The following is a 72089-nucleotide window of genomic DNA, read 5'->3' as shown; positions in this document are numbered from 1 at the left end:
CGAGCGTGAACAGGAACAGGTCATGAGAGCCGAAAGAAAGGAGTGAACATATGGAGGATCCTCAGCTGGCCTGGCAGATGGACGAGTGTTTCTCTCGCTTTACTTCATCCAGCACGCAATAATGGGCATTTCACAGCAGTATTCATCATACGTTTATTGGTCTTACATGAAAAAGCAAGAAATACTCTTTTATTTTACTTTATTCAAACATCTATCCATTTTCCAAACCACTTGTCCGTCCGTTATTCCTGTAGCTCAAACACTCAGGTCATATGGGTTTGATATGCATGAACTGATGAAATGTATTGCTCGAGTGCAATGCAAAAGCATCAAACACAAGGGCTGTAAATACAGACAGGGCTAACAAGGGAAACACGGGAACAAAGCCCTGAGACAGTCAAAGACAGCCAGTCAACAGAGGGAAACCGGCGCAGGAAACCAAGATTACAAACTAAAAGTCAATGATGCATTTCTCTGGTGTTGTTTCAAACCTGCGTAACTTTCTTTCACCAATGGAACACAAAATGGCTCGAGTTTCAGGGATTACAGCATAACACTGTCATATGTCTTCAGAAGAGCTGAGAGTTATATAATGCACATGTCGTATGCTGTGATACTGGCCAAAGATTTGGGGTTTTTGTCTTTTTTGAGCTTGACAGACGTGGTCAATATCACTGAGATAATATTATAGTTTTATATATATACATATACATTATACACACATACACTCACCTAAAGGATTATTAGGAACACCATACTAATACTGTGTTTGACCCCCTTTCGCCTTTAGAACTGCCTTAATTCTACGTGGCATTGATTCAACAAGGTGCTGAAAGCATTCTTTAGAAATGTTGGCCCATATTGATAGGATAGCATCTTGCAGTTGATGGAGATTTGTGGGAAGCACATCCAGGGCATGAAGCTCCCGTTCCACCACATCCCAAAGATGCTCTATTGGGTTGAGATCTGGTGACTGTGGGGGCCATTTTAGTACAGTGAACTCATTGTCATGTTCAAGAAACCAATCTGAAATGATTCAAGCTTTGTGACATGGTGCATTATCCGGCTGGAAGTAGCCATCAGAGGATGGGTACATGGTGGTCATAAAGGGATGGACATGGTCAGAAACAATGCTCAGGTAGGCCGTGGCATTTAAACGATGCCAAATTGGCACTAAGGGGCCTAAAGTGTGCCAAGAAAACATCCCCCACACCATTACACCACCACCACCAGCCTGCACAGTGGTAACAAGGCATGATGGATCCATGTTCTCATTCTGTTTACGCCAAATTCTGACTCTACCATCTGAATGTCTCAACAGAAATCGAGACTCATCAGACCAGGCAACATTTTTCCAGTCTTCAACTGTCCAATTATGGTGAGCTCGTGCAAATTGTAGCCTCTTTTTCCTATTTGTAGTGGAGATGAGTGGTACCCGGTGGGGTCTTCTGCTGTTGTAGCCCATCCACCTCAAGGTTGTGCGTGTTGTGGCTTCACAAATGCTTTGCTGCATACCTCGGTTGTAACGAGTGGTTATTTCAGTCAAAGTTGCTCTTCTATCAGCTTGAATCAGTCGGCCCATTCTCCTCTGACCTCTAGCATCAACAAGGCATTTTCGCCCACAGGACTGCCGCATACTGGATGTTTTTCCCTTTTCACACCATTCTTTGTAAACCCTAGAAATGGTTGTGCGTGAAAATCCCAGTAACTGAGCAGATTGTGAAATACTCAGACCGGCTCGTCTGGCACCAACAACCATGCCACGCTCAAAATTGCTTAAATCACCTTTTTTTTCCCATTCTGACATTCAGTTTGGAGTTCAGGAGATTGTCTTGACCAGGACCACACCCCTAAATGCATTGAAGCAACTCCCATGTGATTGGTTGATTAGATAATTGCATTAATGAGAAATTGAACAGGTGTTCCTAATAATCCTTTAGGTGAGTGTATATATATATATATATCAACAATTCAACTTTCACTTGTTAAAATGATCATTATTGATACTATGATACTAGTAAAAATGCATTTCTGATATTTGAAACTGGAATTTCAACTAGTAAGAAATTAATTTTTGATACTGTATCTGTAACTGCCTTTTAATGGCAGATCGTTGTGATATTTAACTCAACTGCAGATGTCAAGAATCACATTTTCTACTAGTTGAAATTCAATTTTCGAAATCAAGAATTCATATTTTACTAGTAGAAATGTAATTACTGATATCAAAATTAGTAGAAATGTAATTTTTCTATCAAGAACTGGATTTCTGCAATTGATGACGTCAATTATTTCCAGATATCAGCGTTTTTGATCATTTCCACAAAGGTTTCATGGCCCCCAGAATATTTTGTTGTATGAATATCTGAACATGCATATCAGTAGAAAGAACAGACCCTCTGCTTTTAAACAAATATGTTTGTATTCTAGTTTCATGCATTCCTTTTTTCTGAACACTTGTGGGTAAGTTTCATTTAAAAAAGCAACATTTTGAGCTGAAAGTCTTAGAAAATCATGTTTTTTGTGAAAGACTACATCCAGATGAGATTCAGAACGATGATCAAAACACAGATGGAGTAGATTGAGTCCATCAACACCCTAAAGCTTCACATTTAATTCAGTAACATTAGGCAGTTTTGATTTATATGCTGTTTAATATTGATGATCACGTTATTTTATGATTACATATGATATCACTTGTTTCTGCTTCTTCTTCTCCTGTGTTTTGATCAGTAGATTCAGTAATCTTTCAGAAGATGTGTAATAGCGCCCCCTACAGTATAACAGTGTAAACACGGAAAGCCTGAAATTTCAGTCAACACCGCGGAAGCGTTTGGACAAATGACGAAAATCTCCAATGGCGTGGAAAGAGCTAACTAGTGAAAACTAAACTGTTGATATCAAAACATCCAATCCAGGGAATTACTGAAAATATAAACGGTGTGTGAGTGTGTAGAGCGTCCGGCGTCTCCACGACCTCTGACCTTCCCTGCCGCCCGAGGACATCTCCCGTTAAAGGCCCGCGTTCAGATTCAGATAAGCCCATTTCTTTTCTTGCAGCATCTCTTTAATGTCAGGCCTGAAATATGAAGTCATTAGGCGATATTAAAACAGTGCTGACAAACTAATTAACAGAAGACATTATACGGGATGGGCTCCATTAATCCGCTTTAATTGCTCTTTTAAATGGAGGCCCCAATTAAAATTAATAAAGATTTACCGGTGATCACACAAAACCACGGCGAGGAGTTTCCGTGTGAAGGTTAGGCAGAAGTCAGGAGTCTCTGAGCTCAAGTTCTGCTCTCTGAGCCCTCGACGATCCCGAGATCAATCTCGTCCTCGGAAACCAGGAAAACACCACTGGAGGACAGTAAAGTCAGTTCGACAGTCTTTTCTTCCCGGATATCTGATTGAAACGCTTCTGGAACAAGAACAGATGTGGGCGGGGCTTGATTTTGTCTGTGGGGAATTGATTGGATGGTTGTGGTTTGCTATTGGCTGATCTCATGTGAGTGACAGGTTATAGCCCCGCCCTCGTCATCAGAGAAGAGAAGAGATGCTGCAAGAGGAACTTATTCTGACTCAAGATTATTAACACAATAATGATGTGCACCGATAAATCATTTAGAATAAATCCTCCAATATTCCATAAAAAAATAAATAAGAATGGTCCATTTTGATTTCATGGTGACTTTAAATACGGCCAGGTTGAGCGCATACATGTAATCATAAGTTATACTCGTGTTGCCATAATATAGTTTTACACTCAGTGAATCCACTAAACTGATGTGTTTGCTCACTTATTCAGATCCACTGTGATCTCTCTCTGACTGATGATCCTGCCGCACATCTACACTGAACTCACAGTCCAGTGTTTCCCTCTTGTGGTCACAGTTGTGAAGCACAACACCAGAGTCGTTCCTCTATGTATGTTTTTGTTTATCTGGATCATTAATATGGTGATATTTCTATGTCCCCTTTATAGGGGGACCTATCCCGAGCGTGAATATATCAATGTTGATTCTATGCGTTGCATTTCACTTCAATCATTTGTTTTCAGGTGAAGAGGGACAATGAATTTATGTTTTACGTTGCTGAAATTTAATAACTAGGCCTACAAAAAACTTAATTAAATTCTGTGAAAAGGAAATAAAAGATCATTAATAGAATAAACATATTCCAGGTGATTTTTCATCATTTCTTTCTCAAATCTAAAACCTTGGGGGGTAATATTGTTTTACAGGTTTTTTCTGTCCTCAGTGTCATGGGTTAGGGTTATGGTAACACACAAAAGCCTGTTCATGACGTCATCCTGCAGGAAATGAGGTCATTTTGGAGGGAAATCAGTGAGTATCAATGTACTTGATGAATTCTGTGATTTCTTTCATGTTTTATCATATGGTTGATGTTATTAACATTTCAAAAGATGGTTAAAATTGATTTCAATTTTGACGTCCTCGTGTAAATGAACTGTAAATCCCTCGCTGACTGACTTCACAGAAGCTCTTTATCAGCGTGCTGCTCATTTTCTTGTCATCAATAAAGTCTGAGCTCGACCAAACGTTTAATAAACCCTTAGAAAAGCATATTTTTAAAATAATTGAATGAGTCGGACACTTTCTAACCCGAGGCAGAAGGTTTTTATATTTTATTCTGGTCAAAATGTTCATTCTGACTCTGATACTCGCATTGGTAATATATGTGTGTGATTCACATGGTGGCGCTATTTCATCAGAGTCTCAGTTCTGCACATGTGTTTGTTCTTCATCCCATAACCTTTGAACCCTTTTGTTCTAGACATCTGGTTTCCCTCTTGTACACTCATTGATGTCAATGTCTGCCATGATTTTAGGAAAATGCTGGATAAAAGCTGTAATGTTTTGCATTCAAAACCCGTCGCATGGTTTTCATGCAATTTTCACTCAGAAATTGCTAGTGAATTTCACAAATCATTACACAGAAACAGCAACACAGTGAATTAAACTTGACATTTTGAAAGACTGAAATAGTATTTTCTTGTTAAATGTAATCTATTTTTTTTTTACAGTACTGTATATCTAATCTAGTTCTCACTGGACAGACACAGACCTGTTGCATCTATTCCTCGAGTTGTTCTTTATGAGCATGTGAAAGATATGATTCATGTGCATATTTCTGTTGTTCGCCTGAAACTGTCGAGTGCAGATCTGAGAACGTCTGCAGAAAGTTGAGAACTGTATGAACTCATCAGAGAAACGTCTTGCACTTCACAAAAAAGTCACAACAAATTAATCTGAGAGACACACCTTGACACAACTGTGTGTGCATTTTAATTGGAAACAACTCAATTAATGTGTAGTAGATTGACCTAATTGGAAGAGAACGCTGCTTAAATGATTACTGCGTTTGTATTTTGTGCTCTTCCTCGCAAACCAATTAAACTAATGTTTTAATTTCTTTAATTTTATCATTTCAGAAGTAATTGCTGCTTGAGTGCCTCGCAGGGCCGCCGGTTTAATGTGTTCCACTGCCAATATGAAGAAAACATCGATGCCAAACACGTAAGCAGAAATAAACAGGGGTCTTCTGAGTCTGCACACTTATTTGACTCCAGTGAATATTCCTCAGGGTGCGTTTGTCTTTGCAAGTCAATGTTTATACAGACAGGAACTTTAAAGTCGTGACTAATGTTGTCACACGGTGTGATAGGCTGTGCTTGGACCCCCAATAATACCTTTTAAAAGAAGCATTCTTCTTTAAAATGTCCTTGTTAATGTTATTAGGTGCAGATGACTTTAGTGAAGGTTAAACTATAAAGGACCGATGACTTAATATTTGCATAGGTAAGTAGAAGTATAGTATCATTACTAGAAACTGGGAGAAATACTCAGCTAAGTTTTTCATCAGGATCATAGACTGCCAAAAATGTATTATATACAGTATAATGGTCATTTACTTTATGATAATTATTTCTGGAATCTCAAATGCACAAAAAAAAGAAGAAAAAAAAGAAGAAGCATATTGGCCCATATCTCCTAATTGATTAAATGACAATTAAAATGATTAAAAACGTTTTGTCGAGTTTATGCAGATTGTGCATACCACATTTTGTGCAAATTAGGCCTAGGACGAGTTTGAAAAAGAAGAAAAAGTCAGTGGCGAAGAAAATTTAGTATGCAAATGGATAAGAAAATGATTATTCTAGCATCACAGTTACAGAGTTATTAACCAAAATAACCGTGTTTCAGGTTTTGAAAAATTAAAAATTTTGAGGTGGCGTTAGGGGCCTTGTTAGACTTTAGCGATGTCTTGCAACGGCTTTCGTCATGGAGTTCGACTGTTTCGATGAGAACTGACGCGTCTGTCTCCTTTTTAGTTGCAGCCTAACAGCAGGTTGTTACAAACTGTTTCAGAAAGTTAAGACATGTTTTTAGTTGTAGCGCCTCCCGTTGGCAGATTTTGATGCAACTTGACATGTGTCCTCAGAATTACCTTTTGTCTAGATGTATCAAGTTTTGTTATAAGTATCACCCGCTGTGGTGAAAATCCAGCTTTTAATGTTGTTTATGTGTCTATGGTGTTTTTAATATGCTTTAAGACAAAGCATATGTAAATTCATAAGTCGACACCATTGCTGAGTATTTCCTCCTTAAAACTGCAGTGAACCAAAGACAGTCTCAAAAACACGCTTTGAAATCGCTGGTGTTTCTGACGTCACAAACTACCTTGTAACCAATCAGATCAACGTGTGATCGTCAACCAGTGGATCTCTGAGCTGAGTGAGTGAGTGGAGGCGGGGCTCATTTGCATATTCATAGAACCGCGCATACTAAATGAGGCAAGGGTGTCGAGTTACATTCAAGATGTTTTAAGGCATGAAGAAAAAAACATTTAAATATGTCATTTTGGTGATCAAAGATGAGTTTTAAGGGATACAATGATTCACTACAGGGGGACTTTAAGTTTGAACATTGCATTGACCAGATATAGGCCAGACCATTAAAAAAAAACAAAAAAACTTTTTGTCATGAGGGTCTTGACATGATGTGTGCCGATTTTTGTGCAAATTGAAACTACAGCCTGTATGAAGTTCGAAAAAGTAGGCTTTTCAGAACATTTTGGGGAAAAAACATTCAAAAAGCCACCTAGTGTCCAACGGTGTGTGTGTGTGTGTGTGTGTCTGAGTAATACGGGGGATTTGGAACCATCGCACCAAGTTTGGGATCTCTACGACTTACGATCTCTGACAACCAGATACTTTTAGGGCTGGAAAAGAATAATTGGCAAAATAATACAAATATAATAATTTCTAGCACCTTCAGTTCTTTGATCTCTAATAACATGGTAATTAATATTAGCGTGTGCTAGGAAATTGAGACCTGAGGTGTACAATAAGCAAACATAACAAATCTGCAGCATTTCCAGATATTTAGCATGCTAAACCCTCCACGGGCCTCAGCGACGCATTCAGTTCAGTTCACATTTATTTGTATAGCGCTTTTCACAATACACACTTCATTCCAAAGCATGTTAAAGTGATCTGTTATCAGAGGTTACTGTCTTATGCATTTCAGAAATATACAAATACAAATCACAGTTAGCTAAAAATGTCTTAATTTTTTTTAAATTAAATATATAATTTAAGGCAGAAACAATGAGCTCATTGAAGTAATGATTTGGCACGATTTTCATTGAGCACTGATCTCCCTCTGATTTCGGCATTTCTCAGCGATTTCCACAAAACTGTTGGCGAGTGAAAATTGGGGCTAAAATCGTGCAGGGTCTGCAGGGTCTAACCTTCAGGGCAATTAACAGAAGCTGCACTCGCAACACCAAGGTCATGGGTTCGACTCACAGGGAATGCACAAACCTATAAAGTATAGACCTTGAATGCAATGAATGCAATGCAAGTCAGTTTGGATTAAAGCGAAATACATAAATGTGACCTTGGATCAAAAACCAGTCACGAGTCGCACGGGTAAATAACATTGTATGGGTCAAATATCGCTTTTTCTTTTATGCCAAAAATCATTAGGATATTAAGTAAAGATCATGTTCCATGAAGATATTTTGTAAATTTCCTACCGTAAATATATAAAAATAATAATAATTGTGAGTGGATGCAGCAATATCACAAACAAAAATGCACAACTTTAAAGGCAATTTTCTCAATATTTAGATTTTTGTTGCACCCTCAGATTCCAGATATTCAGATAGTTGTATCTCAGACAAATATTGTCCTATCCTAACAAACCATACATCATTGGAATAGATCAGCTTTCAGATTATGAATAAATCTCAATTGCAAAATATTGACCCTTATGACTGGTTTTGTGGTCCATGGTCATAAATGTAAATGTTTGTTGAACAGCTGACTCAGATTAGGATGTGTGTTCACACAGCAAGTGTCAAAACCTTTACCAAGTTTTGCACCATTCCAATGAGGTAAAAAAAACAAAAAAACATTTTCAGTCGAAAATGACCGAGAGGCCATAACCCTCAGGGCAATTAATAGAAGCTGCACTCGCAACACCAAGGTCATGGGTTCAATTCCCAGGGAATGCATGAACCTATAAAGTATAGACCTCGAATGCAAGTCGCGTTGGATAAAAGCGAAATGCATAAATGTAAATGTTTGAATCAGATCATGTCTGGTGTGTTTGTGAGGCAGTGAGTGACAGGAGTGATGAGTCGACTGCACGGGTGCTTGGAGGAGGAGCGCATGGGATTCTGCTGCGCTGGCACATCTCTGCTATGAGCTCATGTTGCACATTACTCATGAGGAGAGAATGCATTGTTGTTGTTTTTAAGACACGGCCGTAGTGAGAGCTCGCGTGTCCCTCACAATGAATGCGGCCTTAGAAATGTGCCTTGAATTGGCCACAGGAAACAATGTGAGCAGCATACTTTCCTGAACAGCCTTTATTTGGTGGATTAGTTGCACCTTAGTGGCCTGGAATCGGGGAAAGATGTTTTGAATGGAGCTGTAGGGACTTACATGGGGGATGTCCAGTTAGCAGAACAGGAACACAGCCGTCAGGAGCTTTGAAAGGGGAAAGGAGGCCTAGCGGCGTCAGTGTGTCATTGTGCCGGACACGTATGCTGCTGTTTGTTCGGTAAAACGCTGAAGGAGAATCTTCACGCAGCTCTTTTCACTCCACCACAGTGACCACAACTGTCCAAACGGGACAGACGCTACAGTGCACTGAACAAACATTCTTCCTGTAACATCAATGAAACATTCGTTCAGAGTTCAAATAAGTTCTCAAAAAGTTAGCGCAAAAACCTTATTTATACATCATTCATCATGGGACTTTTTTTTTCTGAAACGGACTTTCGTCAAACTTGTTTTAAATGTCACTACTTGTCACTAAGTAACATTCTAATAATGTTTGAAGAACGATGAAATTAAACGTTCAGCAACATTTTCAGCTTGTTTAGCAAATATTTTGCGAATATACACACTGCGCATGTGCACAAGGTTTTGATACAGAAAGCATTTGGATTCAAAGGTTTACATATTATGCGTTCAATATCTTCCTATTTAAGATCTACTCCTTTCGATCAGACTGAAATTCGGATCAAGCTCATTCAGATCGTTTGAGGTGTTTTACATTCAGGAGCCATCCCACTGAGACATCAGTCCGATTATTAAAGTCCCCCTGTAATCAATAATTTTATCCCCAAATTTGATCACCAAAATGACTTTTTTATTTATTTAAATTCCTTGAAAAAAATTCTTCATGCCTTAAAATATCTTGACTGTAACTCGACACCCTTGCCTCATTTAGTATACGCGGTTCTATGAATATGCAAATGAGCCCCGCCTCCACTCACTCGCTCAGCTCAGAGATCCACTGGTTGACGATCACACGTTGATCTGATTGGTTACAAGGTAGTTTGTGACGTCAGAAACACCAGCGATTTCAAAGCGTGTTTTTGAGACTGTCTTTGGTTCACTGCAGTTTTAAGGAGGAAATACTCAGCAATGGAGTCGACTTATGAATTTACACATGGTTTGTCTTAAAGCAGATTAAAAACACCATAGACACATAAACAACATTAAAAGCTGGATTTTCAGGACTTTAACAGATTAGGGTGCATGTAGAAATTGCCAATCATTGTTTGTATTTTTTATTATTGCACCATTTTTAACCTTTTGGTTCTCTTTGCATGGCAGTCAAATTTGACCAATTTTTGATTTATAAATGAGATGAATGTACTATATTTTAATTTGACAATGTTTTTTATTTCATATTTTGTATTTGTTATGATACTAAATAATATTTATGCAGTAGTTTCATTTATTCACTTTTTGAGCATAGACCTGAAACTGACATTTCCAATTAAAACTGTCGTAAATCTTGGATGTTTTGGATCACAGACTGAAGTTTGGTCTCTTTTTTAAAGACGACACTTGGCAGATTATTGCTGAAGTGAAAAAAGTTTAAAAACATGAATTTAAAAAAAGTTTGTATTTATTGTTATTAAAAATGCACATAAATACTATTTTCAATACTATTTTACTATTTTCTAACACACGTTTTACTCTAAAACTGTGAGAAAATCAAAGCCATAAATCTTAACAAGTTGTGATCCAAATTTGAGGTTGATATCTCCAAAAATGAGCTGTCAGTGAGATGTTATTCGGCTGCAGGAAATTCGTTTCCCATTAATTTCCAATGTGCTCATTTTTAACTGTGAGGACTAGGGATGGTAAGATTCACCGATTCGCATCGGTGCATCGGCATAAAAGCTAACGATGCGATGCATCGATTTAAATAAGTGTGCATCGGATAAGTTGGCATTTGTATCGCGATGCATCGTTTCTAACATATTTGCATCGGTAAAAAACGATTTATTCATTTATATTTATTAGTAGATGCGCTATACTTCTACTATTTAGAAAGTGATCAATCATTTGTGACCAATATTTTATTATGTAACTGCTGCGTCCACAACGAACGCGAATAGAGCGTCTGGAGCTAGTGGTTTCCATGTTAAAAAGACGCGTTGACGCGCATCTGGTGGTCTTGCGGCGCGATGGACGCGATTTCCCCTCATTCGCGTCTCATCACCATCACTCAACTGTTGCTCAAGCGCGTTCTCTCATCACCACTGCTGCAGCTGCTACGTGAATATGACGCATCACAACACTACGGAGTGCGAGGCGTGTCATTAGAGTCACCTACAACCTTAAAGTAGGATATATATATATATTTGCATTTGAATACAGTTATGAACGTTTATTTTTATTATTGTTTGTTAAAACAGCATCTTCTTTCAGCTGAACATTTTTTTTATTTTTTTTGTTGTGAAAACCAAATCTTTTGTTTGTGAAAGAGCCATTAAAAGTCAGGCACTTAAGCTACTTTATGATTTGCTGTATGTCTGATATTTATTTTAAAATAAATAAAAGTTAACTATCTATAATTGCATAGCATCATATTACATTGAATCGCATCGCGCTGAATCGCATCGAAATCGTATCGCACCGCATCGTAATAGTAGTGAATCGTATCGCATCGCATCGGTAGCTGCTTATATATCTTTAATGTATCGTATCGGCCTTAATTATGGAGATGCCCATCCCTAGTGAGGACCATTTAACCTGTTCAAATCATGTCCATGATTCATTTTTTTTAGTTCACACAGCAAGTGTCAAAACCTTTACCAAGTTTTGTACCATTCTGATGAAGTAAAACATTTTTTTTTTTTTTTTAGACCAGTTAAATCTGTATTTAAGAGATGGAAGACAGGTCAAAATTTGGTCATATTTTGCTACAATAAAATAACAGCAAACAGGTTTGGATTGTCACAATTTATTTATTTTTTATTTTATTTTTTGGGGGGGATTATTTCTTTATGTTGAAAGAAAGCGCTTATATCAGAACCCTCAAAAAAATAACCCCATATTAACTGCAGCAATATGAATCTTTTATTATTAAATGAAAAACCACACACTGCTAGATAATGATAAACAAGAATATGAAAACCAGTATACATGAGATTGGCAAATTCTGAGGGAAATGCTTCTACATGCAATATATTTTACTCTGGGGTCCCACATAAACAGCAATATTCCACCTTTACTCATATCATACAGCTAAATTATACTTATTTACACCTTTTTTATTATTACAGATGCTTCATGAGATACTTCACAGAAGAAACAAATGCACATTAAAAACACAAATCATAACTGCTTTTCCAGTTCATTACCAGGACTAAAAAACACACCACACATTTGTCTACAGTGGCATTATAAAAGCAAAATATATTACATTGAAAAACCAAAATCCAAACTATTATTGTTATTATTAAACAAGCCTATTCCACAGACAAAATGAAACAAACTCGCTGGCAGTCAACAGCAAAATATTTAGAATATATATTTAGATTTGTCTATAAAGCTGACGATTCACTTATAAAAAGACACATGTGTGATTGACACTCATGATAAATAAAGCGTCCTGTAGGTGGCGCTCTGGGTTTACAGGTAGGAAGGGGATTTGAAGTCCTCGGGAACGTCACTGTCCAGTTTGCAGATGACCTTGTAGATGGCTTTCTTCCAGGAGGGGTCGGAGTCTTTGGAGAGGGAGACGGCACTGAAGAACTCCTGAAGTGTGATTTCAGCGACCTCCAGGAATCTGTCAGGAACCTGAGGAACACACGTTTGAAACAGACCTCAGTTAATCACTGATTACACACTCAATAGACCCTTTTTGAAAAAAGTCACAATGTTTACTAACTGAAAAGGGGTCTATAATGCAGTGTGTGAACCCTCACTAGTGCTACTGTGATCAGACTGAGTGTGTAAGTGCAGTGTTTGTGCAACAGTCATCACGAGTGATTCTTCAAATGATGTGTTGAGAACAGCAAACCAGATCACCTTAGAAACACCTTAGTTACCAGCCACAAACACAATGCCAGCACCTAGCAACAACCCAGGACAACTAAATAACAAGCATCCAGAATGCCCCAGCAATAACCTAAAATGCCTTAGCAACCACTCAGAACACACATGCCTAGAAACCACTTAACAATGCCTTAGCAACAACAATTTAAAATTTCAGCGACCTCCAAGAATCTGTCAGGAACCTGAGGAACACACGTTTGAAACAGACCTCAGTTAATCACTGATTACACACTCAATAGACCCTTTTTGAAAAACGTCACAATGTTTACTAATTGAAAAGGGGTCTATACTGCAGTGAGTGAACCCTCACTAGTGCTACTGTGATCAGACTGAGTGTGTAAGTGCAGTGTTTGTGCAACAGTCATCACGAGTGATTCTTCAAATTATGTGTTAATGAGAACAGCAAACCAGATCACCTTAGAAACACCTTAGTTACCAGCCAGTAACACAATGCCAGCACCTAGCAACAACCCAGGACACACTAGCAACTACATAACAAGCATCCAGAATGCCCCAGCAATAACCTAAAATGCCTTAGCAACCACTCAGAACACCTATGCAACCACTTGGAACATCCTAGCAACCACCTAACAACCAGCCAAAATACCCCAGCAACAACCTAAAATGCCTTAGCAGCCACTCATAACACCTATGGCAACCACTTAGATCATCTTAGCAACCACCTAACAACCACCTAAAATACTCCAGCAACAACCTAAAATGCTTTAGCAACCACCCAGGACAGACATGCCTAGAAACCACTTAAAAATGCCTTAGCAAAAACAATTTTAAATTTCAGCGACCTCCAAGAATCTGTCAGGAACCTGAGAAATAAACGTTTGAAACAGACCTCAGTTAATCACTGATTACACACTCAATAGACCCTTTTTGAAAAACGATGTTTACAATGTTTACTAACTGAAAAGGGGTCTATACTGCAGTGAGTGAACACTCACTAGTGCTACTGTGATAAGACTGAGTGTGTAAGTGCAGTGAAACGCCTTAGTTGCCAGGCAGAATGCCATGGCAACCACCCAGAACTACAATGCCAGCACCTAGCAACCACCCAGGACACCCATGCAAGCATCCATAATAGCCCAGCAACAACCTAAAATGCCTTAACAACCACCCACAACACCCATGCAACAACCTAGCAACTACTTAGAGCATCCTAGCAACCACCTAACAACCACCCAAAATACCTCAGCAACAACCTAAAACACCTTAGCAACCACCCAGAACACACTAGCCTTGAAACCACCAAACAATGCCTTAGCAACCAAACAGAATTCCATAGCAACCACCTAACAACCAACCAAAAGATCCAACAATGACCTAAAATGCCTTAGCAGCCACCTAGAACACACTAGGCTTGAAACCACCTAGTAATGCCCTAGCAACCACCAAGAACCACAATGCTAGCTCCTAGCAACCACCCAGCACACCCCACCAACTACTTAACAAGCATTCATAATGCTCCAGCGACAACCTAAAATGCCTTAGCAACCACCCAGAACACAGCACCCTAACCTTAGCAACCCCAGAATTTCCTGGCAACCACCCAGAACTACAATGCAAGTACTTGGCAAACACCCATCAACCACACAGAATGCTCTAGTAACAACTTAGTAATCTCTAGTAATGCCTTAGCTCAGAACACCCTATCCTATAAACCATCTAACATCAACCCAAAATACCCTAGCAACAACCTAAAATGCCTTAGCAACCACACAGAACACACATGCCTAGAAACCACTTAACAATGCCTTATCAACCAGAACACCCTAGCCCATAATTTATTTCATGTATAGAGCGCTTTTAACAATACAGCAGCTTTACAGTGATAATAGCAGATTACAGTAACAGAGATTGTTTTGGCTTTACAACAGCTCTAGAATAAAGTTATTGTCCAGCTAAAGTTAGTTTTGATTGATTGATTGAAAAAGTGTAAACGTTATCATCTCCGCGTAAACGTCAAAAACGTGAATCTGTGGAAGCGGTGACGGCGTGCACATGCGTATTACGTGTTTAGTCTATAGACCTTATGTAGCCCCGCCCCTTTTCAGCGCTGCGCTCGTTGTCTTGTATTTTCACTGCGATCTTACGCATTTATGAATGAACGGCTCGTTTGAATATCTTCTCGGTCTACTGACATTTGTTAAGACATCAACTTTAAATATTACAATCCTCATGATAACTTTTAATAACTTTACAATAAGTAAATCCACTTCTCCAGCTAATCACTCCTCGACAGCGATGCCATAGAGATATACAGAGCGACCGCAAAAACAGAAGTTCAAAGACAATATTCTAAAGAAGCTGCGCGCTTGTTTCTCTGGCGCATCAGGTCTATAGGTATGCGCTCAAGTCCTTGATCTTTACGCAGCATCTTTAATGTTCTCGTTTTAAACCAAATACAGTGTCAGAATCATTAGGTGAGCAGCGTGGATGGACGCTTTGATTGTTGCTTCGAACTTAACTGCTCGGAAAATGCATGAAAGGACAGGGTTCCCATCGCAGGAATCCAGGCGGCGCATCACTTTGAAGGACTCGGGCTTGTGTGTGTGTGTGTGTGTGTGTGTGTGTGTGTGTGTGAGGGTGGGAAGAAGGTGGATCTATCCGGTGGCATTATTTCCCGAAGAGTAGCTCCGCTTCGCTGTTGACAGTTTTGTTTCTCGTGCATCTCCAGACACAAAAGCAGGCCCTGGGAAAGGAATGTCTTGGTGCTGAGGTAAAGACAACTCTCTCGGCTCGTTCCCATCGGCCGGCCCGGCACTCTTGGGATTTCTGGCTTCTTTCGCATCAGTAGCAATCCGAACGGCAGTCAGGCGTGGCCAGGGCATAATCTCAAGTTGTTTTAGCAGATGCTGCAGCTTCCTCTTCCCACAGTTTGGATCTGGGATCATGCGCAGATACAGGTGCGGATCCACTCGTGGGTCAGAACGAGGACACCCGACTGAAAGAACCGGCTCGGACCAGCCTGAATCTCTCTGAGGCTTCGTCTACGTTAATCCGGATGCATTTGAAAACGGCGTTTTCGTTTAAAAGCGCTCTCCGTCCACACTGGCGTTTTCCGGCGTTTCAGTGCGGATGAGAAACTTTTGGAAAACGCCTGAAAACTCTAAATTCACCTTTACAGTGCATGAGTAAACCCTCACAAAAGCTCACTGAGATGATACTGACGGAAAAATAAATAATAAAGTTATGGCGTAATTCTTCTGGCGGGATCATTTTGTTTAGCAAAATATCTCCTCATTCACTGAAGCGTCCAGGTCTCTCTCACTCAGCATTACATGTTTGGTGTAAAACGCTAAAACTGCTCTCATGTTCAGCAAATGCGAGTGAATTTTCTGTCATTTGCAGGACTGTGATATGAAAAGTGTGCAAAGTAACATATTTCAGCAACTGTGTGAAAGTGAACAGCTCATAACAGGCACAACACCGCTATAAACATGAATATCTATTGGTACAATATGTGTCACATGACTAAACTTATGTCATCGTTTTTAAATACCTCTGTTCTGACAGTCCACACTACAACACGAAACAGCGTTTTCAAAAAGCTTTGTTTTCATTAATAAAAGCGCCGTCTCAGTGTGAGCGGAAGGACAAAACGGACCGAGGACAGCCGACTGAAAGAACCAGCCCGAATCTCTGAATCTGGTTTATGATGCAGATCAACATGCTCTACGCTGGGATCCAGTCTTGATGTATATGGGTTTAAATATGTGACCCTGGATCACGTCACCAGTCTCGAGTAGCACGGGTATATTTGTGGCAATAGCCAACAATACATTATATGGGTCAAAATTATAGATTTTTCTTTTATGCCAAAAATCATTAGGATATTAAGTTAAGATCATGTTCCATGAAGATATTTTGTTATAAAAAAAAAAACAATTTGTGAGCAAAATCGCAAACATAAATGGACAACTTTAAAGGCGATTTTCTCAATGTTTAGATTTTTTTGCACGCTCAGATTCCAGATTTTCTCGGTTGTATTTATGTATAAATCTCAATTTAAAAACATTGACCCTTGTGACTGGTTTTGTGGTCCAGGGTCACATTTATCCTCTATTCTTACTAGAGGGTTTGTTTAATGAGGTTTAAATATGTATATTCAAGTGTAAATATGGAAGGCATATTGTTTGTACAATCATTTAATTGTATTTTTTCTTTCACCTTTTTTCAGATTGATTTATTGGAGTGGTGAGCCATAATAGTAATAATTATTGTTGTTGCATACTTCTTTTTCTTTTTTCCTCTTTTTCTTTCTCTGTGTTGTTCTCTTATTCGATTTTAGGTTATGTTTGTAATGTTTGAAAATTAATAAACACATTTAAAAAAATCAAACAAAAAAAACTAAATCCTGATGTGCACTTAAACAGTAACTGAACTTTATCTAGCAAATAATCATTGTACTTATGTCATTTATTAACAAATTAGCGCATAAAAGCGCTGATGGGAGTGGAAAGTTATGCGCGTGATCTACTGACGACACGCAAATTAAAGAACAAGATCATTTCCATAATGACCAACACAATCTACCAAGAGCAGCGCAAATTACCATCTTGCTTTTAAATAATTGCCCAAATACCAGTAAACTGACGAGCGCAAACCTTAGTAAATCACCCAGCATGATTCATTTAATTACTCTCCTCCCATAAACACTGCGCCTGAAAGGGAAACTCCTAGAAATGCAATAAAATCATCCGCAAAAATAACCCAGTCCACGTCTTTTCAGCGCTAATTTTTCACTGTGTGTCTTTAGTAAACCTGACAGTAGTTTTTAACGCTAAAAGAGGGTTTGCGCTGGAAGCTGTTAGTAAATCAAGTAAGCTCAAGATGAGCTCAATCGACAGCATTTATGGTATGATGTTGATTACTGCTAAAAAAAATATTTTGGTTTGATAATTTTCTTTAAAAAAGCACAACGTGAGGCGCTTACAACGATGCCAATCTGTAAACATTAAAGTCCCCCTGTAGTCAATAATCTTATTCCTTAAAACTCGTTTTTTAATGCTTTTAATGTTGTTTATGTGTCTATGTGGTGTTTTTAATGTGCTTTAAGACAAATCATGTGTAAATTCATAAGTCGACTCCATTGCTGAGTATTTCCTCCTTAAAACTGCAGTGAACCAAAGACAGTCTCAAAAACACGCTTTGAAATCACTGGTGTTTCTGACGTCACAAACTACCTTGTAACCAATCAGATCAACGTGTGATCGTCAACCAGTGGATCTCTGAGCCGAGTGAGTGAGTGGAGGCGGGGCTCATTCGCATATTCATAGAACCACGCATACTAAATGAGGCAAGAATGTCGAGTTACAGTCAAGCTGTTTTAAGACATTTTTTTTTTTAAATATGTCATTTTGGTGATCAAAGATGAGTTTTAAGGGATAAAATGATTGACTACAGGGGGACTTTCACACATTTGACCATATTTACATCCATTCCACCTAAAACCAGTGCAGTATCTGCTTGAACTGGTCTATTTAGTTTCAGCAAACATCCAATATTGCGTGTACAGATGTAAAGGCGTGAGTACCTGGAAGTCGTTGGCTTTGTTGTAGTGCATGTTGAGGGCGCGGAAGAGCTCGGACTCTCTGGTGATGGAGATGTCTTTCACATCGTTCACGCCGTCTATGATGGCCTGACGAGCAAACTTCTCCATCTGGATGTAGTAGAACTCTCTGAAGTTGCTGAACCACTTGATCAGCTGGGACGTGATGCAGCGATTGAACTAAAAACATAAAAAAAAAATGATATATCAAAAAATATTAAAAAATATGTGTCAAATTGAGAGGGACTCTTATACGCTGTCGGCATCAGTGTAATACATTTTTATCACTGGTCTGACAGCGCTCGTCAATGTCAGAATGATTGAGATGACCAATCATAAAGAAGGGGGGGGGGGGGTTACTGTTCACAAAACTCAAACATGTATTCCAGCGCGACTCTGGAAAACACCGTATCTAAACATTTAAAATCTGTTTGTGATTCAAACTTCTCTACTTTTTTTTTCTATTTTGCCATTTTGAATTTAAAATATATTATTTACGTGAATTCGTAATCAGATGCAACAAGAGAAGAAACATTAACTTAGTCGTTTCAGCATATTAGGCTCATGATTAAGAGTGAATGGTGCGTATTTTAAACATAAAACATACGAACAGCAGCGGTGTGAGACTTCAACGGGGACATTTCGGGGAATTCAGTCATTTATTCTGTCTTGTGGACGATAGAAACATCTGTTACGTGAATGTCTTCAACAACACATCAGGCTATTTAAAAGAGTGCATTTGACAGAATATTTTAGAGCTGAGCAAATAATTACTTCACTAGAAAAATTCCGTAATTGTTTTCCACAAATTTTCATGGCCTGGAAATCACAATTTTAAAGTTGCCTCAAGTTTCGAGGTTTTCTATGACCATGTTTCAACGCTTTGACTATAGAGACTATAATGTGCTCTCACGATAGTCAGTGTCCGTCCTGAGAAGCGACTGGAAAACATGGGAAAACTGGAAGGAGAGCAGGAGGAATCCCGTAAGGAACAAGCGTCAGCAATCTAGAGTCGTGGCAGTACTTGTTTCATAAACGTTTGTTGGGAACACTTTATAATTATGGTCCGTCATTAATAAGTAACTACAGGTGAAACTCGAAAAATTAGAATATCGTACAAAAGTTCATTTATTTCAGTGATTCAACTTAAAAGGTGAAACTAATATATTACATATAAAATTACATGCAAAGTGAGATATTTCAAGCCTTTATTTGTTATAATTTTGATGATTATGGCTTACAGCTTATGAACATTTTCAAAATTTCAGAGATTTTGAATTTGGGGTTTTCATGAGCTGTATATTGTAATTTGGGTTATTTGCATGTAATTATGCATAATTTACTGTTATTACTATAGTAAGTGCATGTAACATATGTAACAAGGACACTGTAAAATAAAGTGTAACCCACATTAAGACTTCAGCTACTACTATTTTAACTACTATAGAAACAAGCTTAACTAATCAGTAAGTAATATCACATTTAGGAGATAGTTCCTTATTAGGTGATCAATGATTACTTGATGGGATTTGCCTTATTAATAACTATTAACTAAATTACAAATTATAAAGAACATTAGCGTGTGTCTGAGACGTAATCAGTCATCATTTTTACTCTGATTATAGTCATAAAATGCATCACTAATTACTCAAGTGTCGCCTATTTTACCTTATTTTAAAGTGAAAAACATCTTTTCCTCTTTATAATAATGGTCCAGATCTCTAGTAGTTCCTGAAGAGTGACTAGGCAACACTTGAGTAATTAGTGATGCATTTTATGACCTCAGACACGTTAATGTTGTGGTTAGTAATTAATTAATAATTCTTTATAATTTGTCATAACTACCTATTAGTTCTTAATGATGACAATCTCATTAAGTAAATATTGATCACCTAATAAGGAACTATCTTAGTCCTATATTTGATATTACTTACTGATTAGTTAAGTTTGTTTCTATAGTAGTTAATAGTAGAAGCTGAGGTGTTAATGTGGGTTACACTTTATTTTACAGTGTCCTTGTTACACGTTAGATGTATTTACCATAGTAATAACAGTAAATTATGCATAATTACATGCAACTAACCCTCAACCAAACCCTAACCCTACTCTAACCCTATAGTAAGTACATGTAGTTACTTAGTATTACTCAGTATATATAATTACACTGTAACAATGATACCTTAAAATAAAGTGTAACGCTAACGTGTTACTACTCATTAGTCCTGCATAGTTACTTATTAATGACGGACCATTATTATAAAGTGTTACCGAGTTTGTTTGTTGTGTTTGTTGTTATTCTAGCGCTGGCTTTCCACACTATTTTCAGCAACACACTCCTGTTTAAAGGGCTGTGGTCACACCTCGTCTTTCCCAGCGATGTCTTGCACACAGAATCACATCTATCCAAACAGCAGATGAAACCGCTATTCACATCAGCGCTGTTATTACAGCCCTGATCCGATCTCAGAGCTCAGAGCTGCCCAAGGGCTCAAAGACGCTTCTTCTGGCGGAGTGTGAGAAAGGGGTCAGGAGGAAAGTGGCTTCGGCTGACGGGAATGGGATCGGGCACTGGGATTAGTCCAGGCTTTGTGTGCTGTGACTTCCCACAGGAGTTCGCCGGGACTCTCCTTGCTCCTTGATTCCAGTTCACATTGATACACGGAAGAAAAAAATCTGTATTATGTATTTTTAAGGCCAGACAGGGAGTTTGTTGAGGTCAATTTGTAGAGAGAGACTGCACGCCTGCGCACATATATATTCAAACGCGCATATAGACTAAACACGTAATGCGCATGTGAACGCCGTCAGCGCTTTCACAGATTCATGTTTTTGAAGTTTATGCGGAGATGATAACGCTTTTCAACATTTTTCAAGGTTTGCGTTCTCGAGCAACGAGAGTCGTGTTAGCGGCCCCGAAGTTAATAACTAATGATCTTCGCAACGGAAGTGAATCAATCAAAACTAACTTTAGCTGGACAATAACTTTATTCTAGAGCTGCTGTAAAGACAAAACAATCTCTGTTACTGTAATCTCCTATTATCACTGTAAAGCTGCTTTGAATCTATCTATATTGTTAAAGCGCTGTATAAATGAAGGAGACTCGACTGGCTGACGATCAGTGGTCAGGAAAGCCTGTGATGGACGAACACACGAGACTCAGTGTCAGAAAGCTCCTCATCTTTTACAGTGAACTTCATTTTCTGGGCCATTTTTCTGCTTTCTGTGTGTATCATTTGCTTCCTTAAAGTCCCCATGAAATCAAAATTGTAATCTTGAATCAGAATAACTTCCTCTCCCTCTTTTTTTTTAATGGAATATTTTAGTATTTATTCTAAATGATTTATCGGTGCACATCATTATTGTTTTAATAATCTTGAGTCAGAATAAGTGCAGCATCTCTTCTCTTCTCTGATGACGAGGGCGGGGCTATAACCTGTCACTCACAGGAGATCAGCCAATAGCAAACCACAACCATCCAACCAGCCAATCAATTCCCCACAGACACAATCAAGCCCCGCCCACATTTGTTCTCGTTCCAGAAGCGTTTCACTCGATATACGACACAATAGAGAAGAATAGACTTCAGTTTCCGTCATGGATTTGTCACATACTGTTGTGGTCATATTTGTTGCTATTGTTGAGTGCAGAAACATCCTCATGACTGATTCCTGATATAACCAAACCTTCATGAAACACTACTGTCAAAACCAATATTATCAGACAAGCTTTTGTGCTTTCCTTATGTTAGTCTGTGGAGAATCTGTGATTTAAAACAGAATTGAATAGAAATTATCTAAATACACAGTAACACTTTATTTTAAGGTGACGTAGTCATACGTTACTACATGTACTTACTATAGTAACAACAGAAAATTATGCATAATTACAAGTAACTAACCCTAAACCAAACGTACATGGTTAATTAATATTACTTAGTACTTACGTCACCTTAAAATTACGTGTAGCCAAACCAAACACTTCCGCCTTTAAAAATAACATCTCTATCTATCTGACATTATATCTTTAACATCGTCAGATCTGTTTGACCACATGATTCAAACTGAAACAGTTTCTCTTATCTGTCGTCAGTATTGTATGTTCATCAACCTCAGTAATTCAATCTCAACCACACAATGTTTTCCTGACACCATAATACTGGTGTGACGAGGTTTATTATAAATTGTGACTTTCAACAATGAAACAGGGTTTTACAAAGAGATTTTTCTTCAATAATGTGCAATTTATTACAAAGAACAAAACAAAACTGAATCTTATTTAAATATATTATATAGTTCTATGTAATATATAATGTTGAACTTCAGGGTTTGGCTTATGGATAGTAATTGTGGAAATTGTAGCCTTAGAGAGGCTGTAAGCACATGTTTAGGCCTGTGGATAATAGTTTAACCTGTTAACTGTCAAATCTGAAGTTGATATCACAAGACTTGAGGTTCCTGTGAGATTTTGTTCAGGCGCTGTACCAAAGATCGCCACTGGGTGACGGCCTCAGTTTACTGAACTTTATTGAAAGTGAAAATAGTAGGGATGGGGCCGATCCGATCCAGTATCGGTATCGGGGCCGATACCAGCGTAATTCACGTATCGGATTTTCCCGATCCAACCTGCGGAGATATCCGATATCCATGAGTCATGTCTGCGCTTTAACGTTGTCTGCTGAAATGACTCCAAAAGTGATTCCCGCCGGCGAGTCTGCTAGCTGGCTGCAAACTGCGGAATGGATTTCCTAAACAGATGCGCGGCTCAATGAGACACAGAGTTATGAGACACGCCCCTGCTCAGGAAATCCATTTCGCAGTTTGCAACTAGCCAACAACGTCCTCTGTGTGGAAAAATACTTCACACTGGAAACACCGCAGAGCAAGACAGCAAAATGCAATGTTTGCGAAGCCGTAATTCAGAGCTCTTTGAAGCTCCCTCGCGTCGTACAACACAACGAACGCAATCAAACATTTAAAAAAGCACCACGTTACTGTGCGTTCACACCAAACGCGAATAGCGCGTCAAGTTCGCGTCTACCGCGTCTAGTTGGACGCTTGAATATTTTGAATCCATTTGCGCGTCCAGAGCGAAATTGACGCGCGTTTGAGGTGAAATCCGCTTGTCTGTTTGCAAGATGCTGATGTTGATCGAGCATTCATCGAGACGAGTTACCATGTGTGTAAGATGTTTACACTTGCACTTTTCTTATATTTCAAGACTCAAGTATTTGACATTTTGGGAATGTAATAAATATTGACATGACAATCAATTTGAAACCTGTACAGTTGCATAGTTGTTTTCAGAATGGGATTTTTCCTGTTAACAGGATTTCCTGTTTTTTTTTACTTACTTTTCTGACCTTATACTTACCTCAAGTTGCCTTTTGGGACATACATGCATACATACGTACATATCATACTTGCCTGTTGAGAGAAGTTTATTTCAGCATCATATAAAATAAACAATATTAAAGCAAGAAACACAGCTCTGGTATCGGAATAGTATCGGTATCGGCCGATATCCAAATTCAGGTATCGGGATCGGATCGGAAGTGAAAAAATGTGGATCGGTGCATCCCTAGAAAATAGCGATAAATTCAATTTACACTATGTAAAAATAGCAGTATATTCTTTGCAATAAGTAATAGTTAGATGCTATTTATTAGAGGTCGACCGATAGTGGATTTTACCGATACCGATATTTAGCTTTGACCGTACGTGCCGATAACCGATTAATCAACCGATATTTTTAAAATGGATACTGGATTAAAAAAAACATACCACTGCTGAACTGAAATGTGCTAAATTAAATAAATATATAAATATGAATATATTAAAATGAGAAGTTCTACAGAACGAATTCTACAGAAAATAATTTAAACATTAAAATATTACAGGTTTCTTTAGCTATAGATAGGTAATATCTATAGATATAAACTAATGGAAATAGATGGTAACAATTGCGACATTAAACATTAGGTTTGCGTGTGTTTTTGTCACATTGTTTTAACCGCTTGAGGCACTAATGTTAGAGTCCTCTCAGACTCGCCGGCGAACACACTGCTGTTCTTTCTCTGCTAATGAAGCATCTAGTCAACAAATTAATTACTTTATAATGATATGGCAACATGGACTGTAGTGTTCTGTATTCATACCGTTTCGCTGTCTGTGTTTTAAATGCACATCTGAAGTGTCAGCGCTCTCCGTGAAGCGCACAGCCTCACCTGTTACAATAAACAACTCGAGTCGCCAGTGATAGTTTGTTATTCCGCCTCTAGAGGGCGCTCTCGCTCTGTGTAATGACTGCACACTCTTCTCAGCCGCTCCAGCAACGGATGCAAACCCGGAAAAACTGTCGGTGTGGAATTTTACCGATAACGATAGTTCCACCAATCAACTATCGGTACCGATATATCGGCAAAACCGATGAAATGGTCGACCTCTACTATTTATACTTGTAAATAGTGGCAGATACTATTTGCAACACTGTGTAGTTATACATTAAACGGTATGCAATAACAACATAGAGAGTCAATTATTATATTCATTGAATGGATTCTGCCGTATTGGGACAATAAAGCCCTTCCTAACCCTAACCTTAAACACTTTATTATTAAACACACGTTAGACACTTTATTTCCACTTTTTGAATATTTTCTTCATTTTTATTGAACATAAATGCCTCTCTGATCTCATATGTGATGGGAAAAGGGAGTAAGTGGGTCAGTGGGTGGAGTTAGAGTAAATAGCCTTTTTTCTTTCACAAATCAATAGATTTCTGTCACAATATCACTTCTATCAAAACAGCAACCAATATGCGACCTTGAGTCTCCGACCTTTCCGACCATACATGTTTTGTCAAGATTAGACAAAGATTTGGTTATAAAATAGTGAAATAAATGTTGTAATATGAAACTTGACACCGCCCACAAGGGGGAGGAGCTTAATAAAAGGTATTAAAGTACCAGTTTCAAAATGTTTTTCACAGGATGATTTATGATGAATACTGAAATATGTGATGGGGAAAGGCAGCGGGACATTGACAGCTAACGGGTTAAGAAGCGTCCATTTAAAAACACATTTTTCGAAGGATGTGTCCCTCAATATATATGAGGGACACATGACACTGATGAAGGGTTGAACCTGAAAACGTTTTGCACTCTTGCACTTTATTTGTGGCCTCTGGACAATAAAATCCCGTGGCCTATATTCGTGTGCGGATCTCTTTTTTCTTATTTTTGATTTCCTTTTGGATCTACGCACCGCAAGAAGAAGATATCACTCATCAGTTTGGGACTAATGTTTGGCGCTACGCCTTTCCATCCTCTCGAAATATTCAAGTCAAAATGTTTGGGTTTCCTGACTGACTGTGTGTCGTGTCTTAAACCGCAGGGCTCACTGATGTGCCGTCTGATGGAGAACCAACGAGAGAGTCATGAAATAACACACAAGCTTTTTCCTGTTGTGTTGACTCATCACAACACTTGTGCCTCAGGACACGTTACACACTCACAGGATATGCCGCTAGACACACACACACACACACACTATCCGCGGCTCAGCGCTCTGCTATTGTAGTGTGCTGAAAGCTGGCGGGCTGAAGGGTTAACGCTGAATAGAGGAGGTTGTGCTCCTCTCCACAGACTCTTTTGTCTCCTTTTGCTGACTTGAGAAACTCTTCTTTTAACTTTGTCAGAGTTAAACCAGCAGTTCAGGAATCGCCAGCCCAACACACAGGAATATTTGCTCAAGCGTCTAATTTTGTGTTATTTTCCTGTATTTCTGCCAAAGCAATGGAACGTTCTTTTCTGAATTCACAATCCATGTGATTTTTTTTTAAGCTTAACTGATTATTAGGATAAATATAGATTAAGATAAAAGAGATAAAAGTAATAATGTTGTACTTATAAAATAAATATAATTGGTTTACTGGACACTCTTAGAAGAAAAGGTTATATATGGAAACATAAGGCTTTTCATATAAAGAACCGTCCATCATGGGAATATTTTATGGATTTATTTTGAATTAATAGGGTCCTATGATGAACGGAATCGCGGAATTTACTGGATAATATAGACTAGTTTCTGTGAATATTAAACCTCAAAAATACTATTTCTAAATGAATCCTGCATGTTCTGCATGTCTTCGTTTCATTTCAACACGTCAAAATAAAAGTTCGGTTTAACTTGAAGAAATTGTGACAGAAAAACATTACTTTTGTACAGTAGCTTTTTAGGTACGTCTCAATGTAATAATAATACGAACACTAATAATAATAATACATTATTATTAAAACTTTATTTTTTAAGAAACAATCACAATTTTTCTTCCTTTTTTAATTTTAACAGTAAAGCTCTGTTGTGCAGCATTTTGTTTGACAAAAACTGTTTGTTTAAATTCATTTGATTAAATGATAAATTAAATTAATGTTTTATGCTTTCATTTGATTGCCAGAAAAAGGCAAACAAAAAAAAATCATAGAAATGAAAAGTAAAAAATAAAATAAAAGTAATTGTTTTTATGAATTTAATTGATTAGACATGCTTTTTGATTATTCAAATTTAATTAAACCAGTAAAATGGAATCCAGCAAAACAGAAAACACAGAATTTAGTAAAAAATTAAACTGAATTAGAGAAAAAAATGTAATAAAACTCTAAACATGTCATTTTTGTTAAACCTTTTTTTTTTTAATTGTTGTTAAATTTCATGATTTCAAATTATTATTATTACTAAAATTTAACTAAATCATTAAAATGGGGACCAAAAAAGTTATTTTTTTTTTAAACAGGATTTGTAAAAAATTAAAACTGATTTAATAGGGCCCTAAATAAAATAAAATAAAAAATATTAATTTTTAATTTACTTTTCTTTTCTTTTTTTAAGAAAGTCTCCTGTTAAACATGAAATTATTATGAAAGACATTCCTCCTTATATAGAACCTTTTTGGTATAAAGGGTTCTTTAAAACTGAGTCGAGAGCCCTGGAGTTCAGTATACAGAACCCTACACTTTCTAGTGATCACAGTATAGTAATGAACAACAGGAGAAGCAACACTGACCCATAATTTGACAGACACAAGTGCTCATGTAAATGAATGTGCTTTGTCCCTTTCGAAATAAAGTACAGATAAACACACTGAGCCATACTAGTGTGAAACGCAGTGACATACCTTGACGTCAGGGAAGAAGTTCTTGAGTAAGTTTGAGCTCGGGTAGCGTGTGTAGAAGAACATCAGTTTGGCTTTCTTCAAATGGTTTGGGGTCAGACCTTCCTGAATGTGAAGAGCGTCAAGGCCTCAAAAACCTCACGATAAATAAAGATCACAGAGACCAACCTCGATCCAGCACTGCGCATTAACACACACTCCCAAACAAATACGCATCAATTTGTCCAATTCATCGGCCCAAATGAAGGAACAGCTCCGTGTTGGCCAGAGAGTGGATTAACACGACAGCAGAAACACAGACACAATAATTAGATTAAGCACCTCCAATACAAGCCGTTCGCTCCATATCTGCCGATAATAATTGCTTTGCTGCAAAACACACAGATGCTTTTCCTCAGTGAGGATGAAGAGGATCAGCTTACGTCCTTTTACATGGTCAAATAATCCAGTTTCTTTTTTAAAATTCATTGTTTAGCTCAAAGAAACCACGTAAAGCACAAACACCTGCTATTAAACAATGAATCACTTTGAAACACATTTCCAAAGTGCATTATATAAATCTAATGATGTTTAAAAGCGAAGCACTCTGCATGCTGCAATATTGTCACATATGTGTGTATATATACAGTCAAACCCAAATTTATTCAGACACCTTCAACATTATCTCACATTATCTCAGTTTATTCACTATAGTTTAGAAAATGGTAATAAATATGAGCAGAACTCAGAGTTATGAACTCAGTTGATATTTGACTGGTTTTGTCCGTCCTTCTGTTAGACTGTCTCACACATGAATTATGTTGAATATCTGTCAGCTGTTAAATTTAACTACACAATTAGATTATACCAGTTTAGCTCAACCAATCACCAAGCAATGCTTCATTTTGTTCAGTCTGTGTGTAAAAAGAGCATTAGCAATTAAAGACAAAACACTTAAGAAAACATGATCAGCTCAAAGTGTCCGAATCATTTTTGTTCCCAAATTTTTATGAGTGTCACTGGTAGTCGCTGTATGAGGAATATCTGGGTATAATATGTCACAGTTTACTTTATTCTGAACTGTAGTGTTCTGCACACACTAGTAAAAACACATCAAAAATGGTTTCTGGTGTCTGAATAATCTTTGGTTTGACTGCAGATATATATATGTAGGACTCTGGCCATTGATGGTGGTGTATAATGATGGCTGAGAGCCTGCTTTTCACAAACAACCAAAAGTGACCTCTCTCATCCACTCCGATCGCATCGAGAGTGCAGAAACGTATCCCGCACCTTTTCAAGTCCGAGGAGGGAAAAAATCAGAGAATTTCCAGAAGAGAAACTGTTGCTTTTTCTGCCTTTGAAAATTGGCTTTTGTTCCTAACAATTCTTATCAAAGCCTTGTATTCCTTTTTATTTGTCTTTTCCTGGACTTAAAGTCATTACTGAGCCCAGATTAAAGAAGATGCTACAATTTTCTTTGGGGTTATCGAGATCAAAGCAGAAATTCTCCTTGAAGTCTGCGTCGGTGGAACGGCTCACCGCTGCACTCAATCCTGCGATTGTTCGTCGAGCTCGAGAGCTGGTCGTTTGTTCAGCGCTATCTCGATGTTAACTACTGGATATTAAATAAAAACAGTCAACTAAACAAAGAGGGGGCTTTTTCACAAGCAGCTCAAGCTAAACAAAGAACATCATCCGTGGATAAAAACCTCTCCTGTTTCTCTCCTGCAAACAACTTCATGAGACTGTGAAAAGAGGAATCATCAGTGAGATTTCTTTAATATGTCTCAGTCGCAGCAATACGATTAAACAGAGACTTTTCTCTGTCATCTGAGAAGAAAAATAAGAATCAATAAGACTTGCAGATTTGCAGAGTCACTAAAGACTGTGACCTCAGTATATAAGAGCATGTCTCATCTGCAGATCAGATCAACACTCACACTTCTGACTCGTTTGTGTCTATTCTTATGGAAACATTTCATTAAGGTTTCATTTTTCATGAGTCTTTAGCCTTTATAAATCTTAGATTATGTTAATCTCAACATTTACTGATCAAAAGTCAAAAGCTGTAACATTTGTTAATTAACACAATCAATTGATTTTCTATTATCTAGCATTAACCAATATTAATAAATGCTTTACAAAATATATTGCTTGTACTTATTGCATGTATGTTGACAAAATGGACCTTATTGTAAAGTGTTGCCATTTTATTAATACTAATGAATTTCAGGAGAGAAAAACCAGAACAAACAATTTTCTGGGCAATATTTGCACACTCTATTACAGAACCGTAGGAGGCGCTTCTTATACGGAGCCTTTTCGGCATTTAAAGAGTTATTTAGAACTCTGGAGTTCCATTTAGAACCCTAAGAGCTTTCATCTCGGCTGAGAGAGATCTGATTTCACTCGATCACTTTTGATATCATTTATTGTTCTGTTGTGGCATTAAAGGAAAAGACTAGGGATGCACCGATATGAACATTTTGGCCGATACCCGATAATTCTTTGTATTTGAAAGCCGATAACCGATATATCGGCCGATAAATCTAAATCCAAATTTTTATATAATTTTTGAGAGCCTGATTATAAAAGCAAAAGTCTCATAATGTCCAAATCACACAATTATAATGATGTTCTTATTATAATTGTATGTCGCCTATGCGCTGCACATGTTGCACTTTACTGTATTTTCCTTTTTTGAAGTGATTTCAATCATATTTCAAGCAATTCAAAACCCTCATGTTGAACAGTGCGCATCTGAATGCTGAAATAATCATGAAATAAGTGTTATTACTCAGCTGAAATAATCCATTATGTATCGGCTTTAATATATCGGACAAATTTTCTTATCAGGCGGATCACGATAACATTAAAAATGAACATATATCGGCCGATACCTTAACCGGTTCCATCAGGCGCTTCTTATACGGAACCTTTTTGGCATTTAAAGAGTCATTTAGAACTCTAGAGTTCCATTTAGAACCCTAAGAGCTTTCGTCTCAGTTGAGAGAGATGGAATTTCACTCGATCACTTTTGATATCGTTATCATATCGGCTTTGATATATCGGCCAAATTTTCTCGTCAGGCCGATAACGATAACATTAAAAATGATCATATATCCGTACCGATATGGTGGCCGAAAAGTAAAGACTTTCTTTCTTCTAAACTGATGTTCTGAGGATTGTCGGTCCCCAGACCCTTTAGGTCGGACTGATACAGAAAACACTGGAGAATAATGAAGTGTTATTTATTATTGAAAGGATATATTGAGGGCCATGAAGGAGCTCCTCTCCATGCTCTGCAGATCCGCACACTCCATCTTAACGTGCGGGAGACAGAGCGAGTCCACCGGGACCAGTCCCGCGGGATGATGGTGCTGACCCAGATGATGAGCCTTGGACCTCATGGCCACGCTTTCCCAGGAATGCTCCATGGAGTCCGGAGACGACCTCTCCAGGGAAGCGGGAACGCAGGGAAGCCCGGAGAAGGCCGAGTGCGGGCCGTATTTCAGGAGGTGCTCCAGGATCTGGCTGTCGTGTAAGGGAGTGTTGTAGCCGAACTGGAAAGGGGTTTGGTGGAGCGGGAACGGTCGCTTAACGCCCGGGATCATCTGGGATTGGGAAGGCTTACGGACTACTAAGGATAACGCTTCGGTTTGGCTGTCGCTTTCAAAGTGCTCCCTGCTGACCTCCTCCGAGTCGGATATCTCGGAGCGGGAGTCGTCCTGGCTCGGCTTGTACTCCGGACTCGTGCTCGGCTTCGTCGCGAGCTTCTTGAAGACCGAGTCGATGCTTTCGCTAACGGTGCGGGTCAGCTCGCACTTCAGAGTCTCCTGGAGGTTCTTCACGCTGGATTCGCGGCTCAGTCCCGGCTTGGGCTCGCCCTCGGAGTCGTACACGTGCGAGATCTTCTCCTGGAGCTGGTGCAGGAGTCTCTGCATGCTCTGGAGCTGCTCCTTCAGCTTGTGGCACTCCTCGTCTTTGCTCGTCTTGGGCTTGGCGTCGGGCTCCTGGTGGAGCGGGAGCTTCTGCTTGCGTTTGTCTCGTCGGGAGCGAGCGGATTCGCAGTCTCGTTCCGGATCCCCGTGTGATCCCGCCATCCCTCGGATTATGTTCTCCACGCGCGCACGCTTGGCTTGTAGATGCTGCTCGACGTCCGCCGACAGATCCTCGCCCCCGCTCTGCTCCTCGTCCGTCGCGCCGGACTCGTTGGCGCAGTAGAGCATGTCGAGGGAGCTCAGCTTGCTGTGGATGGTCTTCCGCAGGAGGTGGGATATGACGGAGCCGTTGTAGGGAGCGAGAGGCTCGTCGTACGCGCTTCTGCGGAAACAAGGGAGCATCTGCTCGGATCGGTTGCCTTCACACCCGTCGCTCTGCTCTGCTGGACTCAGATTCATGCTTGTCACAGTCCGTTTGAGCCTTACAAATCTGCATGAGTAGTAAATAAAATCAGACATACATTAGGCATTGCAATAACTCTGCATTCTGTACCACACATGGCTGTCTTATCCTTTAATGCACACAAAAATATGTTTTCTATTAAACATATTCATTGAATTGTGAGTATTGTTTATTATATATATGAAAACAATTGGGTTAATCTTTTTTTAATAGTAAATAAAATCAGAAATACATTAGGCATTGCAATAACTCTGTGTTCTGCTGTTGGTTTTCTTACTGCATTATAAATATATAACGACACCTTAAAATGAAGTGTAACCAATATGTTTAATAAAAAATAGTTTTGCGTGCATTTAAGGATAAGATTCCGTTTGAGCCTTAAAAATCTGTATTAGTAGTAAATAAAATCAGAAATACATTAGGCATTGCAATAACTCTGCATTACGCATCTTATTCTTAAATGCACATACAACTATTTTTTATTAAACATTGAATTGTGATTGAATTGTTTTTGAGCTGATTCCTGTTATTCAAACAGAACAGAGAAATAACATAATATTATATTACATTAAAATAACATTATTTCATAAGATAGTTACAAGAGCACATTTTGTGTTTTTTTCATATATATTTAAAGTGCGTTTCATATCAGTTTGGACTCATCCACAGATGTTCTTCTAATTCTCTCTATATATGTCAATCTGAATACATACTCTATACATACTTTGAACGTTAATATTCAATGTAAACATGTGTTATATATATGAAACATATTCACATAGCCTACATATTCGACTACGTGTCTCTTATGACTGTTTTATTATGAAAATAATTATGTTCAACTTTTTTGAGCTGATTCCTATGTTATTCAAACAGAACAGAGAAATAACATAATATTATATTACATTAAAATAACATTATTTCATAAGATAGTTACAAGAGAGAAACAAAATTATGTATTTTGATATATTTAAAGTGCATTTCATATCAGTTTGGACTCATCCACAGATTTTCTTCTAATTCTCTCTATATACATCGATCTGAATAAATATCTATACACACTTTAGCACTCTTTACACACTTTGAACGTTAATATTCAATGTAAAAACACGTGTAATAAATATGAAACATAGCCTACATAAACGACTAACAGTTACGTGTCTTATGCCTGTGACTGCATATGCGTTTCGTTTCATATCAGTAACGTTACTATAATGAATTGCAACGTTCATATCGCAAAGTATGTTTTTTCTCACAGAAAAAGAGGTAAAAAACAAAGTTAAGCCAATAAAATCGGCAGTTTTATGAGAGAAACTTCCGCACATGATGAGAGAGAGGAGAGGAGAGCGCGCGCTTACCTGTTGCTCCGGAGACGCTTGAGTGACAGTGAGCGCTCGCGGGGGCGCGCGCTCTGATCTCGGTTCGGTGGTGTGGGCGTGGCCAGAGCCTTCCGTCATCAACATGCTAGCCAATCAGAGACCAGACACACAGCCGAGCTAAAACAACTCGGTCACTGAAGTCGTTTCGTGGATTTTATTTTAACTTTTATGTGAACAATTCATTCATTCATTTTATGAAAATGCGATATACACATTCTGCAATGAAAAGATGAAATTCGTAATAGTTTATATAATATTAATAAGCATACATTATAATGCATTACAACGTGTTATTATAAGTATGCTAAGTTGTATTATTGATAAAAAAACAAATTAATAATAAATAGTATAAAACAGTAGACAATATGTATGGTTCACAACAGTATCTATTACGCATAGAGTCGTTTCGTGGATTTTATTTGAACTTTTATTTGAACAAATAATGATTCTATTATCGGAAGAACATACTTTTTTGTTAATTATTATTGCTGAAATTGCTGAAATGACAGGCTATTTGACTTTGATATATATACTTTGATATGGATGAGGTTGATTTGTACTTTTCTTGCTTCTCATAGGAAAAACAAATCTCTACAAAATAAAAATATATATACAAAAAGTAATTTCCCATTTATGAGTATAATAAGGTATGGAGTTAACTTTACTTGAGATTACTTAACATAATAAAATAATACATTACACACAGTCATGGACATGAACCAGCACAGAATTTATGAAAATGTGTTATACACGTTGCAACCAAAAAAGGAAATTCGTAAAAGTATACATTATAAACATGATGATACACAATGACCTTCAACAAGCATACATTATAATGCATTACAACGTGTTGCATTACATCTTTACATTACATTTAATGCTACGCTGTTGAATTGAAATAAGAGTAACAAATCAATGGTATATTCCATTCGCGCTCACCCCTCTCTGATTCGTGATGGTATGTTCCGGACTCCTTCCGGATTGCGGCGGCGCGGTTTCCGGTTCTGTGCTGTGTGAGAGCTGCATTGCGCGCGGTTCACCCCGACGACATGTTGTCCCATTCCCGCTGTCTCTCCCGGAGCCTCGGGCGCTCGATCACCGCCCTGCGGCAGGTACGTGTGTCTTTCCCCGGGTGTGTCCCGCGGAGAGACTGAACGGTGATGAACCGTGAGCGTAACGACCGTTAATGATGACGGCAGCGGTAGGCCGCGCGCAGGCCCAAGGGCAGCAGGACACTCGCGCACAAACTCACACATTTACATTATATTCATGACACTTACACGGGCTTTTCGGGCTTTATATGATGCGTTCATCAAACTTTAAATAAATACTGTAGATCAACGAGGTCGTTTGAGAAACGTCTGCTGTCAAAGACCTCATGTGATCAAGCTGTCACCTCATAACAACACGACACGCGCTAAACGTGTTAATATTCATGTGTGTTGTCATGTGTCATGCTAATGCATTAGTAGTTTTGTGTGTGTGTGTGTGTGCTGCTGTCATACGTCTCTGCTGTTTCAGGGCATCACTTTCTCTGTTTTTCTCTTATCATTATCTTCTAAAGTGACTGTATTAAATAAAACATTATTTTCGTTATTACTAAATATTAGTGATATCTGCCGTAATTCGGTCATAAAGATTACTGACTATAGCTGCATTTAGCACTGCATTAACCGTAGTCAATCTACTGTGGGTCACTTTCAAAGTGGAACATTTATGATGATTCATTAATGATATTTGAGGAAAGCTTGTAAAATAAGCGTTTCATTTCAGTTTGTGCAAACATCTTATCTAGAGTAATTAATATGTACTATGTATCTATATATATATATATCAGTGCTTTGAAGTTATGAAACAGAAGTTGAACTGGTCTTCTGGAACAAGAACAAATGTGGGCGGGGCTTGATTGTGTCTGTGGGGAATTGATTGGGTGGTTGTGGTTTGCTATTGGCTGATCTCATGTGAGTGACAGGTTATAGCCCCGCCCTCGTCATCAGAGAAGAGAAGAGATGCTGCAAGAGGAACTTATTCTGAGTCAAGATTATTAACACTTCCTACAGTAAATCCTACAATATTCCTTAAAAAAATAAGAATTTTTAATGTCAAGGTGACTTTACCAGGGACAGGCACAAGGACAGATTAATTGAGAAGTAGAGGAGGAAAATCCCCCAAATGAGTCTGTTATTTACCAGAACTTTAAACACATATTGATAATCTTTTTCATTTTGTAGATATGAGAGTCCTTCCCATTGACCCTGTGACACACGGATAGATCACATGACCCGCATGTGTGCCGGACTGTCACTCAGCCTTCGCGTGCCGACAGCAGTGATGTTTAACGGCCTGTCAGACGCAGTCATGTATCAGTGCGCCTGTTTTCCATTGATTTATTAGATAACGATGTAAGATTAACTATAGAACAATATGACGTTAAAGTATTAGATTGAATATTACTTTTTCTAATATAAAACGGCAATGCAGTTTTTGCAACTTCACAGGTCCTGTTTTTTTGCAAATGATTATTTTATGTAGGCTTTGCTTAGTTTTCCATGTGTATTTAAAAAGTTCCCTTCTCCATATGAAACACTAATGTGTTCATAAGTCACGTGCAGCTTTAAATTACCATAGTTTGGTCAAAAATACTCTTCGGTGATGGACAAACACCTGTCTCACACACACACACACACACACACACACACTACAAAGTTCCCGACTCCATGTGAACTGAGAGTCCGGCACTGACAAAAAAATACAACATAAATGCAAAGAAACCATTTGTAATATTAACTTATCCTGTTTTTTTTTCATGAAATAAAAAATAATCACTGTCAGGATAGATCATAAAACAAAGAGCTTCGGTGCGGGGCGTGTCCGACGTGACAAATACATATTTTAAGACTGTTACGAAAATTAATGTTGGCAAATAAATCATGAACGTATGAATAGACCAGCTGAAACCTCTGAGGAGTAGCAGAGGTAAAGCTGAAGAGTTCATGAAATGAGTTCGCGTTTTCGAAGCCATAACGAGAAACAACTTTATTATTACTGCATTATTAATATCATCAATGATTTTTGCCTATCAAGCTTGGATTATGACCGTCTCTAATAACCCAATCATAGTCAGTATCAGGGTTGGGCGATATTGAAGAAAAGTGCGATATTTCTATATATTGTGCAGCCGTAGTCAGTATGTCGGATATTACATTTGAGCTGAAACTGACATTTAAATATGACATTTTGGTGATCAAAGATGAGTTTAAAGGGATAGAATGATTGACTACGGGGGACTTTAAGCTGTTTGTCGAAGCCTGTCTACATGAGGTTATCGTGTGTTTGTTGGACGTTGCTCTGTGATTGGCACAGTGATGCTTCAGTGCTGTCAGCGCTCACTGATGGACTGTGTCGTCTTGTTCTTGCAGGGAAACGGTGTTCTTGCCAGACGGGCTGCTTCAGGTGAGCTCTGACTCTTGCTGATGTTTCCTCTGTTTTGCATGACATAGGTGGGGTTTTTCTAAAGGTTTTAACAGTCTTGTATCTTTCTTTTTCTGACAGTTGCAAACAAACATGATTAGATGTTCCTTTTTCCTCCAGGTATATCATCCGCTAGTCAGTGCGTCTCCTTCAAGAACAGCCCGTAAGTATCTCTGAAGTCCCACACTTCTCTGATCCCAGAGGATTTATGTGGTGAGATCTCACTGGACTGTGCTGTTGATTTCTAGGAGGAGTGAGACCCGGTCAAGCGTCTACCAGATCAGATACTTCAACACCACAGCCGCTCACAGTACGTATCAGCTCACGCTCCGCTTCTGGAAGCTCAGGGTAAAGCTGCATCATTAGCTGTGTTTCCATACACCTATTTTTATGCCCATTTTGGGAACGCTGAATGGAAACGCCAAGATATGCATAAATTATAAATGCGCACACAAAAAAAAATCACATATGCACTCAATCGAGGCGGATAATTTATCCGATAAGAAGACATGCACATAAACTATGATGGGAACACATTTACTTAATAAATCCCTGGATGCACAACAATAAAGTCATGACTTTGCCCTGAGGCTGTGATTGGATAACTGGAGTAACCAGTGGACCAATGGCATCGCAGCATCTCAGATGTTGGTTTGGTGTTTCTGAAAGTCTGTCATCAGAATGATTTGGTTTGCAAAACGGTTTGGAACAGCCGTGGAAATTTGTTTCACAAATATCTGTATATTGGAAAATATATTTTTGACATATTTGTGTAACCATCTTACTGGTGTGTCGGCGTTATTTAAATGCATGTTTATTTTGTTTTAAACCGCATAGCTTGTCATTAATTTTAGTTAAGTTGTGCTGTGGTAATTTTTACTCTTATTTTCTGTAACAAGGACACTGTGAAAGAGCGTGACCCTGACCTCCTCATTAGTGGGTTCACTGTTGATTATTTTGCTGAAATAACGGAATCTGAAGGTTATTTCAAGGTCAGAATTAGATCAGATTTTTTCAAATAAAGAATAAAAAATTTATTAATTAAACAATAATAACATATGTATTGCATTTCAAAAATTGTCAAATACTGTAAAAATACAGTATTTATAAAAAAAAGTTTAATATGAATGAATACTTTTAAAAACAGTTTGAATAAATGATTCAATGACTCACTCATAAATACATAATCTTGGATGAATTATTCATTAGGGCTGTACGATTAATCGCACTTTCCATGTAATCGCAAAGGCAGCGATTATTTATTTTATGTGCAGTTTGTCAGTGATGTACGGCTCTGTAAACGCTGCTCCATCTGAAAGCACTGAGAGTCACTTATAACGTGCATTTGAAAAAACAACACGCGTCAAACATCTTTCCAAAACATGAGAAGCATTTATGAACCTCTTGTCCAACAACAGACTACATTTAATAACATGCTTTTACTCCAAACTCACTTCATAACGACAGCTGAGCTCCTCCTTCTGTGAGATGATGAGCTTCTCACACAGAATAAGGCAGTCGTGTATCTATAAGTCATGTTTAATCAAAGTGCTTCAGTCTTCTGTTTGTTCAGCTACAGCGATAGGGATGCAGCGGGGCATATTTATCGTGTTTGCGTGAGAGCGCCCTCTGGTGGTCAAATGGGGCAGTATTTGCTACCAATCTGACAAGCTGCGCATAAAATAATCGCAAATCGCGTGCGGTTTTGTTGCGATTAATCGTTCAGCCCTATTATTCATTGACAAATACATTGTTTAACAGCCACATGTCGCCACCTACTGGTGTAGTGATAAAATCTATATCATTATTTGAAGCATCAAGTTACTTTCAAAATGATGATTTACTCCATTTTGATCGCTTCCGTAGACATCAGTGTTTACATCTGAACTGTGGACTTTTATCCCAGTACTTCTGTGAAAATCTGAATTATTGTGAAAATCTGAATTATTGTAAGACAGAAATAATGAAACTGTGGTAAAAAAGACTGTTTCATGCCTGTCCATGAATGACCACTTCTCTCTAGATCATCAGCAGCGCAAACGCAGATCTAGATGTTCTGGTGTGATTTTGTCGTTTAATAGACACAGACGAATTGTCGTCATTTAGGAGTAAGATCGCGCTGGTGTTTGAATTGAGATTGCGATCTTTTAACGCTTAATCGTGCAGCTCTCGTCTGACTTTTGTTTTGTGAAATTATGCTAGAATTATTCTGAAGACAGTTCGCTTCATAGATACATTCATATAAATCCCTACCACCACTTTAATATTTACTTTTTTCTTCCTGTTCTGTATTTCGCAAACGGTGAGCTTTCTGTGGCTGGTGTAGTTTTTTTCTCTGCTGGCGCATCTCTTTTCTCTTCGCGTCCGTCTTCTGCGTGTCTCTTCTCTGCGGCCTCATTTATAAAACTTTGCATAGGATTTGCGTCAGAAGTGGCGTACGGATGAAACCTCACGCACATCCTACGCAGTTTCCCTTAATAAATCACAATCAATTCTAAATGTAGCGCAGCTTTTGCGGCTTCATGTCACGCCCATAGTTGCCCATTAATAGTCCGTGAAACACCCACAAGTTAATATTCATCGATTGCGAAATCATGGCAAACACAGAGAGGAAAACCAAGAGCGCAAGATCAGCCATTGTGCGTCATTACGCATTGTGACGGCATCTTGCCATTTTATTACCATCCATTTGATTGCATCTGCCAAGCTGCAGATGTGTTATGAGGATGAATTGCATAACATGCCAATATTATTGCAGAACATTTCACTTTTCTTTGTGTGTTAATTTGCATTTCTGTTGTAATCTTCGTTTGATTTGGTTTGTTTTACACTTTGATCGATCAAACGGGTGTTCGTGTGGGCCGTTAATTGTAAGACTTGCTTTGTGAAGTCTTCATGTTATTTATGAGAGGCAGTATTGCCATTTCTTTTACACAACGGTCTACAGTTTCACACACTTTCACGTGTTTCTTCCATCTGCCGATGGTGTCGCCATTTCTCATTTCACCTGTTTGTGTGCGTACGCCTGGGTCAGAGCTTGCGTGAAGGACCGCACATTCTCCCGTCAAGTTTGCTTTTTATAAATACCAATTATTGCGTAGAGAACGGCGTACGCCTTCTTTTGTGCGTACGCAACGTTTATAAATGAGGCACCAGGCCTGTGTGAACTTCCTGTTTACAGACTTCAGAATATTTCCACTCAAATAACATTTTTGGAAATGATTGCAAAGCAGTTTGTGTGCAAGTAGTTTTTAAAAGAAACTGAAAAGCGTTGTGATTTATGGCTGGTCGACCGGTGCATCTCTATTTTCTGGGCTGTATGTTTGACACCCCGCTCTACATATGACGCACTGGTAAAGTCCGAACAAATGGATGCAGCCTTTCACATTCTTCTCAGCCGTAGGATGGGGTCTCAAATTATTTTGAAATATTTAGCTTTATTGCACATCTCTAGAATACTTGATTCTAATTCGTTAATCTCAGCATTCAGTGGCATGATATTTATTATTCTGTGGTTTGTCTTGACTGAAAGCTGCTTGCTAGATCCCGATTTCTTCACAAAACTTTGCTAATAAAAGATTTAACGTTAATTAACTCAAATCAATATTTTGTGTGAAGTAATAAGCGCGATAATATAAAGGCACATTGTTGCCGTGGATGCTGATAAATATTTAAAATGTGAGGAATCATGTTGCAATCATGATGCTAGAATACAAATCACGAGACCTGGCAAAACCAGACATGTGTTGAGTGCAGCATTGCACTTTAAGTCATTTGGTGATGTTTATCGAGTTATTAGCGCTATTAATTATTTACCTTACATGTAATAAACTGCTCAATGCTAATGCAGACGAACTTAGAGCGTTTCTTATCTTTCTGTTGCTGAAGTGTTTGTGTCCACTGCACTTTTTTAATCCAATTAACTCGTGAAACAAATTGGTTTTGTTTGTTTGTTTTAAATTACACAGCCATTTTAGGCAGGCTTTTCTCTCTGTGCAGTCATGTCTTCAGTGGCGTGAAGATCTCTATTGGTTAACACGTTTCTACTGTTGCACACCACATTAAATGTCTCGTGTGATTGCAGGGAATGAAGTTATTACGGTAAAAACCCCAGCGTTTGCGGAGTCTGTCACAGAGGGAGACGTCAGGTGGGAGAAAGGTAAGATGTGTGTGAGATCAGGTGTGTGTTACACACGGTTAACCTGATTGGACCTCGTTCACCCTGTTTGTGTCTCTCTTAGCTGTTGGAGACACGGTCTCTGAGGATGAGGTGGTCTGTGAAATTGAGACTGATAAGGTAAGAAGAAGTGTTTTGTCTGTTTTAGGGGATTCTGTAAATACAGTTTTTAATGTGACTTTGAAACTACATGGGTTGCAATTAAAAACCGTTCTAATAATTGATATCATATTTGTCATGCCAGTGCACTCAAACTATGTGCACAATGAAAGTCTGTATGTTACACAATTATTAAAATTATTGTACAAAAAACTAACATCAACTGGTTAAAGAAAGCAGCAGAAGGGTTGCAAACCACAGACTAAGAAGTGGTTTTGCAGGAACACATGTACTACTCTGAACACAGTGACCTGTGTGTCAGTGCTCCTGCAGTTATAGTTCATAAACATCAGTCGCATATATTCCCATTTTCAATTATGGTCAGATTTAAATCTAGATTTGATGTTAAACATCAAATGTTTTGATTAAAATGTTTACGCTTGAGTTCAGCTCTGCAGAAGAGGGCTCTGTGGTTGTTGACTGTGTGAGGGCCTGAGGTGTGTGTGAGGGCCTGAGGTGTGTGTGTGTGAGGGCCTGAAGTGTGTGTTGTGTCCCGCTGCAGACGTCGGTGCAGGTTCCCTCTCCTGCTGCCGGAGTCATCGAGGAGCTGCTGGTTCCTGACGGAGGGAAAGTGGAAGGAGGAACGCCTCTCTTCAGACTCAAGAAAGGAGGTCAGTCACAAAACATAATAATAGTAATATATTAAAGGAATGTTCTGGACTAAATACATCTTATGTTGTGTTATTTTATTGTTATCAGGCTGTAATCGTTGCCTGACATGATCATTGTGTTATTAATGTTAACGATCCACATAACTTTATGTATATTACTGCAATATTGACATAATTTTGACTCTGATTTTAAGATTGAAACATGCATTTTCTGTGATGCTGTTTTGAGATAATATATTGAATAAAACTTTGCTTCTAAACAAGTAAACTAACTTGTGAAATCTTTATCAGGGCGAAGTATACATGTGTTTACCCACATTCAAAATTTCCATCTTCATTAACCACAACCATAAATAAAGTATCAGGTCATTGTGTGCTAGGAAGTGGTCATGAGTGTAAGTGAGTGATGTTGTGCTGCAGCGGTCTGAGCTGTGACTGTGACACGTTTCAGCTGCAGCTGCTAAGACGACGGTGGCGTCAGCTCCTCCTCCTCCTCCGGCAGAGACGCCTGCTCCTGCTCCTCCTCCTCCGGCTCCGGGTCCTGCGGGCCCCATCCCCTCCAGCATGCCCCCCGTGCCCCCTGTGCCAGCCCAGCCCATCCAGGCCACACCAGGTTAGTGCCCGCCAGGAGGAGTTTTACCCGGCTTACATAATCAAACCTCATCGTTGATTTCATACAACATTCTTTTGTTCTATGGTGCTTATAGAGCCCTATGAAATCTGTTTGATTTTTTTCACCCCAAATCCCATTTTATTTTTTCCCAAATTTAATTTTATATTTTTCCCATATTCCATTTTATTTTCCCTCAAATCCCATTTAATTTTTTCCCCAAATTCCATTTTATTTTGTTCCCAAATCCAGTTTTTTTTCTGTTTTAGGTTCTCTGGATTCATTTTCATTTGTTGAATTAAATTTTAATATCAAAAGCTTGCTAATTAATTGAATTAATAAAAAACAATTTTTTATGAAATGTCTTTTATATATATATATATATATCAATATATCGTACAAACTCGATATACCGCACAGCCCTACCCATATTGTATTCATTTTTAAAAAGCCTTAAATTTTAAATCCTGCTTTTGTTACTAAAACATTGCAGGACTGAACGGTCCTAAAACTGTCTTCTGTTGTGTCTGTTGACAGTGTCCGCCATTAAACCCACTGCTGCTGCTGCTCCTGCTGATACTGGGGCCAAAGCTGCCCGGTCAGAGCACAGGGTAAGACAGCCTGCCGTCTGCAGGAACACACACTGCAGCTCGAGTTCTGCACACTGCTATAGTATGTGGTGTTCACAGCCCAGTATGACGGCTCTTGCTGTGTACGACCCTAATGTGCTCATTCTATTAGCATCTTTATTGGGTAATATTTAGGGATGCGCGATATATCGGCCACCATATCGGTATCGACCGATATATGTTCATTTTTGATGTTATCGGTTTTTTTTTCTTATCGGTTTTATGTTTTTATGTTACCGATAAGAAAATTTGGCCGATATATTAAAGCCGGTGAATAATGTATTATTTCCTTCAGCTGAGACACTTCAGATGCACACTGATCAACATGATGTTTTTGAATTGCTTGAAATATGATTGAAATCACTTTAAAAAAAAGGAAAATACAGTAAAGTTCAACATGTGCAGCGCAAGTCTGTCATATCGGCTACATAAAATTATATTGAGAACATTATAATTGTGTGTTTGGGACATGGATTTAAATGGTGAGACTTTTGTTTTTGTAATCAGGCTCTCAGAAATTATATAAAAATTAGGATTTAGATTTATCGGCGAATATATCGGTTATCGGCTTTCAAATATAACGAATTATCGCATTGTACAAAATTTTCATATCCGTGCATCCCTGGTAATATTGTACCAATTACATCAAAGAAGATTGACTAATTTAGGGCTAATTACACTGTCACAGTAGCCTGGTTCTACCAGACTCTCGTACATTTCATTTGTACAGAGAGTCTGGCCTCTCTCCATTGAGAAACGTTTACTTCCTTGTAGGCGGGTTCTCTGTTAAAGTTCAAAACTATTGGATCTGCCCAGAGTCACTCAGGATCTGCCATAGCCAATCGCTAACGTGTGGTCGTGACGCATGTCATGCACCGAAACCAAACCGGCCGGAAACAAGAAGTCAGAATGATCAGAGGATTATGTTTAGAATAAGTCTGTCAACGAGAGCTGCAGGTTTTGTTCATCGAATTTAAGAGTTCAAGGAACAATTGTAAATTCTAAATGTATATTTGACACTAAGGACAGTGATGTATCCAGTCAACTAACAACAGTCGAAGCTGGGTCTAATCATTAGGGATAGTTCACTTTGAAATTAAATTTGGGTATGTTTTAGCTGACCTCAAGGGCATCCAAGATGTAGGTGTCTTTTTTTCCGCAGTAGTTTCAATTTTGATATTTTTAGGTCAAACCGTTCTTGTCTGTGAGTCATATAATGCAGGTCTATGGTCACTGTCTAAGAGCATGCACAGAGTCCAAATTAAAACAATTCCCCATCGTCCAAATTAAACAATTCCCCATCGTAAGTACACATTGATGGCCTAAGACACGAAACGAGCGGTTTGTGTGAGAAAACAAACAGTATTTATATCGTTTTTACCTCTCATACACAACCACGTCCAAGTGATCTGAGGACGCGCGCGCATCCTGGTGTGTGACGTGACTGGTGCATAGATATATACACTAGAAGTTGCCTTGTCTACGGCAGTTCATTGGAACAAATGTCTTTAAGGCGCCATCTAGTGTGTATATCTATGCCGCTGCGGTCGTTTCGGATCTGCCGCAAATGCTGTACAGTGATCACCGTCCAGAAGGTCACGGTCATCGTGCACGCCGAGCTGCCCAGCACGAACTCCTAACTTTTCTGCCTCCTTCACTTGGTCCTCCATTAGTGCAACAAGAGGGGAGACGACAACAACTATCGGCTTTGCATCCCTATCGTTCGCCACTAGCGGAGTGAGCTGGAAAATCAAACTTTCCCCGAACCCCGTGGGGAGGAGGGTCACAACATCATGGACACCAACAAAACTTAGCAAACATTGTTCTAGCTCCGGCTTTAACTTCTATATATTCTGCAGTTTTGCAACAACGGACCGAATAGCTTTTCTCACGTCTTTCTCCGCTGCCATTACTGAACTCAGTCTGACGCACTACATCAACGTCATCGTTCTCAGCCACTCCCTCTGTTCGCTGATTGGTCCTACAAAAAATTGGTTTCTGGAAACCTAAGAATATACAGCAGTCCCAGACGTAGTGCTGGAGGAAAATAAAATTGAGCGGAAGTGCGTCGGAGGGCGCAGCCAGGCTACTGTCACAGCATCTGATCAGTCAAATTGTGCAGTTGTTGTACATTAGCATGATCATGTTAGACCACAAAATGTCAAGCCTTCAGTTTCACCTGTGACTGTGATGTGGCTCATTATATCGACACTCTTCATCTCTGTGATGATATTCAGAAAGTTTCTATTTGATCTGAAATCATTTAAACGTAGGGATGCACCGATATGAACATTTTGCCCGATACCGATAATGAAAGCCGATAACAGATATATTGGCTGATGAATCTAAATCCAAATATTTTTATATAAGTTTTGAGAGCCTGATTACAAAAACAAAAGTCTCAGCATTAAAAGCCATGTCCCAAACACACAATTATAATGATGTTCTCAGCCTATATGACTTGTGTTGCACTGAACTGTATTTTCCTTTTATGAAGTGATTCCAATCATATTTCAAGCAATTAAAAACCCTCATGTTGAAGCATCTGAAGAGTCTCAGCTGAAGGACATAATACATTATTTATCAGCTTTAATATATCAGCCAAATTTTCTTACAGGGCAGATTACGATGACATTAAAAATTAACATATATCTGGTGATACAGATATGGTGGAGGATATATCGTGCATCTCTACTTAAAAGGGTGATTTTTCTTTTCTTTTTTTTATCATGTCCCAAATCAGTAGATCATGTTGAGTTGTCGCCATTTGATTGATAATGTTTAATGCAAGATAATGAAATATGATCAATGCGTCTTTTTCACCAAATAAAATGCACTATTTACATGTGTAACATGTTAAATGCCATTTGGAGATTTCCGTTAGCATTTTGAGTCTTGCTAAATTGTTGAAACAATAAAACAATTAATTGAAACAGACAGTTTACAAGAAATAATTCCCAATTCAACTCGATCATCCGTTTTTCTCTGTGGTTTAAATCAGTTTCTGTCATAATAACTCTTAAAAAATCCTATAGCCAAATAAAAAGGTTATATTTGCATATGAATGTGATATCACAGATGAAACAACTGAAAATAGCCTAAATTCTGGTTGTGAATGCTTGTCTCTGCTGTGGTTTGGTTGCAGGTGAAGATGAACCGCATGAGACTGCGAATCGCTCAGCGGCTGAAGGAAGCGCAGAGCACCTGTGCCATGTTGACAACCTTCAATGAAGTCGATATGAGGTCTGTTCCTGTAACATCAGCCTACAGCTGCAGATAAAGGCTCATTGGTTCTTTTAAATGTGTTTTTAATGCCCTACCCAGTCAAAAGTGTGTGCACACCTACACCTTTTTGTTAATGGGATTTAAGAAAAAGTGATTAACACTGAAATCACATGAACGGTCGTCGGGATAATGTAGAGATGAAAGCACTTATATTTGAGCTGCTTCTTTGACTAGATGTCTGCTCCAGCTCTATGCATTTAAAAAAAAAAAAAGTAAATAAAGAGTAATAAAACAGGCAAGTAAAGTTTGATGACAAACTTTGTTGTTAGCTTGTCTGATACGTTTTAACTTGTTAGCATGATTTAGCACATTGATAGCATTTTTTCTCATGTTGATTGATAGATATATGGTGCATGTGGTTCATGCTTGAAAGTTTTGAGACCCTTAGTCTATGGGATTTTTCGTAGTTTTGTTCGTCCGTTTTACGAAAACTAAGTCTAAGTAAAACTTAGATACTGGGTGATATTCAGTCTCAGAAAAAGCAGCAGCCTAAATAGTAGGGATGTCCCGATCAGGTTTTTTTGCCCTCGAGTCCGAGTCCGAGTCATTTGATTTTGAGTATCTACCGATACCGAGTCCCGATCCGATACTTCTATAATACATAAAAAAAGAATAAAGAAGAGCGAAAAAACAGATCCAGGATGTTCCTTATTTTTTATTTAATTCACCTTATTTTAACATTCAACAACTCTGTTAACAAACAGAGCACTTCTGTGAGGTAGCTTGAACAATCAAGTAATAAATAACATAAATTCTTCACTTTTGGACTTTAGTGCAACAGTAAATATAAAAAAAGTCTAATATATAAACAAATAGCACCTCAACTTAAAATACCCGGCAGGCATGTAAACAAATAAAAAAATAAAGTGCCACAGTGTTTGCAAAGCCAGTAATGTGCTTTTAGGAACTGCACTCCTAACTCTTACGCCGGTTTCACACTGCACTGTTAGCAGAGCGTGCAGTGCGTATTTTTTTCGCTGCCCATGTTAACAGAGCAGAGCAGCAGTGCCGCGATCGTTTCGGCGCCGAGTCTACTTTTGCTCCGCCGCTTACGCTGAATTAAAGTGACAATGCATTGATCATGGCCAAAAATACACCGCAGTTTTATCCAAAAAGTGCATTGATGATATCTATTGTGTTTTAAACAGTCAATCAAATGACCAACATCAATTTAAAAAGAAAACAAATGTCCAAAAACAAACTTGTTGCCAGAACAATAAAAACAAAGATGAACCAAAAGTTATATAAATGAAATTAATAAAATAAGCTTCTTGACAAGTCTTTTCTCTTAAATGTATTTGAAAACGAAATAAAGCAATGCCAACTTATCCAGTATAGAGTACTCTGTCTGTACACAACGGTTCAGTCGCGCGTGACAAACGCTGCCAGTGTGAAAGCAAAATGCACGTGTCCTGCTCACCATACGCACTGCTCCTGCGCTGCTTACGCTCTGCTAACGCGTGCAGTGTGAAACCGGCGTAACTCTGTGGCACCGCATAACTATAGATGTGTTAAAAAATAATGAGAATATATATATACATATATATCCGAGTCCTGATCGGGAGGTAACGTCCGATTCCGATCGAGTCTGAAAACACGTGATCGGGCCCGATTTCCGATCACGTGATCGGATCGGGACATCCCTACTAAATAGGATTTCAGTGTGTTTTATTTCTCTTCTCTTGTTAGATAACTGGTATCAGGTTTATTTGCAATCGTGTGGATATTTGGGAAAATTTGTGTTCTTGCTCGTATAATGTTATCAATATTAACATGTTTTGTTGGGATGCACGATATATCGGCCACCATATCTGTATCAGGCGATATATATGATCATTTTTATTGTTATCATTATCGGCCCGATGAGAAAATTTGGCAGATGTGTTAAAGCTGATAAATAATGTATTATTTCCTTCATTGCTTGAAATATGATTGAAATCACTTAAAAAAAAGGAAAATACAGTGAAGTTCAACATGTGCAGCGCAAGTCTGTCAAATAGGCTTCATAAAATTATGAGAACATCATTATAATCGTGTGTTTGGGACATGGATTTAAATGGTGAGACTTCTGTTTTGGTAATCAGGCTCTCAAAAATGATATATATATATAAAAAAAGATATATTTATCGGCCAATATATCGGTTATCGGCTTTCAAGTATAAAGAATTATCGGTATTGGCCAAAATGTTCATTTCAGAGCATCCCTGATGTTTTTGTATCGAAGAGAGTCTTAAATTGATCTCTCTGACTATATTTTGTTCTTTATGCTAGTAAGTGTTAAATCCCCACTTTTATGAGGATTTTTATAATGTTATATTTGTGTACAGAACCGATGGCAAGCGTGTCCAGACACGGACACATAGGAAATCTGTCGATGGCCTGTGAAAATGTTGCTTATTGCCCAAACCCGATTAGAAGCTCCGCAATGCCCGTCCAAATGGTTATAGATTGGGATCTGGCCTACAGGAAGAGATTTCTGAAACCCAATCGCCACTTAAAGCGCGGAATGTAAATATTTGGTCCTAATGTTGGTCAAAACAAAGATAAGAAGGGTAAAATGGGCTTTATTAATTTACAAGGAAACGTTAATGTCCGCAGCCTCCCTCGCTCGCCCCTGAAGATGACACTTTGAGGATTTCTCCCCAGCGCAAATGGCCGTATTGCCTTTCAGCTGCTCGGGGTTCGTGCGCTAATCTCGTTGGCATTGATGGGATGGAGGAAGACTGTGCCGGTCTGGAGTCGAAGGAGCGCGCTAGTCTGCGGCCTGCTAGCATCTGCGCGGGACGTCCCCTGAGACGGGCCTTCGGAGGGAGCGTGCGAGGCAGCCCGGACCGTTATGGGCTATTATGACAAGCCAATAAGATTTGAAGGCTTTGGAAAGTGAAGATTTTTATCGCGTCTTCTCTCCTTTCTCTGAGAGCGTGTGTCTTGGGACGGTCCTAATTCTGTTAGCGGAGAAACCGGAGAGGCTAAACGGCGTTAGAGACAGGAAAATGGAGAATTACCGTCTCGGCGCTTTTCACTCTAAACCTGGGCAGACTGTCGTCCACAACATGCTTGATTGGGGTTTTAGTGAGGAAAGTTAACCTGGAATGGCACTGGCCTCGCACACACAGGCTTCTGATGCTGTGGGTCATTGCTGAGGAGTTATCGGGGTCCGATTGGGTTGTGCTTTCATGTTTCAAGGAATTTTAAATCAAAATTAGAGGGATGCTCGTTTCTGTGGTGCATGAATGTCATGACGACTGTTTAACGATAATCAAAATGTGCTTAAATTACTATTATATTATATATTATTAGCGCTGGGGGAATTAACGTGTTAATCTGCAATTAATTTGAGATGTTTAACGCATTAAAAAATAAATAACACAATTGATGCAGCACCTTTTTTTTATAATATATATTATATAATATAATATGTTGATATATTGTTGCTATTTTCTGTCCAATTTGTGTGGACATTTTTCTTTTTCCCCCTTTTTTGTGTGTTGTTTAATTTAATTAGTGATTCTACGTTTAAATATTGATGATTACAAGTTTGGGGGAAATGCGATTAATTGCGATTAATCACAGCAAATTGTGCGATTAATTAGTTAATTTTTTTTAATCGATTCCCAGTCCTAATATTATTACAAATTACTACTTATTAAAAATATAGCATTGTTTTTTATTTTTAGATATTCCAGTCATGTTCAGTAATACCGGCATTGCCTTTTTAGCTGTTGATGAAAATGATGAGGAAAATAACACATGGATTAGATTATTAACATATAATCAGTGTTTTTATAAAAGTAAATATTCCAATTATGATTTGAATAAATTATTGCCGTTTGGTATGAGTGAGCTGAAGCTGAATGAACACGGGTACGCTGAAGTGAATACGAGATGAGGTTTAGCAATCAAAAATCACAGCCAATCAGAAGAGCCGATTTGTCATAGAATACACTTGTTTGTTCACCGTTTGAACGTTCTTGTCTGAGATGAATTTGATCATTGTATCTTCCAGTATGCCTATAAAGCTCACACAAAATTATTATTCAAACTCGCATTAAATTCTTAAAACATTAAATAAAGCACATAATCAGTAGCTGAGATTGTCATACTTTTTATATAGTTGTTCCAGCTGTGATGTCGCAGAACGAGGAACCATTTCTAAAATAAAATCGTCCTGTATCGTCACCGCAGAAGATGCTTTTGATCACGTGTGTCGCGTTTAGTTAAAATACGGTGTAATATTACAACTCGTATCTATCTACACAAAATTACACTGTAATTAGCATGTGCTCTTATTTATATTCCTCATTTTCATTATCAAAGTGCTAATCTTAACACTAACCAATCAGACCTCAAGGGGCCGTCCAAAATGCCACCATAACCAGAAAAAAGCTAATAAAAAATATCTAACTGGATGATAAAGAGCAGCGTGAACATTCTGCTGAACATCTGCTTCGGGATTGCAAGGTTGAAAGTCATGCCGGTTTGGGTTGGCACGAGGTTGAGCAACTGTTCCTTGTTTAATGTCTTGCATGTTTCTTTATTCCTCATGACAGCAACATTACAGAGATGAGGAAACAATATAAAGATGCTTTCCTGAAGAAACACAGTATCAAACTGGGCTTCATGTCTGCGTTTGTGAAAGCTGCTGCCTACGCTTTGACAGATCAGCCTGCCGTTAACGCTGGTATGTGTCTCCACACACGCACACACCCCCACCCACCTTGCTAGTTCAGATTAAGCCACTGTGTGTGGTTATGTGGTTGTCTGTTCGAGTCTAAAGAACATGTTTTACAGATTACCTGTCAGTCGCCCCCTCCTCTCTTTCCTTCCAAACCTCATTGGCTTGGCCTACATAGACACAGCCACGTTTAACACGGTTTCATTAGGCCAGTGTGTGTCTATATTTGCCCAGAGACACACCATTGCATGTTCTTCATCGGAGACTTGCATGTTCCTGCTGGTGAGGAAACGCACGCCTGTCGGGCAGTCACGATCCGGGCTATTACTGCTCACTGAAACCATACACTTCTCTTACTCTGAAATAAACAAACTTTTACTGAAATACAGTAGTCAACATTTGAAGTGGATCAACAAAGTTTTCCTGAGATAAGAACGGGTATTGTTAAAAATTCATGTGCAACTTTGATGAAAAGTTTTGATCCACTTCAAATGTTGACTACTGAAAATTAAAATATGAAAAATTTGGCATTTGGTTTAAATTGATGGACTAAAATAACTAAAACAGAAATAAAAAGTGATAAAAACTATATAGATTTATAAACTATAAATTACAAAAACCCAACAAAATTACTAACAATTAAAATAAAAAAACTTAAAAATATTTATTAAAAATGTAAATATAATATAAAAAACATTGTTTAACTTTAAGTACTAATATAATTAAAAATGTAAAATAAACTAATACAAATGACAAATACGCAACAAAATTGCTAATGAAAATATAAAAATAAAAACTATTTCAAAATATTAATAATGTAGAATAACATTTTACATTTAGTTTAACTTGATTTACTAAATAAATAAAATAAAACATAAATAAATCGTATTAAAAAATGACAAAAAAACGCAACAAAATTACTAAAAATGTAAATGAATTAAGTGTGCTAATAAAAACTATAATAGTATCTCAATGATAGTGTAACGACACCAACACTTCAGTAGTCCAGTGAAACATTTCTATTCTCATTAACACACAATACACTAACATGCTTGAGGATTTAAAAAGCCAGTTGTGTGTCTGTCTGTCTGTCTGTCTATCTATCTATCTATCTATCTATCTATCTATCTATCTATCTATCTATCTATCTATCTATCTATCTATATATATAAAAAAGCTGCTAACGGTTGTTTTTATGTGTGCAGTCATTGATGACACGACCAAAGAGATTGTGTATCGGGATTATGTGGATATCAGTGTGGCCGTCGCGACACCAAAGGTAATTCCTACAGATTTATTCCTCTTATAAAGACTGTGAAACAGTGAATCTCAGGTCAAGTCACCTTTATTTATGTTGCACTTTTTACAATACAGCTTAACTTATTTTTTCAAATTAGCTTTACAGTGATAACAGGAAAATAATGCATCAAAGTTCAGTGACGGTCACCACCGTTCAAAGGTTTAAGCTCAGTAAGATTTAAATGTATATATATTATTCATCAAGGGCGCATTAAATTGATCAAAAGTGACACAGACATTTATAATATTACAAAAGATTCTTTTTCAAATAAATGCTGTTCTTTTGAAGTTTACATATGCATCAATGAATCCTGAGAAATAACATGTATGACGGTTTCCTCAAAAATATGAACTCTTTTCAACATTGATGATGATAAGAAATGTTTCTTGAGCATCAAATCATCATATTATACTGATTTCTGAAGGAGTAATGATGCTGAAAATTCAGGAATAAATTACACTTTACTGTATATTCACATAGAAAACAGATGATTTACACTGTAATAATATTTCACTGTATTTTTGATCAGATAACGGCAGCTTTGGTGAAGAACATTAAAAAATCTTAACATTAAAGCCCCAAATGTGACACGATTCTCATAATTCCCAGATATTGTGCTTCTCCTGTGTGTTGTTAGTCTTCTTGCTGTGGTAGAGCATGAACCCGTGTCTCTCCTCGTCTCTCAGGGTCTGGTGGTGCCAGTGATCAGAGGAGTGGAGGGAATGAACTTCGCCGACATCGAGAAAACCATCAACGAGCTGGGAGAAAAGGTGAGGCCGATGGGAACTGAGCGAATGGTCTGAAGACATGCTTATTTATCTGCAACTGGAGCAGCTGACCAGAAATCTTTATTTAGGTAAATATGTTACATGACCTAAAAAAACAGCGGTGGTGTCACTGGTGGAGCTGATGTCAAGTGGAGGGAAAAATCAAACCATGCAATTTCTGAAAAACGCTGCGGTTTATTCCTCTGATGACTCGGGCCGGTGTGAAGAGCGATATCAGAGCCGTTTATATTTATGTTTTTAGCACAGGGGTTTTCAAAGTGCGGTCGTGAAATAATATTGCTATATCGTATTTACGAACTTCAAGTCATTTTTTTACACATCTGAAATGTGCTGAGATATACAGTCCAACCAACATTCAGACACCTTCAGCATTTCTCACTTTATCTCAGTTTATTCACTATAGTTTAGAAAATGGTAATAAATATGAGCAGAACTCAGAGTTATGAACTCAGTTGATATTTGACTGGTTTTGTCCGTCCTTCTGTTAGACTGTCTCACACATGAATTATGTTGAATATCTGTCAGCTGTTAAATTTAACTACACAATTAGATTATACCAGTTTAGCTCAACCAATCACCAAGCAATGCTTCATTTTGTTCAGTCTGTGTGTAAAAAGAGCATTAGCAATTAAAGACAAAACACTTCAGAAAACATGATCAGCTCAAAGTGTCCAAATCATTTTTGATCCCAAATCTTAATAAATGTCACTGGTAGTCACTGTATGAGGAATATTTGTGTATAATATGTCACAGTTTACTTTATTTTGCTCTCCTTTTGCTCATAAATGAAGTATAGTGTCCTGCACACACTAGTAAAACAATATCACAAATGACATCTGGTGTCTGAATAATGTTTGGTTTGCATATATTCCGAAGCGAATGACTTACACTTGCGTCTCTGGTAGCTCCTGTTGTCTCCTATTAATCTGCTGGGAAAGCTAGCAAGCTAAGCTACAGCAACATGGCAAAAGTAGTTTACGACATCGAAGCTACTTCTTAAAATTACATTTTTATATTGAAACAACTTCATTCCAAGTCAATGCTGTCTCAGTGATCAGTAAAGCTGTCAGTCACAGAGAGGCGGGCGTAGTTGTTCAGTTCAAGTGCTTATTGTTTATTAACAAACACAAAAATAGGTGTGAGTGTGTGTTTGTTAATCTGTATGTGTGTGTATGAGTATGCTCAATTTAGACTTTAGATTAAGTGAACTTAGTTAATTAAACTCAGCGCAAATTACAGTTAGCAAAAGAATTAAGACCTGCTCCAAACAGCAACAACGTGGCAAACAAAAAACATGTCCTCTAAATAACTGTGTGTGTGTGTGTGTGTGTGTGTGTGTGTAGGCCTGTCACAAAGAGGAGAGTGGATTGTTGCTATAGTGACGAACAATTTGTTGTGTGTTGTGGATATTTAAGAAAAAAGTCTAATGTAAGTGGACTTCTGTGTGTGTGTGTGTCTCCACAACGCAGGTTTGAGCTGATGCGACTAGTTTTCCCTGCCCTATAAACGGTCCTGCCTCCAGAAAAGTTTAAAACCCCTGATTTAGGAGACGCTTTTATCCAAAGCGACTTAGAAAAGAGGAACAAAAAGCAATTTATCAACAATATTAGGAATATGCCATGCCAGGTTTAACAGCTGAGTGGATCAGGGAGAAGCGCAGAGAGGGAAACGGGTCGGACTGGATGTTGTGGTGTGTGTTGTAAGTCTTGTGCTCTGGCTCCTCATAGGCTCGTAAGAATGAGCTTGCTGTGGAGGACATGGACGGCGGCACCTTCACCATCAGCAATGGAGGAGTGTTCGGCTCCATGTTCGGGACACCCATCATCAACCCGCCGCAGTCGGCCATCCTGGGCATGCATGGCATCTTTGACCGGCCCGTGGCCATCGCTGGGAAGGTTAGATCGCTGAACTCCATAGAGGCATTTTAACAATAACTTACAAAGACAGACGGGGTCAGAGGTTGTTAATCGAATGTTGAAGCCATCTATTCACATTATTGCAATGTATTTTTAAAATAATCACGTTTAACAATGAAATTTGGGCTGGAAAACTACATTACCCATGATGCTGTACAGAATATTCCTCCAATCAGAGAATTGCAGTGAACAAATTGAGCAGATGAGCACTTTATAATAACAGTAAACCTCTGTTGCGTCACTTGTTTGCCAAAAAAATGAAAGGGCTTGTTTAATTGTCATTTGAAGAAAAGATAAGTTAATGTTTCATGCCTTCATTTGATTACCAGAAAAATGTAAATACACAACACAGAATTAAAAAATAAAAAATTCATAGGGCCCTATTATTGTATACAAATTAATAAATTAAGTTTTTAAGAATTAAATTAATTAGATATGTTTTTGATTAAACCATTAAAATGGAATATAGACTAAATAAAATGGAAAGCACAGAACTGGGGGAAAGAAAATGGAATTAAAAAACAAACAAAACATTAAGGATGTAATTTCTGTTAAACTTAATAAATTGCTGGTAAATTTTAACAAGTTTTATGATTTGAATTACTTAATGCTTTTTGATTAATCCAATTTTATTTAACCATCCAGAAAAATGAAAACAGGAAGAAGAAAAAATTAAATCCATAAAAAAATTAAAATGGGAAAAACGAAATCAACTCGTATAAAACTGGGCATGTAGTAAAGTGTGTGTGTCTCCTCACGGTCGGCAGCATCAACAGCTCCGCTCTAGTCCTGTGCCTCTCCACATTAATATCACAGCCTCTGCTATAACAGGAGCTGTTCATAAAACTGGTCTCAGAAAAGTATGGTTCAGGAACCGGCATGGAGGTCATGGTATCAGTATCGTTCTCACTCGTTCTCTGTGTGTGTGTGTGTGTGTTCAGGTGGAGATCAGGCCGATGATGTACGTGGCTCTGACATATGACCACCGTTTGATTGACGGCAGAGAGGCGGTGACCTTCCTCCGCAAGATCAAATCTGTGGTGGAGGACCCTCGGGTGCTGCTGCTGGACATGTGATCGCACACACACACCCATACGCCACACACACACCCATACACCACACACACACACTGATACGCCACACACACACCGATACACCACACACGCCACACACTGATACGCCACACACACAAGTAACCGATGGCAGTGGGGTCTGGAGTGGGATTCGCATTGATTAGCTTCATCTCAACTTGTTTTACCATGTAAATGTGGACAGTTTCAGAATATTCCGGAGTCTGTTGCCCTGCAGGAACACCTGATGTTCTGTGTACAACTCAGCACACAACATGACCTGTGCAATTATGTTTCTAAATGACGAAAACTGATAGTAATATACAGTATGTTATATTTAATCTCTTCTGTGTAATGAACACTATGTTCCAGAAGCGTGTCGCAGGTGTCTTGTGTTTCACACCACGACGTGTCCCGCACAACTCTAGAGCTTCAGGTTCTCTCTGCCCCTGTAAAGAACCAAAACTATGGGATTTTAAACAATAAAATGGATGAAATGCTCCAGCTGTGTCTCTGGCGTTTCTCTACAGCAAACAGAAGCCAAGTCAGTCCTTTCTAGAGCGTCTGATGGCCTTCAGTGATTAAAGTCCCCCTGTGGTGTAAATCCAGCTTTTAATGTTGTTTATGTGTCTATGTGGTGTTTTTAATATGCTTTAAGACAAACCATGTGTAAATTCATAAGTCGACTCCATTGCTGAGTATTTCCTCCTTAAAACTGCAGTGAACCAAAGACAGTCTCAAAAACACGCTTTGAAATCGCTGGTGTTTCTGACGTCACAAACTACCTTGTAACCAATCAGATCAACGTGTGATCGTCAACCAGTGGATCTCTGAGCTGAGTGAGTGGAGGCGGGGCTCATTTGCATATTCATAGCACCGCGTATATTAAATGAGGCAAGGGTGTCGAGTTACAGTCAAGATATTTTAAGGCATGAAAAACGTTTAAATACAACACAGGAACAATACCGTTGGAATCACTTTCAGAACGATTTGTTGTAGACAGCCAATCAGAATCCATCCTGCTTTCAGAGCTCGAGCGTTTAAAGTGACAGGCGACAAAACTGCAGAATAAACTGAGCGGTATTGTGGACCGCCGGTGTGATGCTAATATAGTTCTGGATCGGGCCTTTACTGGCGATCACAGCACATGTGGAGATGAAGCCGTTCATACATCAAACTCTCTCTGTTTATCTTAAGCTAAACACATTTAAATAGTTTGGACAGAATCTATTCCTTCATAAAGCGAACGCTTGTCAGTTTTACAGTGCAATTTGATCATTTGATTAATGAATAATGCTGATATTTGTGCAAAAACCCTCTTTCAATAATTTGATAATTATGGTATAATAAGGCTGATAAACATAGTGAATAAAGAAACCTTGAAAGGCTTCACTTCCTGAAAAGAACGGGTTTATTGATAATATTCCCAAATTTTATTTACATATGGGCTAAATAACAATATATAGAAAATAGCATTATTGGGATATTTTTAACTGTCCTGCCATTGACAGAATTTCCAGCAATGTTGCATTTTTATGAAACTTGCCCACATTCAAGTGTTGATCAAAAAATAATGCAAAGCCAGAATAAGACAGGGTTGTTTATTAAAGGAGCCGTATGTAAGATTGTGGCCAAAACTGGTACTGCAATCACTTTCAAATTACTGTAGAGCGGTGTATCCCCTCCCCCTCCCCCCTGACTCGAGGTTGCCAGATAGGCTGCAGGATCCAGCAGGAACGTTTGTAGCTGCAGCTGTGGAAACTAGAGCAGAGCTGGCAACCCGGATGCCGAAACACTACTGACTTCGTGATTGGTAGATAGGTGGAGGGTGGGGCTTCAGGCCAAAACACAACATGACAACATCAACATCAGTTGAGGGCTGCAACTTCACTTTTTAAATGACAATATCCTGGCCGTACTACTGTTGTCAGTGATATAAGTATTTGAAATGAACATGATTTCTTAATGTCTAGTGACATATCAGGGCCATTTTCTGATTAATTGAAATACATTTCTTACATACAGCTCCTTTAACAGAGGGTCTGTTCTTAATTATGATATATTGCATGTTCAGATACAAAAATAATATTCTGGGAGCCATGAAACTTTTGTGAAAATGATCAAAAGCGCTGGTGGCTGGCAGGGAAAGAGTTGAAAGGGGAAATATGAGCTTATCAGGTTTGATGCATAACTTTTATTTTGGCATAACTGATATACTATTATAGTTTTTGTTAATATTTTAATAATGTTAATATAAAAAAGGAACTTTTACTTACAAAAGAGTAAAAATCTTAATGGAAAAAAAAAAAAACATATGGAAGCTTAATTCCGCCACAGAATAAAAATAAAAAAGGTAATTTTTTTTTCACACAATTGTGCGTTTTTAAAAAAAATATATATATATTTTTATCTCAGAAATTGCGTGATATAAAGTCAGAATTGCGTGATATAAAGTCAGAATTGTGAGATATAAAGTCAGAATTGTGAGATATAAAGTCAGAATTGTGAGATATAAAGTCAGAATTGTGAGATATAAAGTCAGAATTGTGAGATATAAAGTCAGAATTGTGAGATATAAAGTCAGAATTGTGAGATATAAAGTCAGAATTGTGAGATATAAAGTCAGAATTGTGAGATATAAAGTCAGAATTGTGATATAAAGTCAGAATTGCGTGATATAAAGTCAGAATTGCGTGATATAAAGTCAGAATTGTGAGATATAAAGTCAGAATTGTGAGATATAAAGTCAGAATTGTGAGATATAGTCAGAATTGTGAGATATAAAGTCAGAATTGCGTGATATAAAGTCAGAATTGCGTGACAATGTCAGAATTGTGAGATATAAAGTCAGAATTGCGTGATATAAAGTCAGAATTGCGTGATATAAAGTCAGAATTGTGAGATATAAAGTCAGAATTGCGTGATATAAAGTCAGAATTGTGAGATATAGTCAGAATTGCTTGATATAAAGTCAGAATTGTGAGATATAGTCAGAATTGCTTGATATAAAGTCAGAATTGCGTGATATAAAGTCAGAATTGCGTGATATAAAGTCAGAATTGCGAGATATAAAGTCAGAATTGCGTGATATAAAGTCAGAATTGCGTGATATAAAGTCAGAATTGTGAGATATAGTCAGAATTGCTTGATATAAAGTCAGAATTGTGAGATATAGTCAGAATTGCTTGATATAAAGTCAGAATTGCGTGATATAAAGTCAGAACTGTGAGATATAAAGTCAGAATTGTAAGATATAAAGTCAGAATTGTGATATAAAGTCAGAATTGCGTGATATAAAGTCAGAATTGCGTGATTTAAAGTCAGAATTGTGAGATATAGTCAGAATTGCTTGATATAAAGTCAGAATTGCGTGATATAAAGTCAGAATTGTGAGATATAAAGTCAGAATTGCGTGATATAAAGTCAGAATTGCGTGACAATGTCAGAATTGGGAGATATAAAGTCAGAATTGCGTGATATAAAGTCAGAATTGCGTGATATAAAGTCAGAATTGTGAGATATAAAGTCAGAATTGTGAGATATAAAGTCAGAATTGTGAGATATAAAGTCAGAATTGTGATATAAAGTCAGAATTGCGTGATATAAAGTCAGAATTGCGTGATATAAAGTCAGAATTGTGAGATATAAAGTCAGAATTGTGAGATATAGTCAGAATTGTGAGATATAAAGTCAGAATTGCGTGATATAAAGTCAGAATTGCGTGACAATGTCAGAATTGTGAGATATAAAGTCAGAATTGCGTGATATAAAGTCAGAATTGCGTGATATAAAGTCAGAATTGTGAGATATAAAGTCAGAATTGTGATATAAAGTCAGAATTGCGTGATATAAAGTCAGAATTGCGTGATATAAAGTCAGAATTGTGAGATATAAAGTCAGAATTGTGAGATATAAAGTCAGAATTGTGAGATATAGTCAGAATTGTGAGATATAAAGTCAGAATTGCGTGATATAAAGTCAGAATTGCGTGACAATGTCAGAATTGTGAGATATAAAGTCAGAATTGCGTGATATAAAGTCAGAATTGCGTGATATAAAGTCAGAATTGTGAGATATAAAGTCAGAATTGTGAGATATAAAGTCAGAATTGTGATATAAAGTCAGAATTGCGTGATATAAAGTCAGAATTGCGTGATATAAAGTCAGAATTGTGAGATATAAAGTCAGAATTGTGAGATATAAAGTCAGAATTGTGAGATATAGTCAGAATTGCGTGACAATGTCAGAATTGTGAGATATAAAGTCAGAATTGCGTGATATAAAGTCAGAATTGCGTGATATAAAGTCAGAATTGTGAGATATAAAGTCAGAATTGTGAGATATAAAGTCAGAATTGTGATATAAAGTCAGAATTGCGTGATATAAAGTCAGAATTGCGTGATATAAAGTCAGAATTGTGAGATATAAAGTCAGAATTGCGTGATATAAAGTCAGAATTGCGTGATATAAAGTCAGAATTGTGAGATATAAAGTCAGAATTGCGTGATATAAAGTCAGAATTGCGTGATATAAAGTCAGAATTGCGTGATATAAAGTCAGATTTGTGAGATATAGTCAGAATTGCTTGATATAAAGTCAGAATTGTGAGATATAGTCAGAATTGCTTGATATAAAGTCAGAATTGCGTGATATAAAGTCAGAACTGTGAGATATAAAGTCAGAATTGTGAGATATAAAGTCAGAATTGTGATATAAAGTCAGAATTGCGTGATATAAAGTCAGAATTGCGTGATATAAAGTCAGAATTGCGTGATATAAAGTCAGAATTGTGAGATATAGTCAGAATTGTGAGATATAAAGTCAGAATTGCGAGATATAGTCAGAATTGCGTGATATAAAGTCAGAATTGTGAGATATAGTCAGAATTGCGAGATATAGTCAGAATTGCGTGATATAAAGTCAGAATTGCGTGATATTAACAGGGTTCCCACGGGTCCTTGAAATCCTTGAAAGTTTGTGAATCTGAAAAAATGTTTTCAAGGCCCTGGAAAGTTTTTGAAAATAAACATACATAGAGACAGGTGCTTGAATTTATTTTGTGCAAGAAGTTTTCTGGAAATAATTCCATATTCACTCCAGTCCCCTAATGTGTTATTTCGCCAACACTTCATGACCTATGCATACTAGCTTGCTTGATTTACACTAGTTAAGCGCATTTACGCGTTAGCAGGGTTTTTCCTGCATAGAGAATTATGAGGCGGCCGCCTCTGTCAAATTTCGTGCCGCCTCTGGCTCTCGACAATAAAAAATAACTAAGGAATCACCGAAAACGTGAGGATGATTCTGTTTTATTTCATTTAATGTAAGTGGCAATTGATAGCCTATAGTTGATAATAATATAGGCCTACCTAATGTACTGACCAGTGGCGGAGCTAGGGTGTGGCCACAACTGCTGTTTCTGTCTCTTTTTTTATTGACAAAAATCTCTCGTCTCTTTAAGACCACAAAAAAACGTGTGACTTTTCAGACGCACACTCCAACTTCACCTCAGCGCCAGTCAAACGAGTGCGGAAATGTGCAAGTGCCGAATGAGCTTCAGCAGAACATCAGGCAGTGATATGCACATAGTAAATATAGAGTCAATCTCAACTGGTGGGTTGCAAGACCGTTTTGAGGAAGTCGAATAGTGTGCAGTCAACAACAAACGTAATTCTCCTTTTTTCTGATGCTACTTTTATTTTAGAAAATGTGTGTGAAAGCTTGTGACACTTCTGTCAGATGCTGAGAAAAGCGCGTTGTCCTTATTCAGTTGGCTATCTTCGGTAAGATGAGATGTTGTCATGCCAAATGTCAGTAAAACTAACTTTCCTGTCATACGGCTGACAGCGCAAATGCGCGCAAACGCGGCGTGCTGTAGCCGTAGTTCTGTCGTCAATTAACTCATAAGAATCAAAAAGGCGATTAAAGCTGTCAAAACTGCATGCATGTATTTGTTATACATGTCAACATGTGTCTGGATTAAAATATTCTGCTATGTGAGATCACAATATAAAAATGTTTTAATGTCCAAATAAATGTGAGCACTGTGCATTTGTACTAGACGATAGGCATTCATTTTGCGTTAATTTGTAAAGGACAAACAAAAATGGATAATTTTTAAATCCATAAAATAACTTAATTTTACATTCTGGCAACATTACATTATGAAAAACATAACATTTTACATATGTGCTGTTGACTTCCGCCTTGTTCACATTCTTGCACATGGGGATTCAAAAGAGAACTTTTGTTTTCCTTTTTAATTTAGGTATGATAGAACTGTTGCAATTATTTATTTTGACAACTAGAAAGTTAAACATTTTTTTTGACAAACTCAGAATTGGTTGAATAGTTCATTGATTATATAAAACGTATTGAAGGTTGAATAATATTTGGACTACAGTATTATCTGCATGTTATCTCATCCATGAAGATGCAACAATAGCCGCTTTCCGTCCGGAGGAACCTTTTCACAGTTCCTAGAACTATTGGCTAAAGTACCCGGATGTCGGCGTGTTCGCACCGCAGGAACTAGGAACGATTTTAGTTCTAGGAACTCCATTTGTAGGAACTAATTTGGGTCCTACTTCAGAGTAGGGTCTAAACCAGCACTATAGGAACTATCCGTGACGTTAGTGTACGCTGATTGACCGAACGCACGCGGAACACCAGCACCCGCCATTTTTAAAACAGCTAGAATGTAAACACACAGATTATAGCCTATATATTTACTCAATAAACTATACAAACATGGAAAACAGTGATAGATGGGTCTCTAAACCTTTATGCTTAAGAGAAAATCCAACGCAACTTTGAGGGGACCAAGCCAAACATGATTATGTTTATCTGCCCAGCTAGCAACACTGGACATCAACCACACGGCATAGGCTAATAACCTTTTTTCATATACTGTCTACTTTCTATAACAGTTCTATCTAATAAGATATTAAACAGTACTGTTAGACAGATTGCTAACTAATAAACACAGAGAATGCGAGCATTGTTTGCTCTGGCGTTCTCAGCGCCGCCAAAATAAAGGTCCGTCGCGCCGTCAAAATAAAAGTCACCATGCTTGCGTCACTCCCTTACCCCTCCTACCAGTTCCTATGGCCACTTGGCCAGTGCGAACGCAAACAGCAAAACCGAGTTTGGGTGAGAGTAGTTCATAGAACTGTTTAGAAGTGGACAGTTCCTAGAACTACTTGGTCGGAAAGCGGCTATTGTAGAACAAGCTATTAGAGATTTTGAGAACCAGAACCAAGCTAACTGAGCAAGTTGAACTTTAGCTATAGTGTGTGCCCTTTTATTACTATTTAATTCATTTTAACATGAGGTGGTGGGTAATAATAAAAAATGGCTTAGTAAATAAAATTCACTCAGTATTCCATGATTCCTAATTCACTACTATCTCAATTACAATTAAGTACAAATTAACTTTATTCAGTTGTGTAGGCACTAAAACAGTCCAATACATTATAGTCAAATTATTTTTTATGATAAAATAATTAAGATTTCTGTGCCACCACAGACTGGTTGCTGGCCCTTGCCTGGCCACCCCTATGAAAAAATCCTGGCTCTGCCACTGGTACTGATGGTAACAATGTTGCGCTGTTGAGGCTCGCACAGTTATTTATAACATATTATAGTTAAGAAACAATAGCCTACGCCACACACGACCAGAGAGCCGTTTTCCTGAATGCCATCAAGATTGAAACCGAGACTGATTTCACAATAGTTCAATAAACAAATAGTTAAAATTAAGTCACTTACATTTTAGATGCAATGACTGTTTTTGTTCTGTTTCAGCAGCGAAAATAGTTCCAAAGATCACAGCAGAACCATCGCGCATCTCACAGCAACACTTGTTGCAATACTGAATGATTCAGTGTTTTGAACGAATCGGTTGAGTCAAAGATTCAATTACCCATTCATAAACTGCCTCATTCTGAATAAATCAGCCGTTTGAACGAATCGTTTGAATGAATGACTCAATGACTCGCTAATTAAGACGGTCGCCTGTCGCCTCCTACTGGCGGTTTAGTTTCATAAAGTATCATTCTTTTCAACATTCCTTATTTGTATATTCAAAAATATTTGTATTATCTAATTTAATACAGTTATAATTTTTCAATGTAAATTATTTAATTTGATTGGTAACAGCCTAGTGTCTTATTATTTTAATTGAATATATTGATCAAATTTAAGAATTTGAAAGGAAAGATGGAGCATACATTTAATAAAATTAGGGGAAAAATGCCCTTTATAAAAGGTACAATTTTATACAAATTCAAGGTACAAAGGTACAAATTTGTGTGAATTGTGAGATATAAAGTCAGAATTGTGAGATATTAAGTCAGAATTGTGAGATATAAAGTCAGAATTGCGTGATATAAAGTCAGAATTGCGAGATATAAAGTCAGAATTGTGAGATATAAAGTCAGAATTGTGTGATATAAAGTCAGAATTGTGATATAAAGTCAGAATTGCGTGATATAAAGTCAGAATTGCGTGATATAAAGTCAGAATTGCGTGATATAAAGTCAGAATTGTGTGATATAAAGTCAGAATTGCGTGATATAAAGTCAGAATTGCGTGATATAAAGTCAGAATTGCGTGATATAAAGTCAGAATTGCGTGATATAAAGTCAGAATTGCGTGTTATAAAGTCAGAATTGCTTGATATAAAGTCAGAATTGCTTGATATAAAGTCAGAATTGCGAGATATAAAGTCAGAATTGTGTGATATAAAGTCAGAATTGCGTGATATAAAGTCAGAATTGCGTGATATAAAGTCAGAATTGCGTGATATAAAGTCAGAATTGCGTGATATAAAGTCAGAATTGCGTGATATAAAGTCAGAATTGCGTGATATAAAGTCAGAATTGCGTGATATAAAGTCAGAATTGCGTGATATAAAGTCAGAATTGCGTGATATAAAGTCAGAATTGCGTGATATAAAGTCAGAATTGCGTGATATAAAGTCAGAATTGCGTGATATAAAGTCAGAATTGCGTGATATAAAGTCAGAATTGCGTGATATAAAGTCGCAATTATGTTTTAAATTGTTTTATTCTGTGGCGGAAACGAGCTTCCAACGTGTTAAAAAGAAAAGAAAAAAAACGCTTTTTTTGCACATGTATATTAAGGAGGCCGAGATGCTGCTGCATTGGGACACACACACATTACTAATGCAGCATGAGATGAGGGTGTGTGTTTGTGGTTGTGTTGAACACGCTCGCAAGGCTTCTGAAGAATATGAAAGTAAGGTACAGTGCAGGTCTGATGTGTGTGGGCACAGATGCTCACATGCTAAAGATGCTCTGTGGTCACTGGGGTTTTTTATTCTCACGCCCGAGAAGATGACAGACCATAAACACCTGCTTCACACTTACACACACATCTGAGATCACTGCTGCTTTTTAAAGGTCATCTCAAAGATCACATTATGCACATTAAGCACACTTGCTAATATATCTGATATGCATTTGTGTTTGTCTTCCAGAATAATTCACAACAACTAGTAAGAAATGAGTGGTTTTATTGAATGCAATCACGTAAGATCAAGAAAAGACATTCATCTGAAAATGTAGAGGATTAAACTCATGAAGAGATGTTTGGTGTTCGGTAATATTGCCTTTTATCTGCAGAACAGCAAGTACAAAGTTTTAATGCCCCAAATCGGCCTTTCAGACCATTTATGTCTCATAAGAAAAAAGTCATGCCTTGGCAAATCTAATTAAAAGTCATAATTATAGCGTACAGGCCTGGTTTCACAGACTGGGTTTAGATGAAGTCAGGATTAGGCCTTCGTTCAGTCATTTAAGCAGCTTTTATAAACGAGCTTTAAAACATGAATCAGTGGCACTGACATGCTTTCAGATGAAACTGATCAGACGTGCGTTATAGTCTGAGACTAGATTAAGCCTCGTCTGTGAAACCCATCATTTCACATTTTTAAGTTAGAATTGATTTTTCGCCATAATTTTAACTGTCATAATTTAGACTTTTTATATCATAATGTGACTTTTTAAGTCAGAATTTCGACTTGTCATAATTTTTACTTTTTAAGTCATTGTCGACTTCTATTTCTTAAATGTTATCATTTTGACTTTTTGTCATAATTGTGATATAAAAAGTCATAATGACTTAAGTCAAAATAGACATGCCAAGCCATAATTATGAAAGTTAAAAAATTATGAGTCAAATTATGACTGGTATAATTTTGACTGTTATAATGTCAACATGATTTACAAGTCATTATTATGACAAATCATATATCTACTTTTCATCTCATAATTATGACTAATAATTTAGATTTTTCATCTATATTGAATTACATAATTTTGACTTTTAATGTCAGATTTTCTACTGTCATAATGTCGACGTTGTCAATTTAGATTTGTTTGTCCTAATTATGACCCTTTAAGTCATATATTTAATTTTCATCTCATGACAGTCATTATTTTGACTTCATTTCATAATTTGGAATTTTTGTATCATAATTTTGACTTTTTATATCATAATTATGACTTGAGTAGAAATTTTGACTTAAGTCAATGTCGACTTAGCATGCCATAATTTCGACTTATCTCTTAAATATGAGTGTCATCATTTGGACTTTTTGACATAATTATGATATAAAAAGTCATAATGACATAAGTCAAAATTTGCATACTAAGCCATAATTATGAAAGTTAAAAAATTATGAAATAGTCGAAATTATGAATGTTATAATTTGTACTTGTCATTATTAAGGCTTTCTTTATCAACATAATGACTTTTTACGTCTGAATCTTGACTTTTTATATCAGAATTTCTACTTTTAAGTCATAATGTTGACATAGTATGATTTTTGTCAGAATTATAACTTTTTATATCATATATCTACTTATAATTTCATAATTTAAACTCTTTGTCTATTAAATATGACAGTATGTCATCATTTTGGCTTTTTATGTCAGATTTTCTACTTATAAGTCATAATGTCAATGCTTTTTTTTAAATTATGATTTACAAAAGCATGATTTTCTTCGTCTTCTCTTAAATGGCAGAATCCAGTTGTTCACTGCAGGTCTGCGTGTGATGTAGAAAACTGCTGATGTGGAGACATATCTCCTGCTTCCACCAGATGGTGGTAAAAGTACATGATGAATCCAGAAATCCTCCAGGATCAAGGCTGTGCTCCGCGTCAGAGCTTCAGTAAAGATTCACCCTCATCACTGTTTCTGCCGTCCGGTCGAATAAAAGTGTTTCCACTCTCACCAGCAATGCTGGAAATACCTGGGAAACTCCATCTAAGACTATTATAATCAGCATTTACTCAATCTTTTATAATGAGCTTGTGTTAACTGAAACACCACAGGGAATATTTGATTTTGTACTTTTAAGAATTAATTGATAATCTGACACTTTCAGCTCATGTTTGGAATAGCATTCTAGCTCACTACTCTTACCATTTCATTAGTATCCAGTTTTACATAATGTCCATAAAGTATGGTCATTTATTAAATGCAGAAACGCCCAAATATACAGACTGTATATTTGTGAAAATGTGCAGTATAGCACTAACACATCAGCTTTTAGACTCATTATTTTCTTGACCTGCCAAAAGTGAAATAATTTTACAAAATTATTTCTTTTAAATTATTCTTTTAAAAAAAGAATCATGCAAGTTTCAGAACGTTCAGAACATTCAAAAGTAACGTTCCCATAATGTTTGAAGAATGATGAAATGGAATGTTTACTTAACGTTCACATAACAAAACAAAACAAAAACGTTAAAATTTTAAACATTTCTAAGAACATTCAGAAATAACGTTTTCATTACTTAATGGGAACGTTAGTAAAACATCCTTACAATGTATTTTTGTTAGCTGGGTAACATTGTGTAGTTGTGAAATATTTTCAAGGGCAAATGCAGTCAAACCAAAGTTTATTCAGACACCTTCAACATTTCTCACATTATCACGTTTATTCGCTAATTTTAGAAAATGGTAATAAATATGAGTTATGAACTCAGTTGATATTTGACTGGTTTTGTCCGTCCTTCTGTTAGACTGTCTCACACATGAATTATGTTGAATATCTGTCAGCTGTTAAATTTAACTACACAATTAGATAATACCAGTTTAGCTCAACCAATCACCAAGCAATGCTTCATTTTGTTCAGTCTGAGTGTAAAAAGAGCATTAGCAATTAAAGACAAAACACACTTAAGAAAACATGATCAGCTCAAAGTGTCCAAATCATTTTTGATCCCAAATTTTTATAGATTTTACTGGTAGTCTCTGTATGAAGAATATCTGGGTATAATATGTCACAGTTTACTTTAGTTAATTTATGTAAGTGAGGATAGCAAAATATAGTGTCCTGCACCCACTATTAAAAAAATATAATGATATCTGGTGTGTGAATAATTGTGGTTTGCCTGTATATATGACAGAGAGGAAACTCAGCCTCGGTGTTCTGCTGATCGTGCTCAACACGCGGGTCTTTATCTGGAGGAGTAACAGCAGAAACAGATGGAGGGGTGAATACTTTCACACGGCACTACGGCGTGAGCGTGAGCCACGGGACGGAGGAGAAGAACGGGTGGCACTTGATGTCGCTCACGCCACCGCCTCCGGATCCCAGACGATAGCACGCATCACACTGGAGCAACTGCGGGAAACGAGGAGAAAACGCTTGCGTTCAGGGAACCGTCAGCCGTGGCTCACAGTTATGGAGAAAATACAGAGACAGAAGAGAAAAGGTTTTATACTAATATAAAAAGCATTAGAACAAGACGATGATACACCACAAACACATTTATGAGTACAGATTATACATGCGGATCATTAATAAGTACAGTTTACTCACTGCATTCATGTTCTTACTAGTTTTCCATGTAATATCCATGTATGTTTTAAGACATTTATGTACATATATTTATGATAATTTTAAGTTGTTCGAAAGGAAGTCTAGAGTCTCACTACTCAGAAACCACTGGTTTTAATAACTTAGTTTGAGTGGAGTGACGGGGGAAGTGTTCACGACAACCACATTTACACAAGATACAGTATGAACTATATTCGAATCGTTTAGTAAATGTGTGTCCAAGATGGGATGTTTACTGTGAAACCCATTTCATTTTAAATTAGGTATATATAGATGTGTGCCATGAATGCAGCAAGGTTGTTCCTTAAATAAAAATAAAAAAGAGTAAATAGCTAAATTTGGTTATCTGGATTTGCTTTTATTGTATTTAAAGGCACACTGTGGAGAAATTGTGTTTTTGTCAAACAGCGACCCCTAGAGTCGCTGTGGAATACTTGCACTGTCGTAAATACCCCTCCACCCCCCAACCTCTACGTTAGACTTATTTATGTCTTGATATTTATGTGAGATATTGAAAACTGTTCTCATGATAATCGCAAGAATCAACGTCAACAGCGTCGTCTGATATCCCTCAGGACTACGTGATAAATACACCTCACAACACCTGAGTTCAGCTGGCAAACTAGTTCGTGAGGCAAGCTAGGCAATAAAACAACGCAAAAAACACGTAAGAGAAACGAGTGTTTGTTAGCAAGTCTGTTAACAGCTCTGATAATCGAAAGCTAGACATATGTGGAAATTATTGGACTGGTCTAATTATCAGCAATGGATGAATGAACATCATGTAAAAAAATGACATACCCTACAAGCAAGCGCAACAACATACAACAGAATGCAAACAAGTTTACAAATAAGAGATTTATTTACTGGCCACTTCATGCGGTTTCTCAGATCGGATAGCTATCTGATTTATCAAAACGATTTCATTTACACCTGGTCACATAAATGTGTTTTTGCGAAACGGATTTAAATCCGATCTTCAATTCTCGCGCTATATGCAGATTTAATGGAGTGCACGTCACCGAAAGCAACAGATATGAGCTGCATTTTATTGATCATCAGCTAATAATTCAAAATCAAAGACCGCAATAAGAGAGAGCAGTAACAGCCCTGGTAAGATCATTTCATTTCTTTACTTTTAATGATGATGATTGTGTGATAAGCGTCTGCGACTTACTTTCACTTTGATTTGCGATAGTTTGCACGTTGGCTTGATGAATAGATGCTCAGCTGCAGTAATGCGTGTTCCAGGAGCGTCGTCATATCTGGCTATAACACGCTCTCACACGTTTTTTTATTTATTTTTTTAACATTTTGGGGAGGAGTATGTGGTTACAACATCCAGATGCACACTTGTTCAGTTTCGTCTGGAATGCGTCTCAGACCTCCTCCTGAAGTGGTTTGAGCGGTCGGATTCAAATCTGTCTTGAATGCGTTTCGGAGGGCATTTACACCTGGTCTTTTCACGATCACATAGCTATCCGATCTGAGAAAACGCATGAAGTGGCCAGGTGTAAACAGCCCCATGACAAAAACATACGCACGAAAGCCGAAAACAAACGCTGGTTGGCCTCTCACGTCACGTCCAAATTTGATGAAGTGGTGGGGGAAGTGACGTATGCCGTAAAGCAGTCGAATTTTGTAGTTCTTTTTGTGCTCTGGTTACTACCCGAACCCCGAAGTTACATAGTGCCAGTAAAAGCGACACAGACCCCGTCAGGCTATGGCAGACGTGTCATTCAACCTATTTTAAGTCGATGTACCATCACAAGGGTCTTGGAAATATATTATGAAGGTTGAAAAGATACATAGTGTTCCTTTAAGTAAAGAACTATGCAAACATTGTTGTTGTCTATAATTTGAATGCCAAACGATCCATTAAAGGTGACATATTAAGCCCCTTTTCATAAGATGTAATATAAATCTACGGTGTCCCCAGAATGTGTCTGTGAAAGTTCAGCTAAAAACACCAGATCATTTATTATAGCTTGTAAAATTTGCCCCTTTTTGGTTGTGAGCAAAAACGTGCCGTTGTTTGTGTGTGTCCCTTTAAATGCAAATGAGCTTTAGCTCCGCCTCCGTTCAGAAGAGGGCGGAGTCTTTACACAAGCTTCAGAAACTCCAGCAATAACAGAACAGGCCAATCTCCCTCATCCAGAATCCCAGAATCACCAGGAGCGAGTGCAGCCTTACGGAGAGACTCAGGAAGAGCTTCTGAATGTTAGTGGAGACATTTCTGTAGTTGTTGTGGAGTTACACTGATCATCTCATCATCATGTTGAACTTCTCCACAAGTGTCCACAGTTCCTGAGGTGTTTATAAGACAGCGGTGACATGTTCTGGTCAATAGTGTTCAGTGCTCGTCTGAGCTCAACCACAGAACAGTTTCAGGCTTGGCTCGAATTTTTGCCATTGCGTTAGAACTGGTTACACTGCTGTTGTGTGCGAAAACCAAATGGCGGCGCCGTGGGTGGAAACGTGAGTCCTAAAAAGAATGACATTTACAAAACCCAAAAAACTTTACCAGATTTGTTATACGTTAGTGCATTTTTTTTTTTTTTTTTTGTGAAATCCAAGTTTTGGAATTGAGAATATATTGTCGAGTCTGATTTATATATCTCATTGAAATTTTATGTGATATTGTACTATATATATATATGTATTTTTTTTTAATATTTTTTTTTATCTATGTTTTGGAATACATTGTTGACTTTGATTTGTAACACATTAGTGCATCGTTATATTATACAGGCATGAAAACAGGTCAGGGGTAAAAAAGGTGAGAAGGATGCGGCATATACCCCCCCCCCCCCCCCCCCCAAAATAAATAAATAAAACTAAATAAATAAATAAACAAATAAATCAATGTAATGAGTGAGTAGGAACGCGTGAGAGTTAACACGCACAGCTGAAATAAGTACAAAATTCTCATTTATGGACCTCTGCCACTCTAGGGGGGTTCGGGGGCATGCTCCCCCGTAAGAAAATTTTGTGCTTTTTAATGTTAAATTCATCAATCTGGTGCAAATTAAACAAAGAAAATTTCAAAACTCTTTTAGTTACAGTGTCTGTCTACATTACTACTACAATAATAGTTATAATATTAATCCCATGACAGTAATAGCCA

The 72089-nt window shown here is 37.7% G+C and overlaps 3 protein-coding genes across 4 annotated transcripts in view; 1 reads left to right on the top strand and 2 right to left on the bottom strand.

Moving 5' to 3' along the window:
- Positions 1 to 11785: 11785 nt before the first annotated feature.
- prox2 (prospero homeobox 2) lies at positions 11786 to 33481 on the bottom strand. Of its 2 annotated transcripts, XM_084097324.1 has the most exons (6): positions 33375 to 33481; positions 30882 to 32043; positions 27634 to 27741; positions 18447 to 18641; positions 13702 to 13722; positions 12332 to 12619 (listed from the first exon to the last, which is right to left on the bottom strand). In XM_084097324.1, exons 2-6 carry the CDS (start codon positions 32010 to 32012, stop codon positions 12473 to 12475), a joined length of 1602 nt encoding a protein of 533 aa, XP_083953450.1. In that variant the 5' UTR covers positions 32013 to 32043; positions 33375 to 33481; the 3' UTR covers positions 12332 to 12472. The 2 variants fall into 2 exon arrangements, with proteins under 2 accessions (XP_083953449.1, XP_083953450.1); XM_084097323.1 differs by lacking the exon at positions 13702 to 13722 and having other exon boundaries at positions 11786 to 12640.
- Positions 33482 to 34361: 880 nt separating this feature from the next.
- Positions 34362 to 56590, top strand: dlst (dihydrolipoamide S-succinyltransferase). The gene is made up of 15 exons (XM_084097325.1): positions 34362 to 34507; positions 36815 to 36848; positions 36987 to 37029; positions 37115 to 37176; positions 40951 to 41025; positions 41108 to 41163; positions 41705 to 41813; positions 42265 to 42426; positions 42961 to 43034; positions 46198 to 46295; positions 50888 to 51018; positions 52218 to 52291; positions 52999 to 53082; positions 54828 to 54995; positions 55958 to 56590. Exons 1-15 carry the CDS (start codon positions 34445 to 34447, stop codon positions 56090 to 56092), a joined length of 1368 nt encoding a protein of 455 aa, XP_083953451.1. The 5' UTR covers positions 34362 to 34444; the 3' UTR covers positions 56093 to 56590.
- Positions 56591 to 68002: 11412 nt separating this feature from the next.
- The window catches only part of rps6kl1 (ribosomal protein S6 kinase-like 1), a 22577-nt gene continuing 18490 nt past the window's right edge, over positions 68003 to 72089 (bottom strand). The window contains exon 12 of the mRNA XM_084097322.1: positions 68003 to 68746. Coding sequence (XP_083953448.1) covers positions 68636 to 68746 — 111 coding nt within the window. The 3' untranslated portion in view covers positions 68003 to 68635. The remainder of the gene's footprint in view (positions 68747 to 72089) is intronic.

Source organism: Abramis brama (genome assembly GCF_963993115.1).
Source record: "Abramis brama genome assembly, chromosome: 21".
NCBI classification, from domain to species: Eukaryota; Metazoa; Chordata; class Actinopteri; order Cypriniformes; family Leuciscidae; genus Abramis; species Abramis brama.
The sequence above is the reverse complement of the archived record's forward strand: the minus strand, read 5'-3'. Positions and strand labels throughout refer to the sequence as shown.

Coding starts and splice junctions, on each gene's coding strand:
- dlst (XM_084097325.1), top strand. CDS start 34,445: ATGTTGTCCCATTCCCGCTGTCTCTCCCGGAGCCTCGGGCGCTCGATC. Junction 41,026..41,107: donor AGACGTCAGGTGGGAGAAAG/GTAAGATGTGTG, acceptor TGTCTCTCTTAG/CTGTTGGAGACACGGTCTCT. Junction 53,083..54,827: donor TCAACGAGCTGGGAGAAAAG/GTGAGGCCGATG, acceptor GGCTCCTCATAG/GCTCGTAAGAATGAGCTTGC.
- prox2 (XM_084097323.1), bottom strand. CDS start 32,012: ATGAATCTGAGTCCAGCAGAGCAGAGCGACGGGTGTGAAGGCAACCGA. Junction 18,642..27,633: donor ACTTCTTCCCTGACGTCAAG/GTATGTCACTGC, acceptor TTATGTTTTTAG/TTCAATCGCTGCATCACGTC. Junction 12,641..18,446: donor ACAAAGCCAACGACTTCCAG/GTACTCACGCCT, acceptor TGTGTTCCTCAG/GTTCCTGACAGATTCCTGGA.